The following is a 68,528-nucleotide window of genomic DNA, read 5'->3' as shown; positions in this document are numbered from 1 at the left end:
TTACTTTGGTAACAAGATCAAAACATACCAACCAAAGAAGACAACAAAGTCAAAGCTCCTGTATCCAAAGCCTCCAAGAAAACTATAAATTGGTCACAGTCCATGAAAGAGCTCAAAAAGGATTTTGAAAATCAAGTAAAAGAAGTAGAGGAAAAAATGGGAAGAGAAATGAGAGTGATGCAAGAAAATCATGAAAAAATGTGTCAACAGCTTGCTAAAGGAAACCCAAAAAAATGCTGAAGAAAATACCACCTTTAAAAATAGACTAACCCAAATGGCAAAAGAGGTCCAAAAAGCCAATGAATGGATGAATGCCTTTAAAAAAACAGAATTACCCAAATGGAAAAGGAAGCCCAAAAGCTCCCTGAAGAAAATAATTCCTTAAAAATCAGATTGGAGCAAATGGACACTAATGACTTTATGAGAAATCAAGAAATTACAAAAGAAAATCAAAAGAATGAAAAAACAGAAGACTGAAATATCTCACTGGAAAAACAAGACATCATCAAGGAAAACTGCCCTTTCATTTTAGAAGCAAAAGATAAAATAGAAATTAAAAGAATCTACTGATCACTTCCTGAAAGAGATCCTCAAAGGAAAACTCCTAGGAATATTGTAGCCAAATTCCAGAGTTCCCAGGTCAAGGAGAAAATATTACAAGCAGCCAGGAAAAAAAAACAATTTAAGTATTGTGGAAACACAATCAGGATTACACAGGATTTAGCAGCTTCTACATTAAGGGATCAAAGGGAATGGAATATGTTATTCCAGAGGTCAAAGAAGCTAAGATTAAAACCAAGAATCACTTACCCAGCAAAACAGCAAAACAGAATACAATCCTTTAAGGGGGAAAAATGGACATTCAATGAAATAGAGGACTTTCAAGCATTCTTGATGAAAAGACCAGAGCTGAATAGAAAATTTGACTTACAAATACTAGACTCAAGAGAAGCATGAAAAAGTAAACAACAAAGAGAAATCATAGGGACTTGTTAAGGTTGAACTATTTACATTCCTACATGGAAAGATGATATTTGTAACTCATGAGACTTTTCTCAGTATTAGGGTAGGAGGGAATATATATATAGACAGAGAGCACAGGGTGAGTTAAATATGAAGGGATGATATTTAAAAAGTAAAATTAAGGGGTGAGAGAGGAAGGTGCTGGGAGAACGAAAAAGGGAGAGGTAGAATGAGGGAAATTTTCTCATGTAAAAGAGGCAAGAAAAAACTTTGAGGGGGAGGAGCCAAGATGGCAGAGTAGAAAGATACACATATGCTAGCTCTGAACCCACAGCCCATAAAATATCTGTAAAGAGAAACTCCCAACAAATTCTGGAGCAGCGGAAGCCACAGAGCAATGGAGTGGGGGAGATTTCTGTTTCAGAAAGCCCTGAAAAAGAGACACCAAAGGTCCGTCGCACACCAGACCCAGAGTGGAGCCCAGCCCTGCCTTGGCCACGTGGCACCGAGAGGAGCAGATCTGAGCAGGCTTCAGGGATGGACTCTCCAGTGGCCATGCAGGTCCCTTCACCCACAGGTGCCGGGGATGAGTGAAAGAGCCTTTTTGGCTTGCCAACAGGGGAGCAGGGTATCTCCATGGCTCGGGCCGCCTCGGGAGGCAGCAGTGGAGGCAGCAGCAGACAAGGGCTCCCAAAGCAGGCAAGAGCTAGGCTCCATTGTTGAAGGTCTCCACATAAACCCCTGAGGAAACTGAGCCCTGAGTGGCGGCCCTGCTCCCACCTGAGCACCTGAACTTAATCTCACACTGAATAGCAGCCCCGCCTCTGCTGAAAGCCCTGAGGCTGGGAAGCAGCATTTGAATCTCAGACCCCAAGCTCTGGCTGGGAGGATCTGGAGGCAAGGTGGGTGTGGAAAGGACACTCAGAAGTCAAGTAACTGGCTGGGAAAATGCCCAGAAAATGGAAAAAAAATAAAACCATAGAAGGCTACTTTCTTGGTGAACAGATATCTCCTCCTTTCCTTTCTGATGAGGAAGAACAAGGCTTACCATCAGGGAAAGACACAGAAGTCAAGGCTTCTGTATCCCAAACATCCAGATTAAATATTCAATGGGCTCAGGCCATGGAAGAGCTCAGAAAGGATTTTGAAAATCAAGTTAGAGAGGTGGAGGAAAAACTGGGAAGAGAAATGAGAAAGAGGCAAAAAAAAAGCATGAAAAGCAGGTCAATACCTTGCTAAAGGAGACCCAAAAAAATGCTGAAAAAAATAACACCTTGAAAAATAGGCTAACTCAATTGGCAAAAGAGGGTCAAAAAGCCAATGAGGAGAAGAATGCTTTCAAAAGCAGAATTAGCCACATGGAAAAGGAGGTTCAAAAGCTCACTGAAGAAAATAGTTCTTTCAAAATTAGAACGGAACAGATGGAGGCTAATGACTTTATGAGAAACCAAGAAATCACAAAATAAAACCAAAAGAATGAAAAAATGGAAGATAATGTGAAATATCTCATTGGAAAAACAACTGACCTGGAAAATAGATCCAGGAGAGACAATTTAAAAATTATGGGACTACCTGAAAGCCATGATCAAAAAAAGAGCCTAGACATCATCTTTCATGAAATTATCAAGGAAAACTGCCCTGATATTCTAGAACCAGAGGGCAAAATAAGTATTCAAGGAATCCACAGAACACCACCTGAAAGAGATCCAAAAAGAGAAACTCCTAGGAACATTGTGGCCAAATTCCAGAATTCCCAGGTCAAGGAGAAAATATTGCAAGCAGCTAGAAAGAAACAATTCAAGTATTGTGGAAATACAATCAGGATAACACAAGATCTAGCAGCTTCTACATTAAGGGATTGAAGGGCCTGGAATAGGATATTCCAGAAGTCAAAGGAACTAGGACTAAAACCAAGAATCACCTACCCAGCAAAACTGAGTATAATACTTCAGGGGAAAAAAATGGTCTTTCAATGAAACAGAGGACTTTCAATCATTCTTGATGAAAAGACCAGAGGTGAAAAAAAAATTTGACTTTCAAACACAAGAATGAAGAGAAGCATGAAAAGGTAAATAGCAAAGAGAAGTCATAAGGGACTTACTAAAGTTGAACTGTTTACATTCCTACATGGAAAGACAATATTTGTAACTCTTGAAACTTTTCAGTATCTGGGTACTGGGTGGGATTACACACACACACACATGCACACACACACACACATACACGCACAGAGACAGAGCACAGAGTGAATTGAATAGGATGGGATCATATCTTTAAAAAAATGAAACTAAGGGGTGAGAGAGAAATATATTGGGAGGAGAAAGGGAGAAATGGAATGGGGCAAATTATCATAAAAGAGGCAAGTAAAAGACTTTTCAGTGGAGGAAAAAAGGGGGAGGTGAGACAAAAAAAACATGAAGCTTATTCATCACATTCGACTAAAGGAAGGAATAAAATGCACACTCATTTTGGTATGAAAACCTATCTTACAATACAAGAAAGTGGGGGAGTAGGGGATAAGCAGGGTGGGGGGGATGATAGAAGGGAGGGCAATGGGAGGAGGGAGCAATTTGAAGTCAACACTTGGGGAGGGACAGGATCAAAAGAGAGAATAGAAGCAATGGGGGGCAGGATAGGATGGAGGGAAATATAGTTAGTCTTACACAACATGACTATTATGGAAGTCATTTGCAAAACTACACAGATATGGCCTATATTGAATTGCTTGCCTTCCCAAAGGGAATGGGTGGGGAGGGAGGGATGAAGAGAAGTTGGAACTCAAAGTTTTAGGAACAACTGTTAGTACTGTTCTTGCTACTAGAAAATAAGAAATACAGGCAATGGAGTATAGAAAGTTATCTGGCCCTACGGGACAAAAGAGAAGATAAGGACAAGGGAAGGGAGGGATGATAGAAGAGAGGGCAGGTTGGTGATAGGGGCAATTAGAATGCTCAGTGTTTTGGAGTGGGGAGAGGGGACAAATGGGGAGAAAATTTGGAACCCAAAATTTTGTTAAAATGAATGTTAAAAGTTAAATAAATAAATTAAAAAAAAAACTTTAGGGGGGGAGAAGGAGGAGTTGAGAGGCAATGAGTGAATTTTACTCTCTTCAAATTTGAGTTAAGGAGAGAATAATAACACACTCAATTGGGTAAGGAAATCTATCTTACCCTAAAGGAAATTAGGGAGAAAGGGGATAAGAGAGGGGAGAATGATAGAAGGGAGGGCAAATGGGGAGAGGGGTAATCAGAAGCAAACATGTTTGAGGAGGAACAGGGTCAAAGGAGAGAACAGAGTAAATGGAGGTCGGGATAGGATGGAGGAAAATATAATTAAGTCTTTCATAACATGACTCTCATGAGGTGTTTTGTATGATTATACATGTAGTACCTATACTGAATTGCTTGTCTTCTCAGTGAGGGTTGGTGGGGAGGGAGGGAGGTAGAGAATGTGGAACTCAAGGTTTTGAAAATGAATGTTAAACATTGTTTTTACTTGCAACTGAGAAATAAGATATACAGGCAATGGGGTTTAGAAATCTATATTGCTCTACAGGAAAATAGAAGAGAAGGGGATAAGAGAAGTGGGTGGTGGCAATAGAAATGAGTGCAGATTGGGGGAAGAGGCAATCAGAATGCACACCCTCTTGGGGTGAGGGGGAGAGAGGCATGGGGAGAAAATTTGGAACTCAAAATCTTATGGAAATAAACGTTGAAAACGCAAAAAAAAAAAAATAATACACCCTTTTAAAGTTGTTTTTAGCTTCTCTTGACAGTTTCAGCTTATTCTTTACTTTAGAATGTCATTTTTTAAAAAAAATTCTGTTTTTAAATAAAAAAAATTTCCTGCTTTATGCAAGGAAAAATTTATCTAGACATACATGCACACAGATGTGTCTGTGTGCATGTTTGTATAGCAAAATAAGTTCCCAGATTGAACGCATCCAAAAATCTGTTTCATTTGAAACCATGAGTTCACCACCTCACCCCCACTCCTACCTCCACCAAGAAGCAAGTGGTGTACGTAGCATATGTATTATATGGAATCCTGATTGGTCATTACATCGATCAGAGTTCTGATGTCTTTCCAAGATGTCTTTACAATTTTGTTATTACTGTATAAATTGTTCTCCTGGCTCTGCTCACTTCATTTCGCATCAATTCATAACTCTATCTAAGTTCTTCTGAAACTGTCCCCTTCATTATTTCTTGTGACACCATAGAATAGCCATTCCCCACTTGATGTTTCCAGTTCTTTGATACTACAAAAACGTTTCTATTAATATTTTTATACTTATGGATTATATTTTCCTTTCTTTCAGATACAGGTCTTCTAGTGGTATTGCTGAATGAAGGGGTATGCACGATTTAGTAACTTTTGGGACATCATTCTAAATTGCTTTTCAAAATGGCTGGACCAGTTCAGGCACTTAGGCCAATGGTACGTCAATATGCTTGTTTTTATACAGCCCCTCCAGGTTTTGTCTTTTTCCTTGTTAATCTGATGTTGATCTGATTCAAAAACTGTCTACATCCTTTACCCATTTACTAACTGGGGAAAGACTTTTATTTGTATACATTTGAATTGGCTCCTTATAAATGCTGGAAATGAGACCTTTTTCAGAGAAACTTTCTGGAAAGATTTGACCCTTCCACCACCATAACCCAATTAAATATTTCCCTACTCATTTTAGCTGCATTGGTTTTGTGCCAAAATTTAAAAATTTAGGTAATCAAAGTTGCCCATTTTATTTTCTGTCATCTTTTCTATTCATGATTTGATCATTAATTTTTACTCATCCATAGAACCAAAAAATATTTTTTACCTTTCTTCAATCCATCAACCAAATAATAAAGATTTATCCAGCAGCTACTATCTGCCAGGCACTGTGCTAAGTGCTGGAATACAAAAGAGGTCAAAAGAAACAATCCCTACCCTTAAGAAACTCATAATCCAATCAGGGAGACAAGAGCAGCAAGTATGTACAAACTAGCTCTGTACAGGATACGTAGGGAATTAATAGACAGAAAAGATCCTGTAGAAGGTAGGATTTTATTTGGGACTTAAAAAAAGTCAGAGAAGCAAGGAAGGACGCAGAGATGGAATGAGGGGATCATTCTAGACATGGGGGAGTTTCATGTAGAGAAAATGCCCAGAGCATGAAAAAATAGGTGGGATAAAAGACAAAAATGGTAGGGATTTAATCGAAGTAGAAGAGATTAAGAAGACATGGCAAAAGAACTATATAAGAAAGATCTTTACACGACCCAAAATCATGATGGTGCTGTTACTGATCTAGAGCCAGACATTCTGGGGAATGAAGTCAAGTGGGCTTTTAAAAGCATTGCTAACAATAAAGGTAGTAGATAGAATTCCAGCTGAGCTACTCAAAATCCTAAAAGATGATGCTGTAAAGTGCTGAACTCAACATGCCACAAAATTGGAAAGCCCAACAGTGGCCACTGGTTCACAAAAGATCAGTTTATATTCCAATCCTAAAGAAGGGCAAAGCCAAGGAAATGTTCAATTTACCAAACAGCTGCACTCATTTCAAACACCAGCAAAATCATGCTTAAGATTCTGCAAGCTAGGCTTCAACAGTAGGTGGACTGAGAATTACCAGAAGAGCAGGCTGGTTTTCAAAGAGGCAGAGGAATTACAGACCAAATTGCCAACATTCATTGGATTAGAGAGAATGCAAGGGAGCTCCAGAAATGCATCTACTTCTGCTTCAACGACTAGAATAAAGCCATTGACTGTGTGGATCACAACCAACATGGCCAGTATTCAAAGAGATAAGAATACCCGATCATCTAACTTGTCTCCTGAGGAACTGATGTTCAGGCCAAGAAGCAACAATTCGACCCAAATGTGGAACAACTCAAAGTTGTGTATTTTTACCTTATTTAATTTACAAAAAGACCTCATCACGTGAAAACCAGGTTGGATGAATAAACGTTGGGTTGCCAGGAGAACTACCAACCATGCCAGATATGCAGAAGATGCCACTCTGATGGCAGTATGTGAAGAGAAATTAAGAAGCCTCTTGATGAGGATGAGATAGTATAAAGGCTGACCTGAAGCATAACATCAAAAAAACAAAGCCAAGCAAACCTAAGATCTTGGTAACTGGTCCCATCACTTTCTGGCAAATAGAGGGAGAAGAAATGGAAGTGCCACATATATATTATTGGTCTCAATGATCACTACAGGTGGTGACTGCAGCCATGAAATTAAAAGATGCTTTCTCCATAGAAGGAAAGCTATGGCAAATCTGGATGGCATACTCAAAAGCATTGATGTCACCTTGCTGACAAAGGTCCATGTAGTCAAAGCTGTGGTTTATAGGCGCTGGAGAAAATGTTGAGAATCCCTTGGACAGCAAGGCTATCAAATCAGTCAGTAATTAAATTTAGGCTACTCACTGGAAGATCAAATACTAAAGATGAAACACTTTGGTCACATAATGAGAAGACAGAACTCATTGGAAAAGAACTTGATGTTGGGAAACATTGAAGACAAAAGGCAAAGGGGAGGACAGAGGATGAGATAGGTAGTATAACAGAAATAACGAACACAAACTTAGACAGACTTTGAGGGAGAGTTGAGGATAGAAGGGGCTGGTGGACTTTGGTACATGATGTCACCAAGAGTCAGATATAACTTTATGACTGAACAATAACAGGCTTTTTGTGTTGCGTACCAAATTTCTTCCAATAATTCAGTTATTTCTTAGCTGACATCAAATCATCTTGATGGTAACGCTTTACAGTATATGATTTGAGATCTGGTATTCCTAAGCTCCATTTCCTTCCCATTTTTTTCATTATTTCCCTTGAGATTCTGGACCTTTTCCCTCTTGAGATGAATTTTGTTACTCTAGCTCCTGTGATGAAAAATATTATCCAACTTGCAATGAGAGTAACTGAAGCAGAGCTCTGAATCAATAGCACTCTATTAAAGGGTTCATGGTCCCCTCTAATGAAGTGAATCTCAGATCTTCCTCATGATCTAAGGTGCTTCCTCCTTCTCAGGTCCTATTTTTATAGTGATAGATGTCTAGACATTCAAGAACAGCAATACCAAATACAGAATAATTCCATTGGTTGAGATACAATGCATAGGCTAAAATAAGTAAAAATAATGTGGGCAGTCACAAGTTGGGTGAAAAAAGGAATATCTCTGCAGACTAGGTGGTCACAAGATGGATGTGCTTCTCCATAGATTAGGCAGGAGTAATACTTATGCTCCAAGAACACATTGGGGAGACTTTCCATATCATGCCGCCATCCATTTTTCGTTTGGTCATGGAATTTGAGCAAAACAGGATGGAGATATCTTTGTCAGCATTCTTTTGGTTGTGCAAGTGAGTTCCACAACTGGTAAACAAGTAATGAACATTGAAGTTTGAGTGCCTGTTACATGGCCCTTCTATTATAATCTATATTCCTATGTGACTTTTAAAAAATATGGATTAGTACAATGCTCATTCTTACCCAAATGTGCAAAAGAGGCCTAGCAAAATGCAGAATCTCATTGGTTGATAGAACTTGGTCTTATAGGCCAAAAATGACATGTTAGCAAGGGGGTGTGTGTCACAGGTTGGGTGAAGCATGGGGTATCTCCACTGACATTAAGATGATCACCTGCTTGGGTTGGACAAGAGAGAATGGTCCAGAGATACCAAAATAAATTGAGGACTGTCCATGTAGCTGACTCAACTCCACCACCAAGCTTGGTCACCATGATAAGGAAAAACATGGGTGGAGGACCTCTAATTAACTCCCTATGAATATGCAAGTGATCTTACAATCTATAGCTCACAGCTCTGGGATTTGATAAACGTAACTTACAATAACTACCCCTATGCAATCATGTCAAACTGATTAATATTTATTGGAAAAGAGTAGAGCTCCTCAACGAATCAATTTTCTCACTCCACAAAGTAACCTTTGGTAGTTTGGTTGATGTGACACTGAATAAGTAAATTCATTTAGGTGGTACTACTATTTTTCATTATGTTGGCTCCATATATCCATCAGCAATGAATATTTCTGCAGTTTTTTAGATCCATTGACACTATTTTTACGGAACCATTGAACGCTCTTACATTCAACCTTTGTTATCCGCCATTGCTTCAAGTACAATAATTTTTATTAATTTTAAACTTATATACCAAAAGACAAAAACAATTCCATATATACCTCACAACACAAAAAGAATATTCAATATGAAACCATAAATTCTCATTTCACAGCTGCTTTTTCTGTAAAACTATGTGATACCACACATATATTTTCAAAGTTGTCCTTCTTTTCTGTGCTTCTGAGTTTTCTTTTGATCTCTCAGGAGATGTGAGTTTAGAGAGGAATGGGGTATTCTGGGAGCACTAACAAGAGACTGGAAGGGAGGACAATAGGCCTGAAGGGATGGAAAGGGATGGAAGAGGTGGGAATGGAAGGGGAGAGGCCAAGGAAGAGAGGGACAAACTGGAAGGGATAGATGGAGGCTATTGTAGCCTCAAATTCTCTTCTTGGGTTTTGACTTTCGGAAAGAACGTGCTTCTCTTCCAGCGTTCTGTATTTCACTGCCCTTAATACTGGCGGTGGAGTGAAGAGAACTGCTGGATGATGAGTATGTTGAGAAAGACTCTGCATGAAGAAGAGCCAGACCTAGTGGGTTAGTCTTCTGATGCAGCTCAGAGCCTGTGCCCTGGGCAAGACGATAATCCCTACCTGCTACCCTAGATAGTCACTGCTCCCTGCCCCTGGGGAGGCCCCAAACCCTGACCCTCCACCCCCTTGGCTAGATTCTTGATCCCTTCCCCTACCTAGCCCTTAGACCTCCCTCCAATTCCTCTGGTCAACTAAGTCAGACCTCACCTGCCATGATAATATCAGAGACCTTCCACTTGAAATGGGACCACCATTGCTTCAAGACTGGCCAGAAAAAGCAGCAGGAGATGTAGAGGAAAATGAAGGCCACTTGCACAGCTATGGTTACCTGGTGGGGGCAAGAGGGGAGGGGAGGAGCCTGAGAAGAGTGGGGCAGAGCAGGTGATGAAGGAGAGAATCCCTGAAAACTCCAAGGGAGATGAGATGAAAGGCTGTGCATAAGGAAAGATCCCTAAAGCTTGAGAAAATAGGTGATTATCATGTAGGGGAGAAGCTGCATAAAATGGAATGAAGGAATGAGTCATTTAGGGTTCGGGCTGGGGGCAGGGAATGGGGGTGGAAAAGCTTGTCCATGGGAACGTAGATTGAGAGCTGAGAGGAATTTTATAAGACACCTAAATCAATCACTTTATGTTACAGATGAGGAAAGTGAGGCCAGGAGGGATCAAATAACTTGTCCAAGGTCATAAGTAACTGAAAAAGTCAAGAATCAAATCCAGGTCCTCTGACTCTAGGCCCAGAGCTGGTCCCACCACATGAGACTGGGGAAGACTGGGAAAGGAGTTAGGGTTGGTGAGAGGGAGACAGAGGAGCAAGAACAGAGGCTCACCCACAGGAAAAGGAGGGCCCTGCGATTGCTGAGTGGGAGCCCGTGGACGTGGAGGATGAAGATGAGCTGATAATCACAGTAGGTGCTGGTGTCCACACCCCTGGCCAGGACAGAAGGACAGTGATGTTTGTTCTTGGGTGCGACTGGGCCCAAGGGGGAAGCTAGAAGCTCTCCCATCTCCCATCACCCTACCCCACCTTCCCTTTTCATAGAACCTTACCTATTGCTCACCATGATTTTGAAAAAGAAGTCAGGAGAAAAGATATACTTGGGAATGATATCATGACAGGGAGAGTTCTTCAGGCAGAGCCACCTAGGGGAATTGTGGAGCTCTGGGGACTGGGAGACCTAAAGCAGCCTCCCAACCCCACTCCAGCCCCTCTGCCTTGAAAGGGGGTCAGGAGCAGCCTGCAGATACTGGGGAGGCAGGACGTTTCATCCCCTTCCCCCAAGGATGGGCAGCAGGCTGCAGATACTGGACAGACAGACAGAAGGGATCAGGGACCAGGGATTTGCATACTCAATGCCAGAGCTATTACGGTTCAGGATGCTAAAGGACTGGCTATCCGTCCAGTTCTCCCTGACAATCCAGATGAGGCTGGTGGTACTAGAGAGAGAAAAGACCATGCTCTAGTTCTGGCTGGGTCCTGCTGTGCCAGCCATCTGGTGAACTTAGATCCTCTATGGGATGCTTGTGTGTGCATGCACATGTTTGTACACAGGTGTGCCTCAGGACATGTCTCAGCTCATGGTAGGCACACTTGCTATTAACAAATGCTTGTTGAAGCCCAGAGTAAGTGGCCTCTGATCTTCAGTTCTAAATTGTGGATTTTACTCATGCTTAACCTAGAGAAGGTGAGACCCACAGGGGCCATGAGAGCTGTCATCAAGTAACTGTAGGGCTACCATGTGGAGAGAAGAGATTAGATGGGTTCTGTTTGACCCCAGAGGCCAAGGATGGTACCATGGGACAAGGGCTGGATTTAGATAGTCAGAGGACCTGAGTCTGAATCCCAGCTCTGATACACATTAGATATATGAGCTTGGAGAAATTACTTAAGCTTTCTAGTCCTCAGAGTCCTCATCTGTAAAATGAGGGGGTTGGAGCTTTCAGGGTCCTTTCAGCTCAGAATCTGTTCCTCTGTGATCTTGTACATGAGGAGAGGTGGATAGAAGTGGCATTGGATTTTAGCCCAAAGGCAAAAAAACCTCTTAACCAGGAAAGGGATTCCAGATGGAAGCAGGCTGCTTCTGGAGATGGTGAGCACCCTCTTTTGGTCTTCAAGCAAAGGCTGGAGGACCACTTCTTGGTGAGAATTCATGGGGGCATTGTTGGTCAGGTCTATGAGTCAGATTAGATGGCTGATCTGATCCCTTCCAACTCAGAGATCCTGTAATTAGTATCTGGAGGCAACCATGTCAGTATATGTAGGAGTGTTAAGTTTATCTTAGGACAGCTGGGTGGCACAGTGCCTAGAGTGCCAGACCTGGAATCCGGAAGCCCTAGGTTCAAATGTGACCTCAGATACTCACTAGTTGTGTGACCCATGACAAGCTACTTAATCCGGTTTGCTCCACTTTCCTCATCCATAAAATGAGCTAGAGAAGGAAATGGCAAACAGTATCTTTGCTAGGAAAGCCCCAAATTGGGTCAAGAAGGGTCAGACACCACTGAAATGACTGAACAAGAAAAGTTGATCCATCTATGCATGCGTCTCCATGTCTGGACCCACAAGTGTTACAAGTAAAAGGAGTTTAGGGAGAGAATGTCTGGGGAAGGTTGATATGGGACTCATGGAGCCCTATGGGCTTGGGGGTCAGTAGTCACTTGTCTTTAGGACTGTTGTAGCGGAAGATGTCAGCCTCTGAGTAGTCCACAATGTTTTCCAGGGAAGTTCCTCCTCCAATCACCTTCAGGACATAGCTGCATCAGAGACACAGGGTCTTGGACAACAAGGGTCCAGCCAGGTAGACAGTTCCCCACCTCAAACTCCCAACTCTTCCCCACCCTGAGAAAGGGAGGGGCACTGTTGTTCTCATCCTACCCCCACAACACACACACGCGCGCACACACACACACACACACACACACACATACACACACAAGAAGAGTAAGTCAAGAGGAAGGGTCTCAAGAAAATGGCCTGGGAGGTTAAAAGAAAGACTTAGCCCATGGGTGGGGAACATGTACAGGGTCTTGATGCCACATGTAGCCTTCTAGGTCCTTGAGTGTGGTCTTTGGACTGAGTCCAAGTTTTGCAGAACAAATCCTTTCATTAAGGGGATTTGTTCTGTGAAATTTGGATTCAGTCAAAGGACCACACATGATGACCTAGAAGGGCACATATGGCCTCAAGGCCCACGTTCCCCACCACTGACTTAATCTGTCAGCATTTCCTGGGGCAGAGGTTGTACCTCACCATTGGTATCTCTCCAATACTTCTGAAGTCCCCAGGAAATCCCTGTGTTTATTTCCCCCAGGCCTCCCCAAAAAGCAATCAGAACAGGGAAGACAGGGGGCTCACCTGCCATTGAAGCTTCCTGACTCACCAGTCACCATGTCTTGAATCAGGAAGAAAGGGGAGAAAGCTGTGGGAGGAAGGGACAAAGCTGAACTGGGAAAGAGTGTGGGGCCTTGGTAGGGTAGAGGGTGGTACTGGGCTGTGGGAAGGTCATTTGCTAGGTGGCTGGGCAGGGGTCCCTCTCTCACGATCACTGAATAAGAAGCAAGGCATTTCAGGGTCTGGATACACGCAGTCAAAGTATCTTTTATTGGTCTCCTTGTTGTGCTGAAGGGTCAAGGTGATGTCAAAGGCCAACCGCTTGCCTGGGGGACAGCCGATGAACATGGGAATCATGTCATTGCCCTGCCCAAGGAAGTGGGGGGAGGGGAGAGAGAAACATCAAATTCATCCATTACTCCCAATCCCTCGTTGTCCTTTCTAAGCCAAGCCATTAGGAAGCAGGAACATGTTCTGCTCTTTCTCCCAGGGGACCCACAGATGACCCTCTTGTCTGGGAGCAAACCCTCCTGGTTTGAGCAGACTCTAGCTGGGCCCTGACCCCTATTATGCAGAGTGAAGGGGAAAGAGGAAAATGGACATGTGCCAAGACCTCTAAGATCCCTGTCTCCTCATTCTCTAGGGTATGAAATTTAGCGAACATTTTCTCTGTAGGATGTGAAAGGACTTGAAACCGCCCAAGGACAAGGACCACTGCATCCATTTTGCTGTTTCCATGGGCAGAGTGGGGGAGAGAAAGATGAGATGGGGTCAGTTTGAGTGAGCAGGACATGAACTCTTCACTCTCCTCAGCTTTGGGAAGACCAGAGCCCAGCCTGGAGATTGTCCCCCTCTCCTAAGTGTCTGTCAGGCCCCCATGGTTTCTCCTTGGTTACCTGCATCCGATATCCATATCGGGTTCTAAGAAAGCACTTTCCCGCTGAGCCAACCACCTGTAGAGAGGAGTGCTCAGTGCTGGGCAGTCACCTACCCCCACTCCCATTTCTTTTACTGCCATCCCAGGCCCAGGGGGTCTATTGCTCCTTATTGTCAAGTAGGGATTCCCTCTGCTAACCCAGTAGACAGGGGGCAATCCCTTCCCTTTGTCACTCCCTGTCTCCCACCTTGATGAATAATGCTGTTTTCTTCAGGTTGTGTCCACTGATGCTTTGATCAAAGCACCTGAGTTTGTCCTTCACAGATACCTGGTCAGGTTGAGAGGAAGCTGCTAAGGGCTTAGGGTTCTGGAGAGCTCCTCCCTACCATTCCCTTAATCTTCTCCCAGAAGAGGGAAAGAAAAGAGAGTTCTGAGTCTTTCCATGAGTCCAAGGCTCATCCTGACTACAGTACTCAATCTCAATCATTCTGTGAGTGTGATTGTGTGCCTGTGTATATATCTTGTGTGCTTATCCTTCATAGATTGCAGACTCCATGAGAGAAGAAAAACAAATATGTTGTTGGACTTTATCTCTGGTCTAGTACAAGTGTCTGGTATGTAAAGACACCTAATCAATGCTTATGGTGTTGAGTGGTGAATGGAGGCACTCTGCTCGTCAAAGAGCCTTGGAGTTTGAAATTGAGACCTCCTTTGGTGTGGAACCTAGACCATTTCTTTGGTCTTTGTCAGTCACAGTTTCCTCATCTGGTACCTAGGATGTAAATTCTTCCTTGGCCAAGAATCCAGGCGAATTAGACTGCAACTAGAAGACACACACACATACACACAGGTATACATACACATGTATGTTCACATGGCCTGGCTTTCTCACCTCGAAGAGCATGGCATTTCGGTTAATAAGATAATTCTCATTCACTGTTGCTGACACACACCACGGATGGGACAGTATCACAGCCAGACGCAAATGCTTCTTTGTGTCTAGGAAGGTGCCTGCAAGAGGGAAAAAGAGAGGCAAGGGTGGGCCAGCAGCTCAGAGTACCACCTCCCACCCACTTGCCTGGCTGCCCCACCATCTTTCCCCCAACCCAATTCCATTCCACCAGCCCTTGGGGTCCCCGGAGGCCTGCCCACTTTCCCAGGAGGTTTTCGTAAAGACAAGGAAAATGGAGAAGCTGTAGATGGTCCCCTTGTCCAGGTAGATGTATTCTGGCAGGAAATTCATGGCCTTCTGATTATAAAGCTTGCCATAGCTGTCCATGTTAATGTACACACCAAACTTGGTCTGAAAGTTACTGGCTTTATAAAAATAGAAAGCCTGCCAAGACCAGGGGGGATTGGTCAGGCTCTGGATACTTCCTGAGGATCCCATCAGCCCCCATAGCTCTAAGCATCCCAGAATCTCAAGAGCTGGAAAGGAACTCATAGACCCAAAAAGGAATCCCCCTGCAAGGTACTCCCTCTCTCTACTGCCCCACCCCAGCTTCTTCCAGCTTTTCTCAGTGCTTTTACTGGAAAACCCTGATTGTTATTTTCTCCAAAATCTGCCTCCCTTCATCTTCCCTATCTCCCCTCCCTTTTCGTCCCAACTATTCCCAGTTTGTTCTCTGGAGAGAAGCAGAATAAGTTGAATCCTTCTTTTATACAGCAACCGTCTCAACATGAAATCCTGCTGTTCCATCTCCATCTAAGTTTTCTCTTGTCTAGGCTAAGTGAGGACAGTTCCTTCAACACATTCTCTCACAGCATGACCTCCAATGCCCTCATCAACCTTCATGCCCTTCCCTTAGTTTCTCAATGGCCTCATGGAAATGTGGCATCCAGAACCAAACACAACTGTCCAGTGCAGTCTGACTGGGGCAGAGTACAAGTGAACTCCCTATCACCTCCCTTCTTCTCTCTTAATGGAGCAAAGGTAGCTTTGGCATTCTTGGCTGTGACATGAAAAGGTGAATTCATATGGAGCTAGCTAGCTAGCAATCCACAAAGACCCTAAGGCCTTTTGTTCTATGTATAGCCACACCTGCCCCAGCTTGTCCTTGGGGCACTGACCTTTTGAACCCAAATGTTCAGATTTCACATTTATTCTCTCCTGAATTTGATATTAGATTCAGCCCTGTGCTCTCACTGTCCCAGATATTTTTAGTTCTAGACTCTGTCATGCAGTGTGTAAGCTATCTCTCCTTTCTGTCACCTTCAGATTTAATCAGCATACTATGTCATGATCCAAATGATTGATACAAATATTAGCTAGCATGTATCCTTGGGCACTCCCCTAAAGACCTTCTGATGCCACACCAACATCAAGCCATTAATGATTATGCTTTTTAGATAGTGTCATCCAGTGAGTTAGTTGTCCCTCTGAGCTATAGTGTCATTAGTTCCAGGCCCAATGGCATGCGGGTAGATGGTTTAACAACTGGATCTCCAGCTGTAGTGTTTGCTGATTTCCAAGGTATAAGTGCTCACCCTGAAAATTTGACAACTAGTTCTCCTGCAGCACACTTCTGAGAACCCCCTGGCCCAAATCCCACAATCCCTACCTATACATGCCCATAATTTCCTTCCCACTCCCCTGCAGAAGAATGAACAGGGTAGGAAAAATGAGGCTGAAGAAATACTCCTGCCCATCCCTTTTACCTTATCTTGTTGCTTATCCTTCCACCAACGCCAAGTGGGGTCATGGACAGGATCAGCATAGGGCTAGAAAGGCAACAGAGAAGGCAACAGCCTATACAGCTGGTGCTGGGGAAGGAAACTCCTTGAGTTTTCCAAATACCCTCCTCCCTACTTTGGACTTCCCCTCCTGGATTCACCAACACATACCTTATTATACTTGGCATGCAGCCAGAGCAGGTGGTAGACAAGGCCCTGGTAGATGGCCAGAGAGATTTTGGTGTGGAAGCCAGATACAGAGTTCACAAATGGTGCCTGTGCACGATAGCGCTCCAGTCGTGTGAATCGTTGTGGGTTTGGCAGGTACTTCAGCTGCATCAACTTGAAAGGGCAGGGATTGTTGTAGGAGAGGGTTGCTGGACCCCTAGGAAGGATAGGGAGGGAAAGAGACTGGATGACCCCTCACACACCAACCTGAGCAAGGCCTCCCTGCCCAGCTCCTTCCATCCACATGTCATCTGTCATCTATCCATCTCACTGTTCATCCATTTACTTAATCATTGTTATCAATAAATGTTAATCATCTTTTCATTGATTTACCAATCCATTTGTCTTTCTGTCCATTTATTCATCAATCTATACATGTATCAACTACCCATCTATTGATTCATTCACAAATCCATTCATCTATCTATTTATCTTTCCATCCCTCTATTTATCCATCCATTGGACCATATTTATTTATTTAAAAAATACTTGGTAAAATTAAAATGGTGGCATAACATAGAATGTATTCCCAAAGAGCATGAGAAAAAGGAAGATGAAAAGTCAAGTGAAAAAATACCTATGAAACAAGATAATGAGATCATTGTGAAGGCAGTTCTAGGCAAAACATGAGAAGAAATGGTGATGAGAAGCATCACTTTCACCTAGGGGAGTCCCAGAAGCCCTTATGGAGAAGATGGTATCTGAACTAGATATTCAAGGGTTCCTCTAGGAGCCTTTGCAGGGGAGGGGTCCTCAGGGATCCTGGGCTCTTGCAATCTTTCCTTTATCACCCCCACCCCAAGCACTCTGTCACTCCTGATGTGCAGATGGGTTCAGGCTCACTCACGAATCAATTGTGATCTCATAGGTAGTCAGACTCAGCAACTGATAGACCAAGATTTGATTCACTGGTACATGCCTTTTCACCAGCTTTCCTTCCCCTTCACTATTAATCATGTAAACTAGCTGTGGGGGAAGGGGTTTAAAAGGAAGAGAGGAAAGGTCATTTCAGTCATTTCAGATGGATTCCTTCCTGGGTGGCCAGGCCAGCTTGGAAAGTCTGAATATACTTTTAAGCTCACCTGCTGCAGACCCATACTGTCATAGAAGATGCTAACTGAGGTCTCATTGATTGAATATAGGCTTGAGGCCTGCATCTGGGAAAGAGTGAAAAGGATGTCCCAGCCATCTGATGGATACAAACGATACACGTTGAAGCTGCCTTCAAAAATGATCCAGATCTGGGGGACAAGAGCCCAGAAGGGATAAGGAGGGAGAAAGTAAGGAAGGACAGGACCTTAACGGTTCAGTCTAGATCCCCTGGGGGGCTGGGAAAGAGGGTACCCAGGGTGAGGGGAGGAGTATTCAGGGCCATGCAAAGGATGTGGAGCCCCCAGGGAGGGGCCTTGAGTTCAGGAAGGGGCAGAGAATAGGGAGGCAGAAGCCTGGGGTGGTCAGGCCAACCTCCTGTTCCCCACCTCCTCTTTCTCAGTGACACAGACCACTTGGCCTTTGTATGAGCTGGCCATGTACTTTATTGAGGACTCCTTGGGGAATCCAGACAAGTAAATGTAATTCTTATCGTCAAAGCTGTGGGGGGAGGAGAGTGGAACCCAGGCTTGGTCAAGTACATCCAAGGAGAGGAGCCCAAAGAGCTCATTCTCTCTCTGCTCGCCCCCATGCAACCCCCTCCCTGCCCATTACAACCCCAGTTTCCCAGGCTAAAGATTCAAGGAATCCAAGGTCCAGTGTCCCAGCTGGACAGATGGGGAAATAGAGGGCTGGAATCACATAATGAGTCAGAGGCCAGAACTTGAAGTCAGGGCTCCTTTTACCCTAGTTCACAGTCCCAGAGCACTTGGAACCAGCATCTAGACAGTATTAGGTTTACAAGTTCACAAACATCACTTCATTTTACATCTTCACCACCATCCCAGGAGGCAGGTGCTATTATGGTTCCAATCTTACAAGTGAGGGAACTGAGGCTGAAGGACTTGCCGAGGGTCACACAGCTATTAAGTGATTATTAAGGCTGGATTGGAATCCAGGTCTTCCTTACTGCAGGCCCACCACTCCATCCACTTCTAGTCACTTAGGTGACTTAGGACATTGTGGGTGAGAGAAAGGCCACAGCTAATTCCCAAAAGGAGCATGAGGGTAAAGGAAGAGGCTTCTGGACCCCCAAAGCTCAGGGAATCCCAGTTGTGCACATGGCTACTGGCCTGGATGCCCTCCCCCACACTGTTTCCCCTTTGCCCTCACCTCTGCAGAATAGCATTACCCCAAATGAATAGCAGGTGGGAAAAAGGGTTGTAGAAGAGACCCCTGGGCACCAGGGGGTAGTCAGTGTACTCCTCCACGCCCAGCACCATCACAAAGTCCTTCTCATCACCTGCCCAGGGATCCATACTGCTGTAGTGAATTCTCTTAGCATCACCCACCCTTCACTCAACACCTGAACCCCACTCACTCCCTAGCCCCAGCCCTGTAGCCTCTGACTTTGTAGCCCAACACAACCCTCTCCCTGCCCAGATTTTTCCAGGTATCTAGCTCTGAGGTAACTCCACCTACCCAGGGGGACAAAAGAGGGAATTTCAAAGAGCAAGCTGACTGAATCCAAATAGGAGCCTTTACGACGTGGTGAGTACTGTAAAACCTGGAAATGCGTCCCATCCACGGTGATTTCATCAAACTCCATGAGAAGCAAGAAAGTGTGATCCTCTGCTTTGTACACCACCCAGTGGAGCCAACAGCTTATGACTGCAGGGAGGTGGCCAGGGATGTTGGCCTGATGCTGTCCATGCAGGCCATTGACACCTCCCAGGAACAACCCAGAATCCTTTTGTGCATTTACAGCTTCCCCAGGACTTTAGGGCCTGCCCTGTGGACCCAAGTAGCCTCTGCTGACTGCCTCTCCCTTAGTCTGGAAGCACTCTAGAGAGGTCAGGACCTTCCCAGGGGTGATGGCCTTCCCTGGACACCCTGAGGTTCAGAAACTGGAAAGGACCTTAGAAGTAACATAGTCCAACACTCTCTTTTTACAGATGATGGAACTGAAGTCCAAGAAGGAAGTAAGTACCTTTCTCATGGTCACAAAGCTAGTCAGGGGCAAAGACAGGATTGACCAAATCCAGCACTCTCTACTGTTCCACACTGCCTCCTTAGTCCTAGAACCCATCCCAAACCTGGGGGACTCCAGCATCACCATATATCCATACCTGTTCGGATGTCACACATAGATCTCATGTTAGGCATTCTTCTAAAACGCACTTTGCCATCTGGGGAAGGAGGGAGGAGTGGTGCATAAGGAGAGGGTTAGCCTTAGCCCTAGGACTAAGGAAGAGCAACCTCTCTCTCATTCCTTGGCCTTAAAAGTGGTCCAAGATGAGCAGCCTCTAATCCCTGAGAGAGGGAATCCACAAGCACACTCTACCCAGAATGAGGTTGGGCACAGAGGGTCAGGGGGACTCCTCACAAGCATATGCCAACCCTGGTCCCAGATCTCATACTATTGCTTTCCATTTCCTCTTTGAGTGTCACTGCTGAACCCCAGGCCCCCAGCCTTGCACACACCTCCTACTCCATTACTGCCCCCATGCATTGAGATCTAACCCCAGTCCTTTTCAAGAACTGGATTTAGATGCCAGGTGTGACCAGCATGGCACTGCCTCCAGCCTTTACTGTCAAGCACCCTGGTACATGGGAGCTAGGGGAAGAAGAAAGCTCATAGCCCTGTGTCAGCCATCAACACCACAATCAAGCTCCTATTATTATAATTATAATACATAATTATATATACAATTATAAAATGGCCTAGAATTCTTGGGATAAAAAGCAAGTAAAAAAATAATGGTGCCTCTCTGCTTTGTGTGACCTGGAGAAGCACCCCAACTGTCTTGTCTTTGTTAAAGCTCTGTGCATCATTATTACTTGAGTAAACAAAAGCAAACTTGGGGATTGAATGAAGGAGCCTCCTTGTTCTAGAATCCACTGATAGGAGGTAAGATCCTCAAGGGCAGGGTTGTTTTGCTTTGTTTCTTTGTATCTCCAGCACTTATCCACCTAGAGCAGTGGTTGGTCCACAGCAGGCACTTAATAGGTGCTTGGGGATTGACTGAGTGAGGCATCACCTACATTATCCTGTCCTGGGAGGAAAACAGCAACCAGTCAGTCAATCTACAAGCATTTATTAAGCCCTGACTATCCTCTGAGGCTCTGTGCTAGGTGCTGGGGATAGAAAGACAAAGTCTGGAACAATCCCTACCCTCAAGAAGCTTACATTCTACTGAGGGAAAAAGCACATATTTGTATGTTGTTCAGTCCTTTCACTGGTTTCTGACTCTTCAGGTCCACATTTGGGGTTTTCTTGGCAAAGACACCAGAGTAGTTTGATATTTCCTTCTCCAGATCATTTTACAGATGAGGAAACTGAGGCAGACAGGGTTAAGTGCCTTGCCCAGAGTCACACAGCTAGCAAGTTTCAGAAGTAAGATTCAAACTCAGGTCTTCCTGACTCCAGGCCCATCTCTATCTACTGCACCACCTCGATGCCCCCTTATTATGGAGGGAACTCAGAATAATTAGGGAGTATAAATTGCAAACAATTGCAACACTGACCCACTCTCCAGAATTTCCCAGCTCACAGAAACCAGACATGGCTGTCAAGGCCTTGCTTGAGCCATGGACTGCCATAACCAAAGCCTTTTCCCTGCTGGCTCAACTCTATCCCTGAACAAACTGCCCCTTGTTGCAGAACCCTGGGAGGAAGGAGGAAGCCTCAGTTAAAGGCTCTCTTCTCCATCCTAAGGCAAGCTACTCCCACCTCCTACTCTCTCAGCCTTGGGGTTCAGAATCTCCCTTCACACTTTGTTCAGTTTTTTGGGCAGGGCAATGAACTCCTTTCTCCAGTTATCTTTCTGAATTCAAATCTGATCTCAGTCACAAAGTGTGAGTCCCTGGGTAAATTACTTCACCTTCTTTGCCTCAGTTTCCTTATGGGTAAAATGAGTTGGAGAAGGAAATGGCAAACTTCTCCAGTATCTCTGCCAAGAAAACCCCAAATGGGATCACCAAGAGTCTGTCAACACTGAAATGACTTAACAACAACACCCCTATCGTTCCCCATCCACCTCAACCCTCTATAAACACCACTGAACAACACGAGTACAAGCCTCACTGCTGTACAATTTGGGTCCTCTACCTACTTCTGTCTCTTAATCTCAAATGGATCTTCAATGCTGCATGGAAATAATTTTATTCTTCCTTGATTGGTTCTCTACCCAATTTCTTATAGCAGCTATTTCAAAGCCTCACTTCTCTCCAAAAGTCCCCTCCAGAATTCCTTCTTCCCTTTAAGTCAGGGGTTATCTTCAGTAAATTTAATAAAGGCAGACTGAGGGACATGGCTCTGAGCAAAATCACTTTATTAAAAGTGATGTATAGAATTGTTAACTAAGCAGGTCAGATTGACCACCTCAGTGAAGCCAGCAACCTCAGTGAGAAAGGACCAGCTCTTTATTGACATATAAGAAAGAAGGGGTCTTGGTAGTCATGGAACATTACAATTGGCTATACCAAAATAAATGGACTGGCATTCTGCCCCTCTCTGACAATTCAGGAACATTAATTAAAATTTTATAATTTCATATATATATAATTTTGTGTATAACATATATATATTATATGTATATGAGCATATAATCTGTGAGGTGATCAAAACTATCAGACTTGCTGGAAGAGATAAAATCTCCCCTAATTTCACAAGGACAGGTAACGACAGATGACGAACATCTGGGAAGTATCCCTGTATCAGAGATACCAGCTTTTTTCTTAATTATGTCTTTAAACTAACTCAGAGGGCAATCAAAATTTCTGAGCTCAACTCAAGGGTATAACAAGGTGGCTTTAGGCAGATGCAGACTCAGTTATAAAATGCAGCATAAAATCAATTACACTGTAGAATCAATGGAATAGGAATTCAAGGCAATAGTAATTTTGATCTTTGCATGGAGAACGATGCAACCTTGAGAACCTGAGACCTGTGAACTTATTTTTAAAAAAATATTTGGTTAACTGCATTTCAACGTAATTGGTTTCTTTTGTCATTCTATATATTTTATTTCATGCATTTAAAAGCATGATTCTCCCTTCTCAAAAGGGTCCATGAGCTTTAGCAGGCTGCCAAAAGAAAAAACATGACACACAGAAAGGTTAAGAACCCTCGGTCTAAGCAGAGAACATTCTTTCTTCTTTCATCAGAAATACAGGCCATCCCACTGTGAGTACCCTTCCTTGCCCTTCTCCATACAATTCCCCTACCTCTTCCTTTATTCTTGTCTTAGAGGAAGACATAACCTCTTTGCCCACTGCAGTTCCTCTACTTGTGCTGTTTATCCTGTTTCCTTCAGTGGCCTGTGCCACTGAACATTACCTTTCTTATATTCAATCTCCCTCTACCTATTAACTCCTTTCATATTGCCTCAAGCATGCCAAGGCCCATTTCACCCTTTAAACAACCTGCGCTGATCTCAGACATCACCTGAAATCAACATCCTTCATTTCTCTTCCTTTTTATAACAATCTCTTAGAGAAAGCCATCTATATACATTGCCTTCATCTCTTCACTTTCCACTGAGGTTTCATCCTCAGCCACCTGGTTTCCTACCTTACAGCTTGGTTGAAGCTGCTTTGTTCAAGGTTACCACAGTTGCTGAAATGTTAAATCCAAACATCTTTCCTCAGTCTAGATTCTTGACCTCTTGCAAGCCTTTGACATAGTTAGCCACCCTCTCTTCCCAAATACTCTTAATTCAAGTTATTGGTTTTCCTTCAGTTAGAGCAACCCTTCTCATTCTTTTGATGTATCTTCCATCCACATCACATCCACTAACTGTGGGTGTACTCAACAGATCTGTCCAGGGTCCTCGCCTTTTTTTTCTTCTATACTATCCCAAACATATTTTCTGCATTTATGGAGAAATCATATGCTTTTTGTTGCTTCTGTTATTTCATCAAATTATGCTTATAGTTGGCCTAAAATTAAACCAGCCCTGCATTTCTGGTATAAATCCTTTGTTGTAGTGAATGATCTTTGTGACGTATTGCTGCAATTTCCTTACTGGTCTTTTATTTACCATTTTTGCATCTATATTCATTAGGGAAATTGCTCTATGGTTTTCTTTCTGATTTTGCTCTCCCTGGTTTAGAGATCAGAACCATATTTGTGCCACAGAGGGAACTTGATAGGACTCTTTGTTACCTATTTGTTCAAACAGGTTATATATGATATTAGAATTAGTCATTCTTTAAATGTTTGGTAGAATTCACTTGTATTTCCACTTGGTCTCGGGGGTTTTTTTCTTAGCGAGTTAATTCATGGTTAGTTCATTTTCTTTCTCTATTAAGGTTATTTAAGCATTCTAGGTCCTTTTGCGTTAATATGGGCAATTTATGTTTTCATAAATATTTGTCCATTTCATTTAGTCAGTTTTATTGGTATATATTGAGCAAAATAGCACCTAATTTTAATTTCATTTTCATTGGTCGTGCATTTGCCATACTTTTTATTCTTCACACTGGTAATCTGGTATTTTTAAAAAAAACAAATTAAAAAATGGTTCATCTTTTTTTTTTTCATAAAACTAGCTCCTAGCTTAATCAGTTCAAAGTTGGGAGGTGGGGTTCTTTTAATTTTATTAACCTCTTCTTTGATTTTCATGATTTTCATAGTGTTTACTTAGGGATTTTTAATTTGTTCTTTTTCTGGGTTTATTTTGTCCTTGTTGTTACATGCCAAATCCATTGATCTATTCTTTCTCTTTGATTAATGTAAGCATTCAAAGACATAAAATTTCCCCTAAATACTACTTTGGCTACGTTCTACAAATTTTGATATGTGGTCTCATTGTCATCATCTTTAATGAAATAATTGTTTCTATTTTATTCTTTGACTCACTCATTCTTTAAAATTAGATTACTTAATTTTTAATTTATTTTTAATCTATGGCTCCAAGGTCCTTTATGGGATGTAGCTTTTATTGCATTGTCCAGTGGAAATCAGAGCCTGCAAACAAGACCTTGAATCTCACAATGAATTAAACTACTTTGAATGAATGTAAAAAGCAAAACAAGCTCTAACTAACTCATGGGAATAAACACTTGCACATGATGCTGCGCCGTCCCTTGCCCTACGCCTCCTTTGTTCTGTTTTTATATACCTGACCTAGCCTAAGGGTGGTGCAGAGATCCACTTCTCAGTCTTCATGCTGTCAAAGACTAGTCCTGTGAGTAAACTCCACCAATTAATCCAATTAGCCCTATCAAATCTACACATATATTCCCTATTCTGGCATGGGCTGACCTTTCTCTGGTATCTCAGTATTCTTTCAAAGCGTCTCCATTCCTGCAATTTACATAATCAGGGCAACAATTCTTTTGAACACACCTTGTGTCCTGACAATTGACATAATCAGTAGGATAGTCTGCCCTACTCCCTCCTACAAATCTTGTGTCCTTACTTGTATTATGGCCCCAAAAGAGTGAATTTAATATTTATGCTTTTCTGAATTTATTTCTTGGGTTTTTATGACCCCCAAATGGTCCATTTTTGTGTGCCATGTACACCTAAAAAAAAAAGGTATATTCTTTTCTATACCTATCCAATATTCTCCAGATGTCTACCATATCTTTTCTAAAGTGCTATTCATCTTAGCCTCTTTTTATCTTGTGGTTAGATTTATCTAGGTCTGTGAGAAGTAAATTGAAGTCCCCCACTAGCTTTACTGTCAATTTCCTCTTATAATTAATTTAACTTTTAAGAATTTAGATTTAAAAAATAACTTGGATGCTATACCATATATGCCATGCATATATATTCAGTATTAATATTAATTCATTGTTACCTTTTAGCAATGATACCTTTTAGAATGGTACTTTTTAGTAAAATGTAGCTTTTATGATTATGTTTTTAGATCTGTTTATCTGAGTTCATGATTGCTACTGCTGCCTTTTTTTAACTTCAGCTTAAGCATAATAGATTCTGCTTGAGCCCCTTATTTTAACTTTGTCTTTTTGTTTCAAGTGTGTCTCTTGTAAACAACATATTCTTAGGTTCTTGTTTTTAAGGCATTCTGATACCCTCTTTCATTTTATAGTTGAGTCCATACCATTCATATTTATAGTTATGATTGCTAGATATGTATTTCCCTCTTCTACCTATTCTTTTCTACTAATTCTTCAATTATTTTTTCACTCTGTCCACTTTTTAAAAATCTGTTTTCCTTCTGACCATTGCCTTCCTTAAACTATTTTCCTCATTATCACAACTACCCCTTTTTTATAGTCCCTTCCCTTCCTCCACCCCTGTTGAGTAAGATGAATTTCTATACCCAACTATGTGGGTAAGTATATTCTTCCCTCTTTGAACCAGTTCAGATGAGATGTTTTCAGGGTTCACAGCTGGCTCTGCTTCCACGATGATGCACTTCCAGCCAGTCCCCATCCCAGAAGTCTGTGGACCTCTCTCTGGCTTGCTAAGCCACCTGGGACTGGAAAAATAACTCCCTGTGACTTTTTGTTGGTTATTATAACTTGATTTGATGCACTTTTGAAAACTGTTTAGTGGAGAATATTGGAAGAGCTCAGCAAAAAACTTCACTTTACTCATCCATCTCTGCTCTGACCCTCTATGCTATCTTACTTGGTGATCTCTTATTAGTTGTGACTGGTACAATCATCATTTTTCTGAAAATGACTCCCAGATTTTTATACTATGTCCAGCCCTAGCTGCTCTCCAAAACCCCAGACCCACATCACCAACTACTTTGTAGACATCTCCATCTCAGTGCCTAATACACATCTCAATGCACTTCATATTCAAAATGAAACGTGTTCTCTTTCCCCAGAAACAAACTTCTCCTCTGAATTTCTTTGTTTCTCTTATGTCACCTTGACTTACAATCTAAAATTATCCTTGGTTCTTCTCTATTCCTTCTCTCTTATATCCAAGCAGTCACCAAGTTTTATCTTTATGTCTCTCAACTTCATTCCCTTCTCTTTACCTCCTTGTTCCATATATCATGGTATTCAGGTTCTCACCACCCTTGCCTGTACTATTGTATTAGGCTCTTCATTGGTCTCTCTGTTTTCAGGATTTCACCTCTCCATTCTCCACACAGATGCCATATTAATATTCTTAAAGCACAGGTCCCACCAGCTCACACTCCTAATCAAAAATCACAGAATTTTCATCCCCATTGCCTTCAGAATAATATACATACTCATCAGCCTAGCATTTAAAGCCTTTTAAGGTTCTCTCCAACCTAACTCTCCAGGCTTTTTTCTAATTACTCCCCATCAATCAATCACCATTCTAGTCCAAATTAGAATAAAGTAATAATATTCCATCTGCCAACTCTGTGTCTTTCAAAAGATGCCTCCACTGAGGTGCCACCCCTCATGGGAAGCTTTTCCCAATCAGTGTACCTCCTGTACCCCCTCATTAAGGCTCTTTCCCCTCAATTTATCTTATATTTACATAGCTATGTATGTGATGTATCCCCTAGTTGAGTGTAGGGACCAATTTTCATTTTCTCATGGGCATTTCAAACTTAAAATGAAACTTATAACAGATCTCAGCCAGAATGGACCTCATAGGTCATCTAGTGCCACTCTTTTATTTATGGATGAGGAAATTGAGACCCAGGGAGAGAGACTTGTTCAAGGTCACACAAGTAATAAATGACAGAAGTGATACTTGTACATTCTAAGCAGGTTACACATTAGAAGGATCAGATACCTCAACGGATGCAAAAAATTATGTTTTATATTTTGCTATCATTCCTCCTGTCTATGCAAATGCATTTTAAATTCAAATAATTAAAAGCAAATACTATAATTTTACTTTGAATTAAATTTTTCATCCTACTGTCTTGATTTGCTTTTCCTTATGGATAAAAAAAATGCACTGCATCCGTTGAAGCAGCTTGGTCCTTGGAAGTCTCTAAAATTCATTCTTCTTAATAAATACTTGTTTGAATAGAGGTGAAAAAAGTATAAGTTCCAAGAAGAGGAGGCCCTGACAGAATCTGGAATCATACAACATCATACAACACCACCCCACAATTTCAGGGGCTATTTTTTTCAGAGAAAGGGAGCTGAAGGAGGCTACCTGTGATGGTCCCAAAGTGAAAGATGCCCTCCTCACTGCCCCCGGCCAAGGCCAAGATGTACTCTGAGCCATTGCTGTGGAGTTCCACAGGACAAAGTTTCTTGATACACCGACTACGCAAGACTCGGACCCAATTACCTGGGTAGAGGGAAGGCCATTCTCAGGGCTGGGAGTCTCCTCCCTTTCTCCTCCAAGACTACCACCCTCCTCATTCTTCCAGTGGGAAACTGAGTCCCAGAAATTTCTCAGGATCATCTGAGAATGGCTTAGCTTCCTTCAAGATGCCTCCATCACCTCCCCAAGACTGTTATTGAAAAAGAAACCTGCCCCCTTCCCCCTCTCTCACACTCTTGGATATTATAATTTTCTCTGCTTGGGTCAGGGTCCTGCTATGGGCTCAAAGACAAAGGAAGGAACATGGTCGTGTGTAAACTCTGGGTAGTCTGATGGGCTCCCTAATAATTGGAAGAGCTTACATGGACAGAAGCAAATCTTTGGGGTTCCTCCTCATGGAGAGAGTGGGCATGCCCACTGATCATCCCCTATCTTCTCTATAAGGTGCCCATGGATGTGCTCACTCTCCCCATGGAAGCCCATCCATCAGACTTTCTGTGGGTTCACTGCTGTAAACTCATCCAACTGATCCTAAAACTCTCTGAATCATTCTTCCCTCCATCACTCCAGCTAGCTCATCCTCAGCATCTCATTCAGGGCTCTGCATTCCATGGTCTCTTGGAAGATTATTCTCCTTTGTACTGGTATCAGACTCCAGATTCAGTCAGTCTGACCAAGGTGAGGAGAAGGGAAAGGCTAGAATTTGGAGGGAGGGCCCAATCCCCATTCTCACAGATCTTCCCATTCCCAGCTTTCTCACTGGTACTAGACCCTGTTCCAGTCCCATGGAAGTAGTTGCCAGTGAAATAGTAGACGAGTTGGTTCTGTCGGATGAAGAGGATGCTTTCAGTGGAGATGGTGTCAAAGATGGAGGCTGTGAACTCCTCCTGAGGGCAGTGAAGAGAACCCAGCCAGCAGCTATCGATGTTCAGCTGAGCCAACCAGTGCAGGAATGGAGGTTTGCAGGATTGAAAGCAGGAAGGAGACTTAAAGATCATGTAGGCCACCACAGTTCCCTCCTTTATGAAGGCACTGAGGTCTCAAAGAAGTGAGAATGAAGAGACTTGGGCAAGGGACTTGGCAACTAGGAAGCAGAATGGAGAGTGCAACCCAGCTCCTTCTCCACCTCTCCCCCATCATCTCCCCACACTGCACCCCATACCATGATGCCACTTGGCCAGAGGAATGAGGCCATGTGGCCCTTGGCTTAGGTGAGATCTTGCAACCCATTCTTAGGGATCAGTATTTCCTGCCCTCCCTCCCTTCCCAAGTCTACTGAATGTCCACTCTTGCCCACCCTCCATCCACACAGTCAACTGCCACTCAGCCTCTGTCACCTCCACCAGGGAGATGTCCTTTTGGAAGCTAGAGTCAGAGATGAGAATCATCTTCTCATGTGGAATACCCCCAAGGATGAGCACAGGAGCCTGGCCAACTGTAGCCCAGACAGGTCTTGATGGTGAATTGATGAAGTCCCTGTCGATCATGTTGACCTAAGGGGAGAGGTCCAAGGGACCCAATGGAAAAAGAAAGGAAGAGTGGCTTCCCCCATCCTAATCAGGAGGTTCAGTTAAGAGGCTTATTTTCCCCTCCACCCCTCCCCTCAGCCTTTCTTCCATCCCCTTCCCCTACTGCTTCTCACCTCATGTCCCAGAGTAAAGATCAGTTGGTCCCTGTGTTTTTTCAGAAACCCATTGATATTTATCATGTACCTGCAGAGGGAGGGCAAGCAGTATCCTAGGTCTTGCCAGACTCAATGGAGACTTCTCACCTCACACCCTAACCTGATGCCCAGATACTGGTCCTCTCAAGCCTCAGGACCCTGATCCTGAACAGGAAGCAACTTAGTTTAGTGACAAGAACACTGAGTTTGAAGTCGGAGGATCTGAGTTCAAATGCTGCCTTTGGCACCTAGAACCTCTGTGACTTTGAGTACTGCCACCTTAAACATTAACTCTGCCCCTCTATGCTCTCTCACTTGGTGATGCTTCATTGGACACCATGGGTTCAATCATCATTTCTATGAAAATGCCTTCCCAGAACTAAGCCCCTCCCTGGGTCTCAGTCTTCTCATCTGTAAAATGAGAGAGTTGGACTCCATGGCCTCTGAGCTTTCCCAGGTCAAGTATCCATTAATCTATGATCCTTTCCTTTTAATTCAACTCAATTCAACAAACATTTATTGCTCACCTATTATGTCCTAAGGCCTCAAAGAGCCTATATTCTACTCATCTTTTACTTTGCCTCCCTGGGCCTCAGTTTCTTCATCTGTAAAATGGGGGTGGGTTAGTAGATTGGTCCAGGTGATCTCTTGGGTCATTTTTGGTTTAGAGATTCTGCTTACTTAGTTCAGCTCTCTGTCTATAAACCAGATCCTGGCTATGCTGTCAGTGAGTTCAGTTGTACTTTCCACCATCCTCTGTTTCCCACAAAGATGTCTGGAACTCTACCCACCTGGCATTCCCAATGAGCTCCCCCAGTTGGTTGCTGGAGATTTCAACTTCCATGACTACGCTGCCATTCTTCATGGGCATTGGAGTGTACCAATCCATGATACAAGCCTCCTCAGCAGTGCAGGACACTGGTAAGTACGGGATGAAAAAAAGTGGGCACAGGCCTGGGGGCTACCCACACCCAGCCATCACCACCTCACCTTCCCTCTCTACTAGAACCCTGCTGAGGGATTGGGTCCTTGGGACAGGGTACCAGAACTCAGGATGGTCTATTGTATCTTCCCCTCTTTTATAGAGGATGGAGGTGTCCAGGGGTCATTAGCTTAGTCTAACAGGTCAAGTTCCTGAGGGATGGGCCACTCTACCCCATCCAAACACAATTGATTGTAAATGTAAAAAGTAGACACAAAAGTCACTGAGGGCAAAGGTAAAGCCCAAGGTGACCAGCTAGTGTGGGATTTCAAGGCCTTGTGACATGCAGCTGAACTGTTGACTAGGCAGCAGGGATCTTTGGGAGCCCCAGATGAGTGTCCAAGGATTTAGACCTCATAAGACACGGTATACAGGTTTCCTCTCTATCCCCACCTATGTACCCCAGCCTATGTGCTAAACTGGCTAAGGAGAGGTCTGTCCATCATCCTGTCCAACTTCTTGACAAGAGCCCTCTGGCAGTCCCCTTCTCCAAGACATTGTCCTTGCTAACTCCTGGTGCCCAGACCATTGTTGGGGGAGGACCCTCACCATGGCTTCTGTATGGTGCCCCCTCCATCTGAATTTGCAACCTCTCTGACTTCCACCTCCGGAAATTCACGGGGGCGTAGAAGGTGACCAGCACAATGGGGACCAAGCCCTTAAGGTGGCCTCCCCGGAGTAAGGCTTCTGAATTCTGAGAGGTGGTCAAAGAGGGAACGACAATGACCAATCTATGGGCATGGCCAGAAACCCCCTGTCCCACCCACCATGTGCCTAGGCCTGGCCCTGGCTTTAGAGAAAAGCCTCTGATCCTGCCTATCCCGATGAAGGGGATAGGGGGCTGGGGCAGAGAACAGAACTCTGCCAGGCAGGAACCCAGGGAAAAAATACTGGCTTCCTTCCTAGAAGCTGGAGAGAAACTAAAGAGCAGAGACCTGTGGGTCAGTAAAGGCACCAGCACCATCGTTGAAGGCCAGGTGAGCCCTCCAAGATCTAACTTTCCTCTGGGGATTCCCTCCCCTCCCAGCCCCCCATGCCTTCCTTATCAACAGGACTCCTCCTGCACAGCCAGCCTCCCAGGAGAGCCCACACAGGAACTGGCCTCTAGGGATGGAGTTCCCCATCTGCCAGGGGAGATAACATTCCCCTTCCTCAGCCTCCAGGGAATCTTCCAAAATCTCTCCATTGTAGGAGAGCCCTGAGGACTAGAACATAGAAATGGTTTGGATTGGGGGAGCAGGGATGGCAGCATCCAGAAGCTCCTTTGGTAGGATGGGGAAGTTGGGTAGGAAGGGGGAGGATGCTGGGGGCAGGAAGCCAAGGTGTGATGGGTGGGGCTCCAAGGAAGGTTTGGGTGAGATAGAGGCCACCCTCCCTGATTCAGCCTAAAATGATTTCTTCACCCATTAGCAACCCTCACTGATCCTAAGTCAAGTTTTCCCCTCTACCTATCCTGTGTGGTTCGATTCCTCTCTCCTCCTTCTCCACCCCTCCCTCACCTCTCCAGGGCAGGTGAAGTTAATCTTCATGAAGTAAGGGAAGCCCTTGTTCATCTGAAGATAGGGGATACATCCAGCTCAGGGTGATCTCCCTGACTCACCCCCACACATACACACACATTCACCTTATTCTGCCATCCCCCTCTTCCCTTCACACACCCCTTCCACAAACCCTAGGGCAAGGGATATCCAAGGCTCTGGAAGGGTATCCTGAAGACACGAAAGGGGCAGGCACCAGTTAAAGGATACAGTGATTGACAGATGGAAAGAGAGGGATAGATGGGAGAGAGAAGAGATGAAAGAGCAGAATGGAAGGAAAGATGGAAGAACACAGCCAACATTGAGAGTTGGAAAGGACCTTAGAGGCCGTCTTGTCCAACTCTCTCACTTTACAAATGAAGAAACTGAGGCCAAGAGAGGTAAAACGGACTTGCTTGCCCAAAGAGAGACCAGGGTTGACAGACACGAGCCAAGTGGAATAGATGGAACACTGGAGGGTCAGAGGACAGTTGGAAAGATGTAAAGGCAGAGAGGGATGGATAGGTGGCTAGGAGGACGGTGTGGAAGGGACAGAGAATTTGGAGGGGGGGGCGCAGATGGGCAGCTGGGCTGGGCATCTACCTGTGTTTTGTCGGTGGGTGAATCCTCCATCTTGTTGAAGAATTCGTCTACATCGGAAATTGGTTCTTGAAAGAAAAACCTTTCACTGCCCTCTCCCAAGGTGTCGTACTTGTTGAGTACCACTCCCCACTTGCAGGCATCCTCCAGCTGGAACAACAGCTGGACTGGCGCCTGCGGTAGCAGCAGTAGCAGCAGCAGGAGTAGTTGGGACACCATCAGGGTGGGGTGTCCAGAGCTGGGGAGCCCACGTAGGGAGTCATGGGAGAAATCCAGGGAAGCGGAGGGACACCCACTCCTTCCCCTAGCCCTCTCCCTCTCCAGGCACCCGAACGAGCGATTCTCCGAAAACGAAGAAGCCTTCATGACCATGGAGTCATTAACTCCCCCTTTTCACCGATTGGGGAAACTGAGTCAGTGACAAGGATTTATTTACTCCAGGCCACCTGAGGAAGGTAGGGGAGGGGTTCTCTGGGCCCTAGGAGTCCGCGGTTTTACAAAGCTCCCCAATCCCCGCCCCTCCCTCCAGGCCTATTCTCTCCCCTTCTCGGACCCCACCCCTGCTTCTGCCTTCCTCTGGTCCACTTCCCCGCCCACTCCCATCCCGGCTCTTGCTTCCTGCCCTCTATTCCTCCAGTCTTCCTCCTTTCACTCCACCCCCACGCCAAACCAGGGGGACCAGACACACCCGGAAGGTCGGGATCCTTCTCTTCTCCTAGAGCGATTCAGGGTGGCAGTTTCCAAAGGGTTAAGTGGCTAACGGCTGGTCACTGATACCCTACAGCACGTGAGCCCCGGAACTTGTGAGATCCACCTCACTATTGTCTCTATGAAAAGTTCGGGACCTTCAGAGGACGGCGGTCGCATAATCCTCTCTGTCCAAGACACTTGACTATTTTTTTTTGATGGTCACATTGAACTTCTTCATACTTTATACATGGTTATAACTGGAATATATTTTACCTCACCAGTATCTATTCTTAATGACGTTCTCTTTTTTTAAAATTTTTTTTCTATTTTCAAACTGAGCCTGGAGTCAGGAAGACCGGAGTCCAACCTCAGACACTTACTAGTTGTGTGACCTAGGCAGACAATGTCTAAAAGATTTTGGAGAAGGATGGGAATCCAAATACAGAGAAAAGAGAAAGATGAATCCCTGAAATCAAGGACCTTACCTTCTACTTCCCAGCTGAAAACCATTCTTCCCTGTCTGTGTTAAGTGCTGCACAAACAATATATCTTTTGATATCTTAGAGCTACACTCCGGTATACTAAAGGAACGGGCAGATGAAATATCTGAAAGATCTCTAAAAACACTGGAAATGCAAAGACAGTCCCTGGCCTCAAGTGGACATTCTAAGTTTCTACTAAAATCCACTCTTTGCTGAAAGCTGTCCCCAACTCCTCTTCTTTCTAGTGTCTATCCTCTGCTGCTTATTTCCTATTAATCCTATATATAGCTTACTTGGTGTATATTTATTTGCATGTTATCTCTCCTGTTGGATTGTGAATTCTTGGAGGACAAGGATTGTCTTTTGCCCCCATTTTTTTGTATCTCCATCATTTAGCACAGTGCCTGGCACACAGGAGGCACTTAATAAAATAAATGTTTAGTAATTGACTCACCATTTGAAGATAAATACACAAATGGGAGTTGGAAAGGGTTAGAGGGAAGAAGAAGGCATGGTGACTAAGAACTTTCTAGTCAGAAACCGAACCAGGAGACAAGTGAAGGTTGGCCCCAGGAGGAATTCATCAGCCAGTGCTGAGGGATATTCCAAGATGAGGAGGTTCCAGATGCTAATAGAAGTTTCAGAGTGAGATGGCATTGGAGGCACGGTGTTGAAATCTGGGAGAATGGGAGAAGTGCTGTAGGATTGGAGAAGGGCAAATGTCCCAATTTTCAAAAATAGAAGGCAATGGAATCTTCCAACCAAGGGTCAGTGAGTTTGACTTTGATGCCTGCCAAACTGTACATGTTTTTCAAGGGATGATTAGTGAGCACTGAGGAAAAAGAAGTTGCTATCACAACGAACTCACGTGGCTTTATCAAGCATATATTATGCCAGATTTACTTTCCTTTCCGTTTCCCTTTTTCTTTTCCTTTCCCATTCCCTTTCTCTTTTCCATTTCCTTTTCCTTTCCTTTCCTCTTTCCTCTCCCTCTATCCACAAAGGATATGATAGCCTTGGGGGTACTCTGCCCAAAAGAATGCAAATTTTGATCAATGAAACCTTGAAGGATATTTGGGGGTTTATGGACTAGATTTCTTTCTTAAGGACCTCATCTTAAACCCAATTCACTCTAGTTCTCATTGATTAGCCAACAATAGGTCCCAGTCTAAAGCCCACTTAGTGGTTTGGGCCCGGATAGCGAATGTAAATAACAATTGTTTTTGTTTTGGTCAGAAACTCTGAACATCTTCCCCTCCTAGACTGTTTGTTGTTGTTGTTCTTAACTAGGTAAAAGAGGCCATTATTTGTCTCATTTCTTCCCAGCCTTAATCACTCAATGGATGGTACCTCAGTCAAACTGAGTCCTTGGAAAGACTTTAGCTTAAAAAGGCCAAGGTCTGAACAAAGTAAGGTCCAGTTGCTTTGTGGAGCTGGCAGTGATAGGTCTGATACTGGCTCTGGGAACTAAGGCTTTACCAGTGCTGAGGAGTGCCCTTGAGTGAGCCCCTAAATTTCAGCTATAGCTGTTTCCCTGACAAATGGGGATGAGTCCCCTGCTATTTCAAATTAAGCTTCTCTCCTTTTGATGGGAAGACTGAGAGTAAGCCAATATTCATTTATTAAAAGGGTTTATGTTAAGGGTTTTCTATCCCTACCACCCTACCTGCCCTATCCATGATTTGCCTTTGCTTCAGGAGCTAATGGAAGGGTCAATCCAACAACAAGGGTTTTTTAGGGCCATGGTATTGATAATCATTTAATATCGTTTTTGGACTTTAATAAGGGACAGACCTTGAATTAATCAATCAGAAGAAGAGCCTGGACCTAAGAGCCTCTTTGTTCTCTGAAATAAACTCAGAGAATACTATTCTCTTCTTATGTCTACAAGGCCAGATAGGGCTGACTTAAAAGTCTTTATGAGAGCCTGACCCCAAGACACTATCTTGAATACTGGGACTTTTCCCATATCTTAATATTTTGTGGACATATACTATGTTATGACATGTTGATGGTAAAGAAAACACAGATATCCTGGATCATAATTTCAATTCAAACTTTGTCACCTCTCTTAGCTTATTGTATTTACAACTTATTCAATTAAGGAAATTCCTTTCGCATAGTATAATTAAACACATATAAAGATCATAAATCTGAAGGATACAGACATCCTTGGATTGTCTTAAAACAGATTTAAGCCTGGTCATCCTTGTATCAGACAATCAGAAGTTTCCTTCTGACTCCATGATCATGTAACTGCTAGCTTTAAGGGAATGAACAATATGAATTTAGCCTGTTTGACTCTTTTAACTAAACTTTCAGGTCCACGGTTATGGTGCTGCTACATACAGATGGAACTGATGGACTCGGAGAGAACAGTTTCCCCCTTGCCAACACCAAAGACTCAGGCGCCTCAGGATTCATTTCTCCTGGAGTCTTAACCTTGACAGGGTTGGGTAAATTTCTCTATTCCCAGCTTGCAAAGGACTCCCACTAATTTGGTTGAAGCCCAAAATTTCCCTTTAAAGTTAGCTCAGGGGGCAGGGATCAAGTCTTTGGTCAAATGCTCTGTATAAATCCTCTAGGGGTAAGTATCAATCTAGGAAAATTAGCTATGGGTCAATTAAAAACTAAAATTAGAAATCCAGCTGACAAGACCCCTGCTTCTTATATGTCAATCTGTTACCAATCTGATGATCACAGGTATTGCCAGCATTAGTGTCAGTTAACTAAAGATAGCCTTAAATTTTGTTGGCCACGATGTTGGCTCTTTTGGACCAGTCAAAGCTACTTTATCTAACACCAAATTAAGTTTAAAGGCCAACAAAACATCTAGCCAGGAGTGAAAATATTTTTATCTTGGACTTGCTGAAATGACCGAGGGAGAACAAAAGGTGAAATGGACAGACCGAGACAAGCGCAGGCAAGAGTCAATTGAGAATTTGGGAGCGTCTTTATTAGCCAGCAGTTGTCCTCAGAAGAGGCAGCCTCGAACAAAGAATGTGTGTGCCTTTTAAGCATCTTAGCACTTCCTGGTACAGCCTTGCAGTTCCAATAGCACACATTTTTCACAGAACAGTTTTGACAGGGGTTCCTAGGTGCTGCTAGGCAAAGGGGTACAACAGAGAGTGGCTGCTAGGCAAAGGGGCACAACAGAAAGTGGCTACTAGGCCCAACCCTGCCTAGAAACTCAACAGACATTTCTCAACCCAGGGGCTCTGGGGCAGGGGGTGGGGTGGGGGTGGGGTGGAAATAATGTCCACTTCACTGGCAGTTAGCCTCTTCCCTTAAGGCTTAAAAAAACTTCTACAGCACCACCACCGTACTGGCTAATTCCCTCTGTCTGAAGGGCCGCTGTCCCTTCAGACCCTTCTTTCCCTCTGCCTTATTCCTCACCTCCTCCCACCCTCTCTTCCCTTACAGTCTCTGATCGTAGGGAGAATAACTACACTTTGTAGTTACCTACTCCCTACTTGCCTTCCTTTAACTGCTCTAGCCCTGAGGAGGATAACTCTGTTCTGCTGCTGTTGCCTCCTTCCCCTTCCTCTCCCCTTTCCCTTAAGGATTCTGGTCTTAAGGAGGACAGCTACAATCCACCTACAGACAAGAGTCCTGAACCTAAAACCATTGGGACCTATTCTTTAAGATAGTTAGTCAGAAACTTTGCAGCACCAAGGCTCCCCACCCCTCCAATGACTGTAGAAGTGTGCCAAGCAAAGGTTGCAGGATCCACCCTTATTCCGTCAGGTTTTGAATCTTTGTAACCCCCTTTCCTCAGAATAATAATAGACAGTTGACAATGGGGATTTCCAACAAGTTTCTGATTCCTCCTCTCACTGTTATTAATTGTGAGCTATGTTTTTATTTATCCTGTTGTTAATTGTCAATTTGTCTCTAATGTCTGTCTGTCTGACTGTTTCATGCGTACTGTGAATGAGTCTGTTATCTTGTAAGATTTAAAATCTTAGGGGCTGTAGCTAGGGAAACAAACCAAACTGTAAGACCCTTTTCTTTGTTGTTCCAGTCTGGCCAACCTGGAATTACAATGGAAAGCTAGATGCAGCTAAAAACATCTTAGTAGATTCTGAGATTAATCATTAAAAAGTTTGGAAACTGATCATTTGGAATTACTGGAAAAGAAACCCCTGAGACTATATGTAACTCCAGGAGTTCACCTTGCTAAAATACCCCCTCAAAATCACATAACATTCCCCACTCCATCCCAAGAGTTAAGAGGATATCTCAGTATGGAGATTTTTAACAGCCACAAGGTGTCATATTAACCCCTCTCATCCCAGATCAAGTTATAGAGAAGAGAATGCAGGAGAAGTGTAAGGGCAGCAATTCACAGACTGATTCCTGTGCCCCTGGATACCCTGTAGTCCACCCTTCTAGGTAAAGCTTGGAAATGTCACCTGGATCCTATACATTCTGCCCACCCTGTCCCAGCAACTGCAAACTGCCCCAGGCTTAGTAAATTTTGCAGCTGTGGGGGAAGGGAGAGTTGGATGTGTCTATCCTGTGGTGAGCATCCCCTAAGTGCTGCTTACAAGACTTATCACCGCTGGAACACCAACCTCTCTGCTCTTGGTAACCTTCACACTTCTCTGTTCCAATAGCGGAAAAAAAAAAATGGATTTTATCTCTGTTTGACGTGTTTCCTGATTTGTCAAAGGAAAATAATAATGGGATCAAAATGATATAATGATTGTGAAATGCTTAACATAATGACCGGCATATGTCAGATTGAACATTATTATTATCCCCCTCAAATTTAATGCAATTGATAACTTTGAAGTGGTTTTAATTACCAAAAGTAATAAGATCAATAATTTCTGGAAATACGATTGATATCATCTGAAGTTATTGTTTGTGTTATGAATTACAATATATTAGATAACTTGGCATTTACTATGATAGCAAATATTACTCATTTGAAATGTTGGCTATTATGAAAATATGTATGGTCATGTAAACTTATAGTATTCACATATTATGCAAAGTGATTTAGAAATTCACCAAAAGTTTTTAGAAACTCTGCAAAAGTTTCTGTGTTGTAGAATTCCTAATGAGAAATGGGAATCCTTGAAAAAAAAATAGGGCTGTAATTTTCAAGCCTGTTTCATCTAAAAGATATATTTATGTGTGTTAATTTGAAGGTTTATGGACTGTGTGAAATGCCATAATGTACTTAATTTCTAGGGATATATTTAAGGAAAATTTGTTATTGTGATAAGACTAAATCAGTTGGGTATGTGCTTCTTGACTTATAGAAACTAAATCTCCTCTCCATTCCAAACACCTTTTTGATTAAGGAATTTTGTGATATCTAGAAATTCTGTAAAAACTAACCATTTAGTTTTGTTATAATACTTTGGGAATTTGTCTTACTTAATATCAACTTAATTTGATTTCCAATTTTAAAGTTTATTTTTATTTTAAGGAGGAAGAAAGAGATATCTACCATTTTAAAGGTTTTCAACTAATTTTCTTCATAAAAGTTTAGGGAACATCAAGATAAATTTTAAACTGTTTTTAAAGAAGAGGAAATGCTTTTAGGAGAAATGTTTTGAAAAATCTTGTGTGAATTTTTAGGTCTACCAAATTTTCAAAATAATTTACTGTTAAATTAAGCTGTAAGTCAGAAGAGATCTTGCTGTTTTGATCTGAATTTGTAGTCACTCCATGGTCTAAGCAAGAGTTAAAATTAGGGTTTGAACTTATCGTATGTAAAAGATTTAATTCCTGAAGTATCTCATTCTTCCAGAGTGAGTATAATTAGGGAAGGATAAACAGGCTTGTGAAACAAGGACATAAATACATCAGTCTGTAAGGTTAGCCATTAGCCTCTTTGTTTTTTTAAAGCTGGAATAGAATTCCAGTACAGTTATGTTAGTAAAAAGTAATAATTTATGGGCTATCTTGTCTTATGGTTGAAACATAAAGGAAAGTGAATAATATGAATAATGGGATTGAGAGATCTGGAAAGATAAATAAGGTCTGGTTGAAACTATAGAAGGCAGATAAGAGGGTTTGGGAACAAATGGAGATTATCCAAACCCCTCCTGTCCCTAGGTAGTTGATCTGTTTCTCTTTGGATTAGTTTTAGATGGTTTGAGTATGTTGAGAGAGAAAGAGTGAAGAAGTATTTTAAGAAGACAGAAAAATTATGTAATTTGATTTGGTAATTAATAGCTCAATCAAATTTGATATGGCCCTATCTGAAGGATACCAGCCAATATTTATTTGTTATTTAAGACTTTATGGGACTACAATTTACTATTGTTTTAAGCTCTGATTACAGGAATAGTTGTCTAAGTTATCCTCAAGTCAATTGACACACTGAGAACTGCTAAATGTGAATACCTGGGAAGGTTTTGAAGATGACCTTGGCTATGGCCTAGGTAGGATATTCCTAACTCTTTTTCCCAATTGTGCTATTTCCTTTCGGAAAAAGGAAAATTCTCCACCTGATTACTCTTAACTCCTGCTTTCAGCACCTAGTACTTACATCATTGACTATCAGATATGACTCATTTCTGGAATCAAAACTAAGGAAGTTCTTGCCTTCTGTTAAGATATATGACATTGTCCCTCTCTTTCTTTTATAGCAAATTTCTATATTCAAGTAGTTACAAGGCTAGATCTATTAAATAATAGATGGAAACTAGAATGTCTCTGAGCTACTATAATGGGATGCAAGAAGGAACAGTTTATAACTTTAACCTATACTCATGGCCAAATAAATATATTATAGAGATAACATCCTTGAAAGGAGGAAATAATTAGACCAGGTAATAAGACAAAGATGTAATGTGATAGATGTCTAAATAAAAAGGATAGCAATTTTTGAGAAAAGCAACAGAATCAGACTGATTCCTTTAAGAATTATATATAGATATAAATGATTGACTTCTAAAGTTTGTCATGTTTTGGTAATAAGATCTCAAATCTGGATTTTTGCACAACAATTGTATAAAATAGTGGTAAAAGTAAGTTAAATTATGTCTTCATTGTTAAAAGAACTGTCCTATAATTTCAAAAGGTAGATGAGTTCATTTTATGGTTGAACTTTCACATTTTAAAAGATTCTTATACTGGGTACAGAATCTAAGTAAAGATAGAACAGCAGATGATATATAAACTGAAATTCTCTGAGTTTCAAAATTGGAAGACCAAATTTAATTAATTGTACAATTTATATAGTCAGAATTATCAGGGAATTTCTAGATAAGAACCAGAGAAGCAAAACTCCCTTTTAGAATTGTCCCAAGAATAAAACCTATTGTCAAAGAAAGGGTATCTAGGGATCAAATAACTACATGAGACATCTGGGATTCAAAAAGTGATGCTTAAATGGACCTTAACAATAGATTACTGGGATACAAGGAATTTAATGTTATTTAATATTGGTTGCATTGATTTGTATGGCTCATGTTTAAATTTTCTTGATTATCCTGGTGACATGTAAGTCTTCTCAAAACTAGTCTATTGTGAGCCATCTAAGTTTAATCTGTACCTGACTTAATGTAATTATGCAATTTTGTGAATTGTGAGAAAAACTTTTTTGTGTTGTTTGAACCTAGCCCTGTATGGCTAGGAAACTGAACCATTTCTTTAACCATGTTAGCTATGTTGTGCTGTTTCCTCTCAATTATCAAATTACAGGTTTTTTTGGAGCCCCTGTCAGATGCCTGACTATGTGGATTCTTGAATTCCTCTGTCACATCTATTGCCCCTGCTCCTGAGTAGACATCTGAGCTCATAGGAGACCTTGCCCCCCGATGTCTAAGTGGCCTGAAAAAGATGACATCAAACATACACAGCTTTCCCAAGAGTCTGGACCAGACCTACATGAAGAACATCTCCCTCCCTACCTGAGCCCCTTGCATATCCAAGACTGTTTGCTTATATCTCTGATAGCTTTAGCTAATTTTATTGAGTTGCTCCATATTCCCATACCTACCTTAAGCTGCCTTGCAGCCTGCTCTTTTTGCTTACTTACAATTGCTCTGCAGTGGCTGCCCATCTCAGAGGATGTCCCCCTGAAGAAGAGAGAATTTTTTCCATACCTTCCTTGATTGTAAGGTTTGCTAGCAAAGTAGTATCTTTTACTGTTTTTGTTTTAGTATAATCAAGAAGTATAATGTCTCTGATTGAATCTTACCTTTATCAACCAAGAGTCTTTACTAGGAGTAAAGTACAGAAACAAGAAACTTCAACTAGAAACAGTATATGTATTTGTATTGTTAACTTGTTTAGAGATCTTCCCCATCCATTAATGGAACTTCCCATTAAGGGGAGTTTGATTAGGGAAGATTTGTATGAAGGCTCACACCTTTTGTTAATGAGGCACTGGTTCTCAAGGGTTGGGATGCCCTCTGACTCTAAAAAAGGTATAAATATTCTTAGGGTGAGGTTTTGCTTTGGGGCTTAGTTTTTGGAAGAAGCTTTGTATGCCAGATGAGATTCTGGGAAGCGCTGAGGAGACCCCAGCTTTGAAAACCCAGATGTTGGTGCTTTCCTCTCTGGCAACTATGGTCACACAGTTGGACCTGTCTTTTGATTTGTGATATATGTATTGCTTATGTCAGACATTTTGGAAGTACTGTTGATTTCCTGAACTAAATGAATGATACATGTGCTTGATTAAAGGAGATTGTTAACCTCTCAAAGTTGCCTTTCCTTTTATGAATACAGATCTAAGAATCTGTGAGAGCAGGGCCCCCTGAGTATGTCAGGGTGCTTGCAGATACATTGGGCTACAGGGTGAAGCTTTCAGCTTGCTTTTGATCAAAAGGAAGAAATGATAATCATTTAATATCATTTTTGGGCTTTAATAAGGGACAGAGCTTGAATTAATCAGAAGAAGAGTCTGCACCTAACAGCCTCTTTGTTCTGTGAAGTAAACTCAGAGAATACTTCTTCCTATGTCAACAAGGCTTAACATTCTTTATGAGAACCTTAACCCAAGACACAATCTTGAATAATGGGACTTTTTCCATATCTGAATATTTTGTGGACATATGCTATGTTATGGCATGTTAATGGTAAAGAAAACACAGATATCCTGGGTCATAATTTCAATTGAAACTTTGTCAACTCTCTTATCATATTGTATTTACAACTTATTCAATTAAGAAAATTCCTTCCACAAGGTATAGTAAAAAACATAGAGATCATAAATCTGAGGGACATAGACACAATCCTAAAAGAGATTTAAACCTGATCATTCTTGTATCAGATAAGTTTCCTTCTGGCTCCATGATCATATAACTGCTAGCTTAAAGGGAATAAATGGTATGAATTTAGCCTGTTTGGCTCTTTTAACCAACCTTTCAGGTTGACAGTATTAAACCTCCTTATCTCTTTGGTCAAAAAAAGAGAGCTGACTATGGACTCAAAAGAATGCTTACCCTGGCAGTCAAGAGTAGACTGAGGACCCCTAATTAAGAGTAATGGACAGAAGCTACAGAAAGGCTTATTTAGCCCCATGAGTAACATACCTTTGGCCCTACCACAAGGGACAGGGTCTTTGGAGACTTAGGGGGAGGCGACTCCATGACTGGGTCAAGAGGGTTTAACCAGTACTCTAAATTCCGTGGATATGCCCTTTCCCAGGGATTTGAAATGCCTTCTAAGAAGAAGGCAGTTGAGAAGAATGAGGACATCTTTGCAAGCATGAACCAACAGGAGCACTGGGCATACAAAATAAGGCAAAAACAATCCCTGCCCTTCAAGAGTTCAGAGTCTCATGAGAGAACTGAGCCTGGCCTTAGCAGAAAGTATAATCATGAAGTAGGCTGGAAAAATGAGATGACAAAAAAAATCCCACCATAAACAGCTCTTATGATAATAGGAATACTGTCAACTACTTCAAAATATCTACAAGACAAAGCCTCAAAGAAAAACACAGATTAGCCCCAAAGTTATCTAGATTTCCTGGCAGACACAAAGCAAGAGCTTTATTTTTTTGGAAGAGTATGAAATTATTTTATAGATGAAAGCATAAAGGGAATTTTTTTTAAGTAATGAGAGTTATGGAACAAAGAATTGGAAAGGGAATTAACAGCTTTGAACAAGAGGACAAAAACTTGCCCAAGCATCAATTTCCCTGCATATTAGAATGAATCAAATAGAAGCTAAGGACTCCAGGAGATAACAAGATGTGTTAAAACAAAGTTAAAAGCCTGAAAAAAAATGGAACAAAATGTAAGGTATATCATAGCAAAACAAACAAACAAACAAAAAAAAACTGGCCTGGAAAATTCAAGAAGAAGAAAAAAATTGAACAATCGTGGCTTACCTGAAAGTTTTGACTGGAAAAAAGAGCCAAGCCATCATATTTCAAAAAGTTTTTTAAAAAACCCAGCCCAGATCTCTTAGAACTAGAGGGCAAAAGAGAAATAGAAATAACCCACTTGTCACCTTCTAAAGGAACCCCAAAATGAAAACTACCAGGAACATTTTAGCCAAAATTCAGAGCTTCTTGAGCACAGAGAAGATGCTGCAAGTATCCAGAAAGAATTTGAGTACTGAGGAGCTTCTGTCAGGATCACACACAATTTTGCAACCACCACTTTGAATGAGTGGAAAGCTTGGAATATAATATTCCTGAAGGCAAATGATATAGGCTTACAGCTAAGACTAACTCATCCAACAAATTAAGTATAATCTTACATGGGGGAAAATGGATCTTTAATGAAATGCCAAACCTCCTTCAAGAAAGGATAAGAGCTGCATAAAAACTTTAAGGTGAAAACACAGAAATTAAGAGAAAAATAAAAAGGTAAACACGAGTGAACAGTTCTAAGGGACCTGAACAAGGATAAAATTCCTACATTCTAATAAGAGGAGATGATATATATTTCTCTTCTGAATCCTGTGATCATTATAGGACATAGAAGTCTAACTAGACAAAAGGATTGGAAATTTTTCTGTTATGTCTTGGTTTTGTTTTGTCTTGATTATCTAAAATAAGAATGGAAAGGGGAAGGGAAGAAAAAGAGAAAATAATGTCATTAAATAGGGGTGCACAAGTGGATATCTATTTTTAAAAACAAGGAGGAAGGGATAAAAGAATGAGGCAACACTCTTGCTAAATTTGTCAATGGAGGAAAGAATACACAGAGAGATTTGGGTGCAGAGTTATATTTCACTTAACAGGGAAATAGGAGGGAGAGAGTAAATGACAGAAGATGGAAATATATAGAAGGTAGATTATAGAAGGAATTGGTCATAACCAAAACAAAGTCTAAATAAGAATATACAAAAATATTTAAAACTTTTTGGCGTTGTCAAAGAATTGGAAATTGAGGAATGGCTAAGCAAGTTATGGCATATGAATGGTATAGAATACTATTGTGCTGCAAGAAATGATGAAGGGGATAATTTCAGAGAAACCTGAGGAGATCTGAATGAACTGATGCAGAATGAAATGAGCAGAATGAGAATGATTCACACAATAACACTGTGAAGACAAATGACTTCGAAAGATCTAGGAACTCTGATCAGAGGACTTCCAGAGGATTTATGGGGAAGTTTATTTTGCTTGACTATACATGTTTGTAACAGGAAAAATACCTGGACTTTATCTTGCCCCACCCCAACCCATCTCCTCTTCCCTTATTACCATTAAGGGCATCAGCCTCCTAGTCACTCAAGATCCAAACTGAGGTGTCATCCATGACTTCATTTTCTCTCACCTCGTATCTCTAGACAGTTGTCAGCTCTTCCTATTTCTACCAAGCAGTATCTCTGGCCTCTGACTCCTTTTCCCATTCACACAGCTACCCCCTTAATTGTGACCCTTATTCCCTCTCACTTAGATTCTTTCCACAGGCTTCAAATTGGCTTCTTTATTTCAAGTTGCTCACCACTCTAGTCCATCCTACACAGCTACCAAAATAATTTTCCCTAAATAGATTGCACAATGTGACTCTTCTACTCAATCAACTCCTGTGGCCAGAATAAATACGTGTACTCTCTATCTGAAGTCAACTGGTAAAGGATGCTTTCCCATGTGGTAGAGACAAATATCCTACCCTGCATGTGGAGTAGTGTGCAGTCTGTGAGAATGGAGAACTCCAACCTTCTCCAGTCTTCTTGTGGACTCTTCAGATTTTACTTTGGGTATTTCTGGATTCCAGCTTCAAGAGGGAGGATGCACTTAAGGGTGCTGAAGTACAAAAACTCTGGGAACACATGGGAGGGGTTGGCAGTCTCTGTCATATTCTTGTCCTAGTTAGCTACAATAGACTTCAGGGAGTTTCCCCTTGGGTGAGATCTAGAACTGTCTTGGTTGAACTGAGTTATCTCACTTTTAATGGGAGAGTTCCTTCATTCTGAATTTTCAGGTGTATATTCTCCTATGTAGACTTTCTCTGATTTCTGTTGGCTCTGATTTAGATAAATGAGTGTCTTTCCTATTCCCTAGGTATGTTTATTGTGGAACTAACATTTGGTGGGAAAGGTGTCAAACCTTGAACATAGAGCTTGAGGTTCCATTTCTCTGCTCCAAGGAGAGACAAATTGGAAATTAGATGAAGCTGATTACATCCTTAGGCTAATAATATTTAAAGGACCAGATAGTTAGAATGTTGCCCTGGTACCCCTTTTCTTTGCCTTCCCTAGATATGAACTTGCTACACACAGGGCCCTCTCTACAGATATAAACTATTCAGTTCTTAAATTCCTTTACAGCCTTGCCCAAACTATCTCACCTCACCCTTCTACACATTGATCAGTCAATCAGTTTAGTCAAGAATTCTGAATTTAATCAAGAACTTAGCCAAGAACTAAGAACTCTGAACAAGACTTTGATTCTGTTACAGCCCATTTCTAGAGAAAGACCCTTGTTCACTAATTGCCAAAGAGAATCATGAACCCAAGTCTTAACTCTTACCCAGACACCACTGGGTTTGTCTTCTGACTGATCCCTGTGGCTGGAGCACCTTGGACCACTTTAAACCAGCCTAAATATGTCCTGGGATTGCTGATCAGCAGCACTGTCCAAGAACATCCTTCCCCCAAATTGTCCCTTTGTTCCCACTCTTGTGGCTTGAGTCTTTAAATACTGTTCTGTGATCCTTTGCCAATAGGCACTTGTACTTTGGTATTTACAGTGCCCAGAAGTACACATTGCTGATCCTGTTCATATTAAAGATGTTTTTCTGTTCTGTTATTTATTTTTAACCCCTGACTCCTCTAGTTTTCCTTATACATGTGTTATCATTCTGTGCCCTTTGGCAAAGGTCTAAAGGACCCATTTGATGCTGTTAGAATTATGTTGGCCTGGCCTAATTGCCGTGGGCTGCCCGAGTCATCTTACCTTTCCCAGGTCTTCGGTGGCTAGCTGGATAAACGTATCGAGAGAAGAGACTTTCCAGAGTCAAAGAAGTGGTAGGTTTTATTCAGGATCTTAGTTACATGTTCATATGCAGGGCGAGTTCTTCTCCAGGAGAAAGGAACCCCCCTCCTCTTTAAGGAGCAAGGATCACATAGCGAGAGGATGGGGGCGGAAGAGGGGAGGGACCCCCAGAGGGGACCCTCCTCAGGTTTTCCTGTCCCCACTTAAGCTTTCCCAGCCGCATAGTTCGCAAGTGGATACCGCGAATGCTCTCAGCCCCTTAGCTAATTAACAAAAAGGTGTGCTCAGACCACGGACCAATCTCAAGGGTGGGATGCTCTCCCCAGCAAGTTTCCACTGAGAAGAGGTGGAGAGACAAGAAAGCTCGAGTCTCACTCCTCAATTCCCAGTTGTTCCCTGGGGGGCCTCATGAGAGCTCACAATCAAGAAGCCCTCATTTTTACCTGCCCGAAACCATTCACATGAGAACTGAGCTTACACCCTAACATTAGGTCTCTGCTTTTTCCTTTTAAAACAAACTTCTATAATCAGAGCAAGTGGTCAATAGAAGATATAAGTACATATCTACAATGCAAGTACATAAAATTTTACTGTTTTTGGTCTAGATGTGTACTCATTCCATATCTCAAACAATTTAGTAAATTAGTCATTGGACTTGTCAAATGCCTGCTAATACTTAAATAGTAACGTGTAAGATTAAGTCCCTGAATAACTCATTCTTTCTTAATGAGATGGGGATAATTAGACAAATGTGAAATGAAGACACAAACACAATGTTACATCATTGTCTAATAGACTAATGTTGGAACACAGCTGAGACACTATGATAAAATACATGTGTATAAAATCTGAGCTATTTGGCCTAGAACTATAGTTCTTCTTATATCCTAAACAACTTGGTAAATGGATTTTTGTATGAAATAAGATCCTTAGATGTTTTGAAATTATGTTAGAATAACTGGATATTGATGTAACAGCTTATGGGATCAAGTTGTCATTCTATTAATTATTAAAACTAAATCAGAAATATCTTCAGTTTTGTTTTGAAGAAAATAATTTTAATATAATCCGTTTTCTTAGAGAAGAGTAACATAGAATATTTTGTATTAAATCAGTGGCACAGTCAATTTTATTTGAGTTTATTATTAATGTGGAAATAACATCTGTTTGTAGAGCAAGTCCTGTGGTACAAACATGTTTTATTATAAACAACTTGTTTGATATACACTGTTTTGAAATCGGTTACTTAAGTGTTATCCCAAGTCTTTTGCCACAATTCAAGTTAAATCAGTAACTTTTATGTAAATTCATTTGAGTATTATAGATCATCTTCTTTAAAAAAGTGTTCTGTAACATATGTGTTTATGTGAAGATTACATCTTAGGAGGGCATTGAATAACTGAATTGAATTGGGATTAATTTAAATTAAATGGCATTAAAATTTAGAGTTCTAAAATAAGTAATAGTTAAAATTTGTAAAGCAAAAAACTGAGTAAAAATTTTGAGAAAACAAGCTCAGCTGAATATATATGTACTTTGGAAGGATTTTTAGTCTTCTGCCTTCTGTGGTATTTTAAAATACTTAGTTTTTATTTGAATTGTCTTACTTATATCAGTATAGCAGTAATCCTTAGCTTATTGTTAACAATGTTTCTGTGAGGTACGGAATGTAGATGAGGATGTTAAACAGTATCTGGTATTTATCAGCTCAATTCTCTGAAGTTTCAAGTGAACCATGGTCTCCTAATTTGATGTTTCTCTTATAGCTCTGTTATTAAGAAGATCAGAAGTATAAAGCTTGAGATGATTTTCACAACTTGAACTAGTTGCTGAAGTAAACTTTATGACCTATATTGAGATCTGCTTTGTAAAAGATTTTAGCAGGAATGTCTAAGGAGTCTCTCCAAGTAACTTGGAACCAGAGAAACAAATCTACTAAAATGGTGCTCCAAGAACATAATATTTTCCATACTGCCCCAAGAAAAGATGTTTCCAGGCAATTACATGGGACGCCTGGGACTCAAGATGAAATGTGGATTGCAAACAGTCTCAAGGTTTTTCTATTTATCCAGGATGAGATTAAGAAAGTGCCTTACTTTTTTCCACCAGGCAAAAGGGAAGAGGGAGGGGCAACAGTTACAGTGAAGGCCTCACAGGCCCCACTCTGGGTCCTTAGGACTGGAAGCCTGGAAGTGTTACTGAGGTGGGAGCAGGGGCAAGGGCCTCCAAACCTGGCTCTTAAAATCAACAAAAATGATTTCTAGTGATTGGCTTTTAGAAAATTTAAGATGTGAGTCTTGGTAAAGTTTTTATTAATAATGACAAATTTTATTAACGCATTGTGTTCTAAGCTCAGTAGCCTTCCATCTAGGGCAGATGCCATTAGCTACTCACAGAAAATGTGACTGTTACAGGTAGAAGTTTGCTTCAGTAAAAAAAAAAGGTGAAAGGACAATCCTAGTCTCAGTCTGGGATGGGATCCTTCTGGCTCAGTTTCTCCACTGTGTTCCTTTGAAAAGGAATATTTTCCCACCTGACTATTCCTGAGTCTGACTATAAGGTGGATGTGACACTGCATGTGGAAGGCAGAGATGTTTTATCTAATGATATACTTGCCTTTCCTTTTTTTTTATGGCATGTTTCTATAATCAAAGTGAGTCAGTGAAAAATGATGTGAGCCTAATGCAAGCATGTGAAATCTTGCTGTTTTCAATAAAAAAACTGGGCAAATTGGTACTCTTGTATAGTTTTGTGAAAGATTAAATCCCTGGAATAGAACATTCTTTCTAAATGTTATGGGAATAATTAAAGAACTATTTAGATAAAGAAATAACTCGATAAAATAAAAAAAAACAAAGGTACAAACACAATGTTGAGTCATTGTCCCATAGACAAAGGCTGGGATTTAAAGTTAACTGTAATAAGGGCGTATCTGTATGGAATAAGGTCCTTACATGGTTCAAAATTATGTAAGCGGAATTGAGTATTAAGACAATCGACTGAATTAGTCACTGAAACTAAATCAGGGACATCTTCAATTTGGGGAAAAGAATTTCAGTGTAAGTTTCTTAGAGGGAAGTAACTTATGGAATACTTTTGCACTGATGGAAAAGTTAAACATTTCTGTTTAGCTTTGAATTCATTCCATGACCTAAACATAATTTTAAGTTAGTGTGTGAACTATCATATGGAGCATGATTAGAGGAAGACAGAAACTTGGGAAATAGATGCAAATCTATCAGAGCAATATCTTATAATCTGAATGGGAAATTTTGATATTCAGGAACTAGAACAAGTGGAGAAATGCATGCAGGCTATTTCCTTACTGATGTGAGATTATAGTTGGAATCTGCTATTCAAGATTTTATGGGAGTGTTAACTGTTGTTCTGGAGTGTGACTCCTGGTACAATTATCAAGAAATACCACTGAGCCACTAATCTGTGATGCATGATGCCAGCAACCCTTTGAATTGCATGTATGAACTGCAGAGGGTGACCTCATGGAAAGATTGGGAGAACAACTATTCTACCTGAACTGAGGTAGGATTCTCCTGACTCAATTTCCCCACTACAACACTTGGTTGACTTTAAGCCTGGCTCAATACAGTCTGCACAACTTCTGCCTAGATAAGTTAGGGTCCTTTAATTCTTAGCAATAGTATGGAGACAATTAGGTCAAGGGCTTTGAAATCAGTATATTATTATGTTAGCTAAAATTATACTTGTTAGAATGACTTAATGTTAAAAGAAAAATTGTTTGTAGTCTATCTTGTAAATACTTTAAAAGAAGCATAACATGCCCAGAAGTTGAAGTTGTTTTGTAACTTGATGTGTATCATGTTAAAATTCATTACTCAATGTATTTGTGTACATATTGGGACCTGTTATTGATTCCTTTGGGGAATCTCATCCTCCTGATGGGAGAATGTATAATGACTAATTGGCCAAGGTACCAATTTTGATTTTATAAAAATAGCAATCTTGTAGGAAAATGGACATAAGAGGGCAGATTTCCACAGGAAAGTGACAGGAAGATGATGAGATGCTGGGCTGAGGATGACTGGAACACATACCAAAAGGCTTCATCAGATGATATTCCTGCCAGACAGTTGTGTGAGAAGAGACTTCTGAATCTTAAAGAGACAATGTCTTGTTCATTATTATTTTTGTTTGGGTCTCTGTATCTGTTTATAATGGAGAATGTCCCCTTGTAATTAGTCAATGCTTCTCCCCCTTTCCTTCCTACATTTACTTGAATGGGAGGTGGATAAGGGGAAGAATTCATATGAGAAAGAGAGTAAGGGAGTATTAAAGATGTGGAAACAAAATTCGAATAAAAGAAAAGAGGAGGAATTTGTGGGAAACAAAAGGAGGAATTCTGTTTCCATAGGATTAAAACTTCTCCCAGCTTTGAGAGATAGCAGAATGTAAGTCAGAGGTGACTGATTCTAATCAGAGTTGTGACCTAGAAGAATCAGGCTTCTGATCAGGTAAAAGGTCAGAAGCTTGTACACATGCTTTACAAGCTGTTTGAAAGGGAACCTATCAGAGAGGAGAACACGAAGTGGAAGGTTCAGGAGACTGCATCTAGCCAATGGAGAGCAAGGGGGAAAATTCGAATTGGGAACAGCATAAAAAACATTGCATTTGTCTGAATAAGTGTACTCTCCATGAGGGAGAGATCCATTCATTAGGAGTGTAGAATAATTGGCTAAAATAAAATAAGAACTTTCCTGACTTCACAGAGAGTGCTGTTCTTTGTTTAGAGTGAGTATATTTCTGACACTTATTAAGTGAAAATTTGGAATGGGTTACCAGGTTACATTGTTAGTTGATCATATCATATTATTTTGATCTTTTGTTTACTTTTTGGTTTTGCTGTTTGTTTACAGAGTTTTCTTGGTGATTTTGCTGATATGTACGTCTCTTCCTTTGCTTATACTTTTTCCCCCTTCTCTTCTGCCCTGTTGTCCTCTGGTGGCTCAGTGAATTTGTGTCCTGTAGCCGTAGAACTGAACTTTTTGTTGTGTCCCCTACCTCTTTAGAATACCAACAACTGTGTAACAGCAAGGACCTCAACATACTCAGTAGGATTTGCTGTACAAGTTCTTGGATTTGCTTTTCTAAAAGGAAAGCAACTTTTGAGGGGCCAACAATCACTTTAATTAAGTACATATATCTTAGTTCATGGGGGAAAGAGTACCCTGAACTTCAGAGAAAATACAGAGAAACAAAGATCAACAGACAGGGCTACCAACTGTCTAACAGTAAGCAATACATACATCACAGATCAACAGACAGATCCAACTGTCTGGTCATACATACAAAATTACCAGAGAGAGAAGCACCAACATCTTGGTATTCAAAGTCAGGGGGCTCCTTAGTGGTTGCGTAGAGTCTCATCTAGCCAAACAAACACTTCCAGTGAGTAAGCCCCAAAGTAAAACTTCACCTTGGAGCATTTATACACTTTTCAGAGCAGGACCCTCTGATTCAGTGCCTCAAAATAGAAATTAACAAAAGGTACTGAGGCTGAGTAATGGTCAGGGAAGATGTTTAACTCTTCCCTCCACCCACCATTAACCTTAAATTACCATTACACACTGATAAGCCCAAAAATATACAGATCGCTTTAATTAGTGTTCAGAGGATCTAGCGACCCCTTTGACGAAGAGGAGAGAATGTTAACATGGGCTCTGAATGACTATACTATATATTAGAACATCCCTTCTTCACATGGAAGCAGGACAATGGAGTTATACAATAACCAGACAATTAGAAGGCTTTTGAAGCCCAAAGCTGCTTGATGTACCGGTGATCCTTTGAGAATGAACTCTAGGTGAACTTGGAGATACATATGGCTGCCAGAAGCCAGAGAACCAGCCTTGACCAGGTCAAAGGCAACCTTGAGCAGAAGCTACAGACTCAAGACCTTGCTCTGGACTTTCTAAACATCCTGTTGCATAGCTTATTGTGTCTACAGGTGTCTTCTCTCCTAACCCCTGTCCCCCTCCCTGCCCCAAAGTTTCTAGACTCTAGACACATCTCTCCCTTTTTCCACTCCCCTTTGAGCAGCTTCCAACTCTCTTCTCTCCATATGTGTGTATGTGTGTGTGTGTGTATGTGCCATGTATGTGTCTTCTCTCTCTCTGTCCATCTCTCCCCCCACCCCCACCTTGCAAAGTTTCTTTTGCAGGCTCTTCTCATGTGTGGAGACAAGATGGTGAAGTAGGAAGATGGACCTGCTCTAGGCCTCCCCGCCATAACCCATAAAATGCCTGTATATGTTTATATTTATTTATGCTGTTAGAAAGAGATAAAGTTTGCCCTCCACAGAAAGAAACACCTATCTGGTGATTGGGAGAGAGTACTGAGAAGAAGTCTCAAAGTCCTGCTCCAGCAGGAGACATTCCAAACTAAGGGGGAAGATGAGATCACAGTATTCCCTCAACTGTTCTTGCTTAATAAGATTCATGCATATTAACTGACATACCCTGCATAAAATTATCCCTCCATTTTCTGATCATAGGATCTATGTTGAAGTAAGTTTGTGTTGGGGGTGTAAGCTCAGTTTTCACATGGACAGTCTCGGGCAGGTAAAGGTGAGGACTTCTAAACCTCAGAGTTCTCACGAGGCCCCCCAGGGAACAGCTGGGAGTTGAGGAGTGAAACACGGGCTATCTCGTGCATTTCCACCTCTTCTCAGTGGGAAACTTGCTGGGGAGAGCATCCTACCCTTGAGATTGGTCCGTGGTCTGAGCACACCTGTTGTTAATTAGCTAGGTGCTGAGAGCACGCATGGTATTCACGTGCAAACTATGCGGCAGGAGAGCTTAAGTAGGGACAGGAAAGCCTGAGGCGCTCTTCACTCTGAGGGGCCCTTGGAGGGAAGAGGGTCCCCCCCCTCTTCCGCTCCCATCCTCTTGCTGTACAATCCTTGCCCCTTGGGAGGAGGAGGATTCCTCTCTCCTGAGGAAGAATTCACCCTGCACATGTAACTAAGACCCTGAATAAAGCCTAACCCTTGTTCGACTCTGGAAAGTCTCTTCCCTCAACACGTTTATCCGGCTGATCTCCGAAGATCTGCGAGAGGTAAGAAGGCTTGGGTAGCCCTTCAGCCTCTAGGCCTAACAAGTTTGGGTGGAGGGAACACATCAAGGATGTGGCAGACTAGAAATATTGTAAGCTGGAAGAGCTGGGACCAATTCCAGCTTTGAAGGGAGTAACAAAGGGGCACTAACAGTATTTAAACTTGTTCTTGCTTTTGTACTGTGTCTGTTCTCTGTGAACAGTATCTGTGGCTTGAGATGTGAGGCTTCCTCTGCCCACTGTCTTTGAGTTATTTTCATAAGAATGGTGTGTCTCCTACAATGTTTTCCCCCCATCCCTGGAATGCTCTTCCACCTAGTTTCCTTCAAATCCCAACTAAAATCTCACCTTCTGGCAGAAGGCTGTCCCAGTCCTCCTCAATCCTAATGCCTTCCCTCTGAAGTTTCCAGTTTATCTGTCTATAACTTGTCTGTCTGTAATTGTTGAGGTTTAGGGGTGTTGGGACCCTGAAATAACACCACATGGTTCCTGCCTCAAATGAATTCAACCCAAACCTTCTTTCAACCAAAGATAAGGTTTATTAGAACACTGGTCAGGTGTAATGTCAATGTGATACTCATAGAAGCTGCTATGAATATGTATAAATATTTCCAGGGTTGGTTTGCAAAATATGATTAACTCTTCGTCCAAGACCACACCAAAATATTCAAAATATTATTATGGTGATACCAGAAGGCAATGATGGGGTCCAGACTCTAGGAACCTCCTTGAATTCCCCTTGAACCTTCCCACTTAATCTGGCTTTTCATACCCAAATCTGTTACCCTTAACCTAGCCTGGCCCTCCACTGTCTCCAGATTACCTCTGGGTGATTCCCATACTTGATTACTTCCCACCCAAACCCTCCATTGTTGGATACCTGATTGCCTCCAGCTGTTTCCCAGTCTCAATCAGTCACCCCAGTCCCATTAAGATCCAACTGAGACTCCTCCTCAAGACCCTCCCTAAACCCCTCCTCCCATCACCCCAAACTACTATACCACCCCCAGATCCCTCCCAAAGTCTTTCTGTATATAAGTTCCATCTTGACTCCAAGAAAGCACTCAGATTCAATGTAGCTCAGATTCTATCTGACCTGTACAGATTGGTCACAAATGTGGAGGCTTTGTAAGTGCCAACATAATATGGTGAATCTTTAATAAATTTTGTTTTACTGTGCCTGAAAGAAGGCTTGGGTGGAATTCATTCAGGTAGGACCTGGGGTGTTAATATTTTGGGGTCCAAGTGCCCCAAACCTCAACATATGTTTCCCTGACCTCAACAGTAAAATTTAGCAAGGTACTCATCACCAATCCAGGGAGCAGTGGATATCTCTAGTGGTTCTTTCCCTCAAATCTCCCCACAAGCAAGTTCCCTAGGCAAGTTTCTCTCTGCCTCTAGCCTCTCCCTCCAAGCAATACAATACATGGTCTCCAAACAAGGACTTAGCACTTGATTGGTTTAGCACCAGAAGCTTGGAAATCTACTTAATTGTAAAGTTGTGGGAATTCCTGTGGCACAGAGTCTAATTGGCTCTGCACCTAGGCCATGTGAGGCCTATGAATGGACAGGGAAGATCTTATATCCCATTAATTCTACATCAGGGTGGGTATGATTCTAAAAGTTGGCCGCATTTGCCAGAGTCTTAAGGAATCTGAGCCCCTTAGTGGAGGCAAGATGGATCTTACATATGGAAAGACTGTGGGAGAGATCTAGTAGTGGCCAAGTAGTGTGGGGTGACTGGGAGGCAACAGACAAGGGCTGGGTGCTCTAGGAGAATGCCAGGGACCTGGACTACATGGCCAAGGGAGAATGGGGTCTAGATGGAATTAAAGGTGGGAAATAGCCAGGGGTGATCGGGAAGTAAAAGACAATGAAGGGCTGGGCTAAGTTAAAGGTAACCATTAAATTGACCAGAATTGGAAGACTGGGCACAGGTTCACAATTAAAGGCCAGTTGAGAGGATTACTGGGATGGGTTGATGTATCAAGCAAATGCCAGAGACTTGACCATGTGGGAAAGTTCCAGGAAAGTTCAAGGGGGTGAGGGGTTTCCCAGGGCATCTACTCTGTCATTCCCTCCTCAAACAAATGGGACACAAATTCTTTTGGCTTGGGGTAAGGTGCAAAGGTCACAGCTTGGGCCAGTATCCCCATCATAATGGGTACTGGACCCCCTCCCTCTTTGAACTTGCCCTGAATTTTCCCACATGGCTCAGTCCCTGGTGTTTGCCTGAGGCATCAGCTCAGTTTCATCTACCAAATGCACAGATTCTTAAAATCTTGCTCACCCCAACTGGTATTTTGATAAACCTTGTCTGACCAAAAGAAGGCTTGAGTCTAATTCTTTCAAGCCAGAACCCATGCCTTTTGCCCTTGAATTTGGGGGTTCCCAACACCCCTAGAAAGCAATAAATGATTCCTGTTTCCCATAGCACCCCCTCCTTGGCTACCCCTTTTTCCCCCTCATTTTCCTTCCCTTCTCCTCTAGCCCATCCCTTCTCCTTTCCTGCCCTCTTCTCCTTCCTTTCAGTCTCTGATTCCCCCCCTCCTTCTCATTATCCTCCTCTGGCCCCTTCCCCCAGACTTCCCTGTTGGTCCCAGACCCACAGCAGTCTCTGGGGCATCTCCTCCTCTGACCCATCCCCTCCTCTGGTGCCAGCAGATCTTTCCCCAGTCTTGCAGTCCCAATCTGGTTCAGCCAGCACACCCCAGCCCCTCCCACACAAGAAGTAGGACTTCCTATCTTCTTCCTCCCAAGACCCCAATTCCACAGTGCCTTCAGGGCCTTTTCCTCTAAGGGAAGTAGATGTCTCAACCAGTGGGACAATTAGAGTTCATGTCCCATTATCCATTTCAGACCTCACTGGGTTGATTCTCTGAAGATCCCACTAAGTTAACTGAGGGCTTTAGGGATGTGTCTCTTCAATTCGAGCTTTCTTGGGGTGATTTGCTTGTCTTTTCCACATGTTGTACCATAGAGGAGAATCTGGGAACAAGTCCAAAAATTTAGGGATCATTTGGCTAGCTCTGACTCCATGAAATACCCCCCAGGAATGGTGGCTGTTCCCACAGGGATGGGATGGGATTGTCAGAAGAGCGAGTATAGGGGAAAGAGAGATCATATGATAATTGCTTGTTGGAAGGTTTAAGAATGGGATTTCAAAAGCAAATAAATTTTTAAAAAATTAAGGAAATTACCAAGGGAGAAAAGGAAAACCCTACTCTTTTCCAGGACTAGATGGTAGAAGCTATTATGAAATATATGAAGTTAGATCGGGACTCTATAGAAAGGGCAGCAATCCTTGGCAGGTATTTCATTAATCAGGAAACTGCAGGAATTGACAATGGGATCTCAAACACCTCAGGTCCAATTACTGGAGATGACCTTTAGAACTTTTAACAATAGAAACCTAGTTGCAGTAAAGGAGAGGAAACCCAGGGAAAGGTCCAGAGATGGAAAATCTCTGAATTCTTGTCACTCTTATAGCTAGGAAAAGATCCAATGGCATTCCTGGTGATTTGGGCAGTGGGGAAACCTGCTTTTAATGCCACAAGGAGGGACGTTGGTCCAAGGAGTGCCCCTGCAGGGAGGAGTTTGCCCCCCCAGTCCCCAGAATCGATGCCTCCTGGACTGTGCCCACCATGTGACCAGGAGGCACACTGGAGGAAGGATTGTCCCCAAGGCTGGAAAAATAGTGGAGCTGCCTCCAAGTACCCTGTTCTCCAGTCTTCTGGACTCAGAATGGTGGGAGAACTTGGAGTGTGGCAGCACTCCCACTTTCTCCATCTCTCTCACTGAGCCCTGAACAAAAATTGAAGTCAAAGGCAAGGTTACCCAATTTATAGTAGATACCAGGGCTACATTCTCTCTTTTAGCCAACTACTCTGACTCTACTTACCCTTCAACCCATCAAGCCATGAGCATTGAAGGGAAAATTAAGGGATGTCTCAAGACATGCCCCCTTCCCTGCCTATTTGAGGATCTGTTCTTTGAACATTCCTTCCTTATCCTCTCCTCTTGTCCACCTCCTTGTTGGGAAGGCACCTGATGGTGAAACTGGGGAGCCAATTTTCTCTAGTTAAACCTCCCATCTCCCTTTTCCCTCTATTTACCAGACCTCCCCATGTTCCCCCAGAAATGTGGGAGATAGTTGAGCCAATTGTTTGGGATCAGGGAATTCATGGGTAAGCTAATCATGTCACCCCAGCTGTTGTTCACCTCCAAGGCCCTATTGCTGCCAATATCCAATTAAGCCCACAGCCTGGGAGGGACTCCAACCATTAATTGGAAAATTCCTTAAATATAAAATCTTTGTCCATTGTCAGTCCCCTATCCTTCCCATTAAAAAGCCTAATGGAGAATACCTAATGGTTCAAGGTCTCAGGGCTGCTAACAAAGCTGTTATTCCAATACATCCCATAGTCCCTAACCCATATGCTACACTCACTTGCTCACTCAGAACCCTGGAGGTACCCAATGGTTTTCCACACTGGATATCAAAGACAGCTTCTTCCCTATACCTCTTCACACAGACTCAGTTTATTTTTGCCTTTGAATGGACTATTCCTGGGGAATCAAGTCCATGTCAGCTAACATGGAAAGTCTTGCCCCAAGAGTTTCAAGTCAGTCCTCATTTATTTGGCCAGGCTTTGAGATGGGATTTAAGGGACTTGGAACTAGCTGATGGTAGCTTAATTCAGTATGTGGATGCTATTCGTATTTGTAGCCCCACCCAGGGGGCTTCTTCACTTGCTGCCTCAGGAGCCCTTAATTTCTTGAGCACTCAAGGCTATAGGGTCTCTTTGAACAAAGTCCAGATAGCATGCTAGTTTATATCTGGGCCATGAACTGACACCCACTTCTCTATCCTTAACCTCATAGAGGAAAATATCAAGCTTAGCCCTGACATCCCTGTAGACTCAGAACAGCATTGATCACCCAATTTTCAACTCAATCAGGAACTGTTAGGAATGCTCTAACAGAATATTCATGCCAGTAAGCATCTTCCAAAAACCCTTGGCAGTGAAAAGAAGCGTCCTGATCTGGTACAACCTGGAGACTGGGTCTATTTAAAGTCATGGAAAATCCAAAAGGGACAACAATTAGATGTCAATTGGAAGGGACTCTACTGAGTTATACTCACCACCCCAATGGCAGTAAAACTCGAGGGCCTCCCCAGCTGGACTCATAACTCTAGTATTAAACCAGTGTCACCTCTTGCATCCCCCCCCTCCAGAGACTCCAGAACATACCTGTGAGCCCTTGGAGGACTTCAAGTTACTATTTAGAAAGACTCCAGCCTTGTCCAGAGGACAGGTGGATAAAAAGATGTAAAATTATACTCACCCTTTTCATTTTGTTTTGGCCTTGTCATAGCCATTTTTAATTCCTTCCAGAAAAATTGCCCTTTCTCTCCCCCTTGGAATCATTTCCCTCTGAACTGACAGTGGTAATGCTGATCCTTTTCCTCCTCTTCCCTGATACCAAGTACACTTGGCCTCTGAACATGGGGGGGTTAACTCCTCAATTAAACTGGGAAACACATTAGGGCTGGAGGGGAGAGAGGAAAGTCCAAGATTATTAGGTATGCCACTCTCATCTCCCACCATTCACCATCTTTGCAAAAGCCCTCCTCCCCAACATGACTTCCTCAGAGGTTTATGCCACCCCATTTATACTGGCCACTCCTCTATGGGCTACTCTGTCCATCTGAACACCTTGCTTCCCCACAGAGGAATATTCCCTTACTTGGGAGACAAGCCCCACAGCCACTGGACAGGTTAATATCTCTGTTGAAGGAGGGATAGTAAAAATTTCTGCTGGACTACCTGTACAGTACTACTAGTGACAAGTGGTTTTGGAATTTTAAATTGGCCATCTGTACCAATTGTACCGAGATTTCCTATTGGCACTTATGACTGCATCCCTCCCGCTACCCTCCTAGTAGCTTTTCCCTTTTTAAGCTTTACTTGCCCCTATTCTTATTCCCTTACTGATTACTTTCCTCTTGTGCCTGTTGAGTCCTCATTGGTTTAACTTCCTAGCCAGGTTTGTCTCTTCCAGGGTATGAGCCATCAATCTCCAGATCACCCCCAGGCTATTTCCTACTCTTAATCCCATCTAGACCCCATCTGTTACCTAGGGTCACCCCAGTCTATTGGACACTGCTTGATTCCATTCAAATCTTCCCACAAATCTTTTTCCCCTATAGAAAAGGGTCAATTTCATCTACCAAATGGATGGATTCTTAAAATCTCATCCCCTCAAATTGGTTTTTTAAAATAAACCTTGTTTCTGACTGAAAGAAGGCTAAAGTTGAATTCTTTTGAGGCAGAACCCATACCTTTTGCTCTTGAATTTCAGGCTAAATACCTTGAGGTATATACCAACCTCTGACCAAATCCAAAGTCTCTAGCCCATTGGACCTGGCACCAGCCAGATTCTGAAGTCTGACCCCTTGAATGGGGTCCAGCGAGGCAGAGACAACTCTACAGCCCTTGCCAGCAAGAAGGACTTTCAGAAGCCAAAACCTTTGTCACTTACCCCAAATTTGTCTAAGGGGAAATAACAGGGTATGGATCTTGGACCCCTACCCTTTGAACTTCTGTTGAGGAACCCCAAAATACTGACATGCCAGGTCCTGCTCAAATGAATTTGACATGTCTTCTTAAAGCCAAAGAAAAACAGTTTATTAAAGATTCGCCATACTGGGTTGACTCTTAAGGAGTTTAAGCATTTGCAACGCCTCTATTAACAAACGGGCCAGATACAATCTCAGCTAGACAGTCTGTGCTGGATTAAATCTGAGCACCTTCATATGACCAATCAGTAAGCCACTATTCAGCACCCAGGTGCCAGCATATTCTGACTCCCAAACCAGTTTTTCTGCCATCTCAACTTCTGTTGCTACCTTCTCATTTTCCCCAGCCCCCAAGCCATCTCTCTTCTAACTTTCTTCCCAATATTGAATACATCACCTCCTTCCAGTCACCCAGGTTTCACACAACCTTGCCATCTGCACATCTTGACTTTCTTCCATCCTCACATATCCAGTCTATAATCAAGCTTCTTCCTCCACAATATCTCTCATAGAAGTCCCCTTCTCGCAACTCACATGACCATTACTGTAGCTCAAACCTTTATCATCTCTCACCTGGATCATCGAGGTAGTCTCCTACTTAAGCTTCTCTCCCTCTAGCCCCTTCCTTATCCAATCCATTCTCTGCTCAACAATCAAAGTGGTTTTCTTCAGGGATACATCTGACCATATTATTTCCCTAACTCAACAAACTCCAGAGGCTTCTATGGCCTTTTAGGAGGTAAATATAAATATGGGTTGGCATTTAAAGCCTTTCACAGTTGAATCCCAACCTACTTCTCCAGTCTTGTTTATAGACCAGTCAATCTGCCTTCTTCCAGTTCATCCATCTCTAAGAAGCAGTGTTTAATTCCATCAAAAGTTTGTGTTCGTCCTTTGTTGTCGAAGAAGACCATGCTATCAGAGAAATGATGACATGACTTGCACTTGACTTTGTTTTGAGTGAGGGAGGGCTGTGCAGATCACCAGCCTCACTTCTCTAGAACCATCTGAATCCAGATATTCATCAGGATGACTGGAGATGACTCAGGATGCACTGGGAGACCTTGGGGCCTTTAGGCCAAGGTCTTTGCAGGTACTCACTTGGGGTGAGGCAATGCCCATTCATTGAATAGTCCTGTTTAAGAAGTAGCCAGGGCATGGACCCTTTAATGAGGCCAAGAAAAAGAAAGACATCAGGCTGGGAGGGAAACAGCAACAGTTACTATTGATAATCACTCAAAAGCTAGGAGGGTCCAGAAGAGCTCTTAGGCAGGGGCCCATTGGTAGTAAAGGTTCAGAGTACAGTAGGTTTAGGGTTTGGGGAAAGGGAAAGGACAGGGAAGGGAGGGGAGGGAAGTAGCCAATAAAACCCAAGTCAACTGGGCATCTTTTGGTCATCCAAATTTACCTTCCTTTGGAGAGGAGAGGGAATGGGAGGAGGGGGCAGACAGGAGAGGAGGAGCCGAGTTACCCAGCTAGCTGAATCCCCATTCAGCAAGCTGCGTCTACTCACAGGATTGTGTTCATCCTTCATTGTCATAGACCATGCCATCAAGGAAACGATATGACTTACACTTGACTTTGAGTGATGGAGGGCTGTGCAGGTCACCAGCCTCACTTCTCCTCCAGAGCCATGTGAATCCAATGACCAGAAAGTGAAGCTCTGAGAGATGTAAGATTCTTAGTCATTGCTGGGAAGATCCTTCCCAGAGTCCTCCTTAATAGGCTGATCTTTCACCTAGAGGACGGTCATCTACCTGAGAGCCAGTGTGGCTTCTGAAAGGGCTGAGGAACAGTTGGTATGGTGTTTGCTGCCTGGCAATTCCAGGAGAGAAGCCAGGAGCAGAACAGAGATCTACACACAAAAGTTCCTTGATCTGACCAAGGTCTTTGATGGTTATGAAGGCTTGTAGAAGAGGATGGAAAAATTTGGTTGTCCAGAGAAGTTCACCACTATTGTACAATAGTTCCCTGATGGCATGCTTGCATGGGCTCTCAATTAAGGATGAGACTCTCAAACTTTCCCAGTCACCAATCTAGTGAAGCAAGGCTGTGGGCTTACTCCTCTGCTTTTTAGCATAATGTTTTCAGCAATATTGTCAGACACTTTCAACGAAAAGTCAAGGTCAGCTACTGCACTGATGGCAATTTAACTTGAAAAGGATACAAGTCAAGACCAAAGTGGAGGGAAAGTTGATGCGTGATATCTTCACAGATGATTGTGCACTCAATGCAGCCTCCAAAGCTGAGATGCACTGGGAGTATGGATTCATTCTCTGCTACCTGTGGTAATTTTCATCTAATAATTAATATCAAGAAAACACAGGTTTTCTAACAGGCAGCTCCACACTATCCATCCATGCATGGAACGATCATTTGTAGCAAATGAAAAAATATTAAATGCTGTGGATAAGTTTACTTACCTTAGCAGTATACTTTCTAGGGATGTACACATTGTTAGTGAGGTTGACACACACATTGCCAGAGCTAGCTCAGTGTTTGGGAGGCTCCAGAGGAAAGTGTGGGAGAGAAGAGGTATTTGACTACCAAGCTCAAGGTCTAAAGGCCATTGGGCTGACCTTGTTGTATGACTGCGAAACCTGAACAGTATGCCAGTGCCATGCCAGGAAACTGAACCACTTCCATGTGAATTGTCTTAGGAAGATTCTGAAGATCACCGGGCAATACCAGACACTAAGGTCCCTTCTCAAGATGAACTGCCAAATGTTCAAACTGTACTGCAGAGATCGTAACTCTCCAGTGGGCTGGCCATGTTGTTGGAATGCCAACTCACACGAGATCAGAGATACAGGAGAGCTCTCAGGGTCTCTCTGAAGAACTTTGGAATTGATTGTGAAATATAGGAGACACTGGCACAGGACTGCCCAGCAAGGTATGCCCACATCAAAGAAGGAACGCTGTGTTCTATAAGCAAAGCAGAACTGGAGTAGTTAAAAAAAAAAAATTTGGAATGGGCTAATTTAGAGCCATTTCCACCCCAAATGTTTGTATGGACTATTTGTTCCTGACCTGTGATGGAGCCTTCTAAATTTATATTGGTCTGATCAGCCACAATCAGACACACTGTACCTTGACCCCCGACATTGAGGTGTAGTTATGGTCCTCTTGTTGCACAAAGGATGAACAATAATCCCTTTCTCATCTCTGCCTTAGCAGAGGCTGTTGTCCATGCCTAGAATTCTTTCCTCTTCTCCCTACCTCTTCTGCTCTTTGCCAGGTCACAGTATCAACACTTCTAAGGACATGGCCTTGGGGATCTTAATCCTCCTCAGCTCTGGTACTCCCTCCAACCCAAGAGCTTCATATTCCAGAGAACTGCACAGGGCCCTCAATCAATCTGCCTACCCCCTGCCCCTATTCTCTTCTCTCCCTCCTCCCACCAAAGCCTATTTTCAAGGCACTAGGATCTAAACAATACTAAGGAAGAGTCCATCAATTAGCCCTGGTTTCTCTCAAGCAGTGTGGCACGTTAGCAAATCAACACCTACTCCAAAACCATCACTCACCTCTTAGAATCTAACCTCTTTGAGAGCAGGGGCTGTTTTCCTGAAGTCTTTTGGTTTTATTTTGTTTTTTAAATAAGCGCAACATTTAGCATATATTTAAATCCAGCCAGATGGTTCCATAGTGCATACAATACTGGTTGGGGTGTTAGGAAGACTCATCTTCCTGAGCCTCAAACACTAACCTTGTGACCCTGGGCCAATCACTTCCCGGTTGGTCTCCATTTCCTCCACTGTAAAATAAGCTGGAGAAGAAAATGGTAAACCACTCCAATATCTCTGCCTAGAAAAACCAAATGGGGTCATGAAGAATCAGACACAACTGAAAAAGAAAATGGCTGAACACAAAAATGCTTAACGTGTGTTTTTTCAGCCACCGTTGGAATTCCTGGTTTTGTTCCAGACTGATCTTGCTCTGATCTTGTAGTATTTTCTCAGCATCTTTGTCTCAAATCCTGTGCCCCACCTGAATAGAAAATCTTGTCAGTAACACTAATAATTGCTAGCGTTTATAAAATGCTTTATTCTTAGGTACTATTATTTTCCTCACTGTACAAATGGCGAAACTGAAGATTTATGGTTAAGTGATTTGTCCCAGTACTTCATCAGTTGTTCAGTTGTATGACTCTTCTTGACCAAATTTGGGCTTTTCTTGGCAGAGATACTGGAGTGGTTTGCCATTTCCATTTCTAGTGCATCCCCATTTTAGCGATGAGGAACTGGGGTCAACAGGGATAAATGATTTTTGCCCAAAGTCACAGCTAGTCAGTGTCTGAGGCTGCATTTTGGATTCTGTAGATGAGGGCCCCGTGCTCTCTGCACTATGGTGCCACCAAGAGGCTTAATGAGTTTCACAGCCTTTTCCAAGACCTAACTTTTTGAAATGGAAACTAAATCAGAGTTGGGGTGATCAGTATGGGGACTGGGAAAGAGAAAGAGGCTCTTCAATTATGAGCAGTCAGTTAACAAGCAATTCTAAAACTCCTCCAGGTTCCAGACACCCTGCTAAGAGCTGAGCAGTACCACTTTTGGCCACTAGAGGGAAGGAGAATTATTGTCTCCGTCTGATGCTGATAACAGAATTCTGATGTTCTTTAACCTATAAAGTGTATGGGGGAAAATGGCTTATGCAGAGATTTTAAAAGGAAAGGTAAATGGACTGGACCACTTTCCCTTTGGGTTTTCTCTAGAAACAGATGTGCTTATAATTCCAAATCATTGGATTGAGAATTTTGTCTCTGATAGGGCAGGTTTGAGTCCCAAAATGCAGAGACCAGAATTGTTCTTCCACCAGTTTTGAGACCTGGTGCATTGTGGAGGATGGTCAGAAGTCTTAGGGGTTGGGGGTGGCCAGGGATAGAGGAAGGGGTCGCTGGTGCTACTTCCAACTCTACAAAAATCATTGCCTTTCTTCCTTCCCCCCTCCCAAGCACATGATGGATTCTCATTTCACTCCTATGATCTATAAAAAGATAGGAATGGGTGAAGAAAAGGGGAGGGGGTCCCTAAAGATAAAGGCTTCTTAATCCTTTCTCTCCCAGATTTACTCTCTAGGAAAGAAAACTAGGTCTCTTTTGCTTCAATTCTTACCTAATCTTTAGTTCTGAAGGGGCATTGCCTCAGATAAATTGAGACCTGAGAAAGACCTTAATTTAAAAAGGTCAAGGTCTCCCACTGCATCCAGAGCCTTCACCAGTCATCCTGACACAGTTCAGCCTCACTTAAATCCAAGCCATCATCTTCAACGTCATTGATCCTCTTTGAGAATGAAGGAGCAAAAATCATAACCAGGGCGTAAAGACTGAGAGAAGGAACTATAATTAGGAATCTGTGCCCGAGGCAGGTGGGAGGCAGAAGCAAAGTAACACCTTCAGTTTGACTGCCAGAGGGAGAAAGTGCCCCTTGGAGACAGGGACCCTAAATTTGCATGCCCTGGTACAAGGTCCTGATCACTGAGCCCTAGTTACTGACTCTACTAAGAAAGCAATGGGAAAGAGATGCTTGGTTGGGATATGAAAAATACACTCAGAAAGGTACCCTACCCAAGACTGAAAGGGTGCTTACACATCATACAGTTCAACTTCATTATACAGAAGGGGAAACTGAGGCTAAGGGCTTTACAGCTAACTTGCCAAGGCAAGATCAGAACTCAGAAATCCCAACTCCTCTTCCCTAATTGGACCTTGTCATCCTCTTCATGGATGCTCATCTGCCTAGTCTTGTAAACATGGGCATTTTTCTCCTCTTCATTCTAGGAAGGTGAACCTCTGAAGCCTGGAAGACTCTTGTGAGTATGGGAATTGGGACCCAGCCAGAGACTCCTTCCCATTCCATGCTCTTTTCTCCCAGCCCTCCCCCCCAAGTACACTTGGACAACAGCTGGCATTAAATGAGATGGGAATGCTTTTGAAGTGCAAAAAAATAAATGGTTGTAATATTATCCCATGCCAATGGGCAGCAGGGCTCAGGGATCAGACACAGGGGACAGTCACAGCAAGGATAAAAGGGGGCTCAGTCTTGCCCCAGACCCATAACCTGGCCCCCAAGGCAGGGCCTGGGCAAGGGGGCTACCGGGGAATGGTAGCATAGTCTGAGTGGGTGCCTGAGTTGAGCTGCTGGTGAGCAGATCGAACCCGAGAATCCAGGATATCTGTGTGCTCATCTTCCTCATCCTCAGTCCGGCACTGCTGGGGCAGCAGGATGAGTTCAGTCCATCCATGTAGGTCAGCCATATGCCGGAAGGTCTGGAGAACTAAGGCCATGGCCACCAGCCCCAGGAACAGGTACACTACAGGTGTGAGGGAAAGGAATGGAAAAGGATTGACAACGGAAACAGTTTGCCCATTCCCATGGATTCCCACCCTTCAGGGATCCCCTATGTGGGATACAGGATAGAACCTTGGACATTGGCTATTTTCTTTTAGACTGAGGTGTGTGTGTGTGTGTGTGTGTGTGTGTGTGTGAATGAGATAGGGGAGATAGCTCCCCTTGCATAGGATCATACCCCCTCCAAGTTTCCCTAAATCAGCCTTTTGCTGGGGGTTTAGGGATCCCAGATCCTTAGGTGATAGATCTATCGCTTACCTGTGACCAGAACCTTGTAAAGGGCCCTGTTCTTCTGACCTTCCTGTTCGCCAGGCACATAGTCCCCTAGCCCAATGGTGGAAAGGGAGATAAAGCAGAAGTAGAAAGCGTCAAGGAAAGTCCAGGCCTGCTCCAGGTAGTTGAAGATGGCAGCAGGCACCAGGAAGAAAATGGTCAGCACTCCCAGCAGCAGCAGTACCAGGTGCCAGCGGGCCAACAGTCTTCGGTCCCAGCCTCGGTGGAACTGCAGCCAGCGCATCGGGGCATGGGTCACCAGCAAGGCCACGCGCTGGGCTGTGGCTGTGAGCACCAGCATGGTAAACGGCACTCCGAGCAAGGCAAAGAAGATGGAGAAGGCCTTGCCTGAATCCGACAGAGGAGTGGTATAGCCATAACCTAGAGGGAGGAAGGAAGAATAAAAGTAAAGGAGGAGTGTGGCATCTCCAAGCTTGGGTCTTAAAAGACTGTGGATTTGAGTAAGCCAGTAAACCTGCTGGGGCCTCAGTTACCCCACTGAAGCATTTGGGCTGAATGAGCTGAGGTGCCTCCCTTCAAACACTACAATCCTTTGAATCTCCTTCTTGGTCTCCACTTCTGGCCAGACTCTAGAATAATCATTGAGGCCAAGTTCTCTCTGAAATCAGTCTTCCTAACTGGTTTCCCCCAAGCAGCCCACTCTGGCTTACTATGTTCATAGGAAGTGCCGAATGACATATTTCTAGCCTCCTAGATTTTCAAATGAAAGATCCCTGCTTAGTCTGACTCTTCTGTTCAACAGATGAAGAAAGTGAGACTCAGAGAAATTGGGTGAGTGGCCCAGCATCACACAGGGGCCTGTGCCAGGATCTGAGCCCAGTTCTTGCTGACTCCCAAGTTTTCAATTCTGTCCACTAAAACACACTGCCTCTGTTGAATTTG

At 42.7% G+C, this 68,528-nt stretch overlaps 2 protein-coding genes and 1 long non-coding RNA gene across 12 annotated transcripts in view; 1 reads left to right on the top strand and 2 right to left on the bottom strand.

Annotated features, from left to right (window-relative positions):
* Window positions 1–8,840: 8,840 nt before the first annotated feature.
* LOC140503907 (cation channel sperm-associated auxiliary subunit gamma-like) lies at window positions 8,841–33,588 on the bottom strand. Of its 10 annotated transcripts, XM_072608302.1 has the most exons (29): window positions 33,478–33,588; window positions 32,793–33,027; window positions 32,172–32,225; window positions 31,222–31,366; window positions 30,482–30,608; window positions 29,670–29,739; window positions 29,365–29,520; window positions 28,788–28,959; window positions 27,914–28,051; window positions 19,965–20,024; window positions 19,318–19,506; window positions 19,009–19,138; window positions 18,225–18,336; window positions 17,829–17,987; window positions 17,594–17,712; window positions 16,690–16,903; window positions 16,504–16,566; window positions 14,998–15,181; window positions 14,738–14,856; window positions 14,093–14,173; window positions 13,865–13,921; window positions 13,178–13,334; window positions 12,993–13,056; window positions 12,296–12,391; window positions 10,988–11,074; window positions 10,688–10,780; window positions 10,468–10,567; window positions 9,846–9,966; window positions 8,841–9,614 (listed from the first exon to the last, which is right to left on the bottom strand). In XM_072608302.1, the coding sequence occupies exons 2-29, from the start codon at window positions 33,006–33,008 to the stop codon at window positions 9,484–9,486; spliced, it is 3,414 nt and encodes a 1,137-aa protein (XP_072464403.1). In that variant the 5' UTR covers window positions 33,009–33,027; window positions 33,478–33,588; the 3' UTR covers window positions 8,841–9,483. The 10 variants fall into 10 exon arrangements, 8 of the variants coding, with proteins under 8 accessions (XP_072464403.1, XP_072464399.1, XP_072464397.1 ...); XM_072608298.1 differs by lacking the exon at window positions 33,478–33,588 and having other exon boundaries at window positions 29,670–29,700; window positions 32,793–33,436; XM_072608296.1 differs by lacking the exon at window positions 33,478–33,588 and having other exon boundaries at window positions 32,793–33,435.
* A 6,677-nt stretch (window positions 33,589–40,265) lies between these two features.
* LOC140503906 (uncharacterized) lies at window positions 40,266–42,629 on the top strand. Its single transcript, XR_011966906.1, has 2 exons — window positions 40,266–40,365; window positions 41,630–42,629. It is a non-coding gene; the product is annotated as an uncharacterized lncRNA (long non-coding RNA).
* A 24,301-nt stretch (window positions 42,630–66,930) lies between these two features.
* KCNK6 (potassium two pore domain channel subfamily K member 6) overlaps window positions 66,931–68,528 on the bottom strand; it is a 3,671-nt gene continuing 2,073 nt past the window's right edge. Inside the window, exons 2-3 of the mRNA XM_072608286.1 lie at window positions 67,611–68,006; window positions 66,931–67,314 (exon numbers count right to left, since the gene is read on the bottom strand). Of these exons, the coding sequence (XP_072464387.1) occupies window positions 67,094–67,314; window positions 67,611–68,006 (617 nt within the window). The 3' untranslated portion in view covers window positions 66,931–67,093. The remainder of the gene's footprint in view (window positions 67,315–67,610; window positions 68,007–68,528) is intronic.

This window comes from Notamacropus eugenii, chromosome 5, assembly GCF_028372415.1.
Source record: "Notamacropus eugenii isolate mMacEug1 chromosome 5, mMacEug1.pri_v2, whole genome shotgun sequence".
In the NCBI taxonomy this organism is placed as follows: Eukaryota; Metazoa; Chordata; class Mammalia; order Diprotodontia; family Macropodidae; genus Notamacropus; species Notamacropus eugenii.
This window is presented reverse-complemented; position numbering and strand designations above follow the sequence as displayed.

Excerpts from the sequence above, each read along its gene's own strand:
- LOC140503907 (XM_072608296.1), bottom strand. The coding sequence starts at position 33,161 with ATGGTCATGAAGGCTTCTTCGTTTTCGGAGAATCGCTCGTTCGGGTGC. Across the intron at positions 10,781-10,987 it reads CGTAATAGCTCTGGCATTGA|GTGGCTCTGCCTGAAGAACT; the intron begins GTATGCAAATCC and ends CAATTCCCCTAG. Across the intron at positions 9,967-10,467 it reads GGGCCCTCCTTTTCCTGTGG|GTAACCATAGCTGTGCAAGT; the intron begins GTGAGCCTCTGT and ends TGCCCCCACCAG.